The 63,602-nt window shown below is 52.7% G+C and overlaps 4 protein-coding genes and 2 long non-coding RNA genes across 10 annotated transcripts in view; 4 read left to right on the top strand and 2 right to left on the bottom strand.

Moving 5' to 3' along the window:
* Positions 1-5,240: 5,240 nt before the first annotated feature.
* On the top strand, positions 5,241-16,648 carry MAG (myelin associated glycoprotein). Its single transcript, XM_047079196.1, has 9 exons — positions 5,241-5,289; positions 5,454-5,822; positions 7,284-7,580; positions 7,712-7,969; positions 9,089-9,349; positions 13,568-13,855; positions 14,193-14,289; positions 15,097-15,196; positions 16,137-16,648. The coding sequence occupies exons 1-9, from the start codon at positions 5,244-5,246 to the stop codon at positions 16,299-16,301; spliced, it is 1,881 nt and encodes a 626-aa protein (XP_046935152.1). The 5' UTR covers positions 5,241-5,243; the 3' UTR covers positions 16,302-16,648.
* Positions 16,649-32,285: 15,637 nt separating this feature from the next.
* On the top strand, positions 32,286-43,518 carry CD22 (CD22 molecule). Of its 5 annotated transcripts, none has more exons than XM_047078249.1 (14): positions 32,286-32,338; positions 34,542-34,597; positions 34,817-35,194; positions 36,133-36,426; positions 37,516-37,782; positions 37,911-38,174; positions 39,201-39,458; positions 39,669-39,932; positions 40,010-40,273; positions 41,546-41,642; positions 41,787-41,862; positions 42,033-42,157; positions 42,336-42,423; positions 42,734-43,518. In XM_047078249.1, exons 2-14 carry the CDS (start codon positions 34,564-34,566, stop codon positions 42,863-42,865), a joined length of 2,541 nt encoding a protein of 846 aa, XP_046934205.1. In that variant the 5' UTR covers positions 32,286-32,338; positions 34,542-34,563; the 3' UTR covers positions 42,866-43,518. The 5 variants fall into 5 exon arrangements, with proteins under 5 accessions (XP_046934205.1, XP_046934208.1, XP_046934204.1 ...); XM_047078248.1 differs by having other exon boundaries at positions 32,320-32,338; positions 34,542-34,672; XM_047078250.1 differs by lacking the exon at positions 37,516-37,782 and having other exon boundaries at positions 32,322-32,338; positions 34,542-34,672.
* On the bottom strand, positions 43,431-43,893 carry LOC124511237 (uncharacterized). The gene is made up of 2 exons (XR_006961845.1): positions 43,794-43,893; positions 43,431-43,573 (listed from the first exon to the last, which is right to left on the bottom strand). It is a non-coding gene; the product is annotated as an uncharacterized LOC124511237 (long non-coding RNA).
* A 3,116-nt stretch (positions 43,894-47,009) lies between these two features.
* Positions 47,010-49,047, top strand: FFAR1 (free fatty acid receptor 1). The gene has a single exon (XM_047079200.1). It carries the CDS (start codon positions 47,326-47,328, stop codon positions 48,286-48,288), a length of 963 nt encoding a protein of 320 aa, XP_046935156.1. The 5' UTR covers positions 47,010-47,325; the 3' UTR covers positions 48,289-49,047.
* A 2,160-nt stretch (positions 49,048-51,207) lies between these two features.
* FFAR3 (free fatty acid receptor 3) lies at positions 51,208-53,906 on the top strand. Its single transcript, XM_047079195.1, is given in 3 exon segments — positions 51,208-52,181; positions 52,424-53,364; positions 53,367-53,906. Coding segments are annotated over 2 exon segments (1,065 nt in total). The 5' UTR covers positions 51,208-52,181; positions 52,424-52,434; the 3' UTR covers positions 53,502-53,906.
* A 9,389-nt stretch (positions 53,907-63,295) lies between these two features.
* Positions 63,296-63,602, bottom strand: part of LOC124511231 (uncharacterized) — a 20,056-nt gene continuing 19,749 nt past the window's right edge. Inside the window, exon 5 of the long non-coding RNA XR_006961841.1 lies at positions 63,296-63,602. This exon is cut by the window's right edge and continues 1,325 nt beyond it. This is a non-coding gene — a long non-coding RNA (uncharacterized LOC124511231).

The following is a 63,602-nucleotide window of genomic DNA, read 5'->3' as shown; positions in this document are numbered from 1 at the left end:
GTGAAATTTCCTGATTTTTTAAATATTGGCAGCTGATGAAAGGGATTTTATTTTTTGTAAACAACACTCTGTGAGCCCAACTAAACCCAGCCAGGGAGCCAGATCGGTCCTGTACATCGCCACCCTCTACCTTCTGCCTTGGAAGCCATGAGAGGCTTGCCCTCTGGGAGTGATTTCCCTGAATGGAGACCAAAGGGTGGGAAGAGGAAGGTGAGGTAGACAGCTTGGTCTCCCATTAGCTGCAGGATCTCGCAGGCGGCTTCTCTCCACGGAAACCCCGCCTCCTCATCTGAAAAAGGAGAAGCGTCTCTAGGCTTCGGTTCATCGGGTGATTTAGCTGCTCACGAGTTATGAGTTGAACTGTGTCCACCCCCCGCCACATTTAATTTTTTTTTAATGTTTATTTATTTTTGAGAGAGAGAGAGAAACTGAGCGCAAGCATGGGAGGGGCAGAGAGAGAGGGAGGCACAGAATGGGAAGCAGGCTCCAGGTTCTGAGCTGTCAGCACAGAGCCCGACTCAGGGCTCCAACTCACGAATCACGAGATGATGACCTGAGCCGAAGTCGGACGCTTACCCGACTGAGCCACCCAGGCACCACCCACCCCCACCCCCACATTTAAATGTTGAAGTCCTAAGTCCCAGGATTGTGACCCGATTTGGAAATAGGGTCTCTTTAGAGATAATCAAGTTAAAATGAGGTCAGTAGGGTGGACCCTAATCCAATAGGGCTAGTGTCCTTATGAAAAGCAGGGATTTGGACACAGAGGCCCGTATACGGGAAGAACGCCACGCGAACATGAAGACCGTCACCTAGGAGCCAAGGAGAGAAGCCTGGAGCAGATCCTTCCCCCCAGCGCCCAGGGTCGAGCCTGCCAACGTCTTGACGTCAGACTGCAGCCTCCAGCCCCGGGAGACAATCAATTTCTGTTTTTTGAGCCACCCGGCATGCGGTGCTCTGTCACAGTAGCCTTACCACACCTGCCTGGTTTGGAAGGCTCGGCCGGACCAGAGCGGCGGCTCCCCCTTTAGACACTCTCAGGCTCCCCAGCGCCCCACCCTCCTGTGGCCTGGGGACCCAGGACTGCAGATCTCAGCCTCGTGGCCAGGGCTCTCTGTGGAGGCACCTGCCTGTGCATCCTACCCGCCCCATGAGACAGCCTCCGGTGCACGCCTAAAGAGGAGCTGAACCCCCAAACGGCACAGGCACGCGACCCCAACGGGGTTGGTGTTGAGGCTGAAGGCTGTGACATATGAGTAGCCCAGGATCTCAGTGTCCTCCTCCGAAGCCCAGGCACCGGGCCCCTCTCTTCTCCGGGACCCAGGCGTTCAAGCCCCACCCCACTCTCAATGGGCCTTTGTCCCTGTCTGGGAAAGGCACGGGCAGAGTCTGACATCATGAAGCCTGAGGTGGGGGTGGGACTCCCCCTCCCCCTCTATCCAGCTTTCTCTGACTCCACACGCCTGGGTCTGAGGGATTTCCCTGCCCCTCACCCTCCCCACCCTGGCCGAGTTCTCCCTTGGGAGAAAGGACCTCCCCTCTCCCCACAAACTGCTCTGGCCTGAATGAGGACTGAGGATGCACCAGTGTGACTGAACAGCTCCTGGTCAAACCATCACTACGCTTAATCGCGGCATCACCAGCTCCCTCCGCCCGTCCCTCCCCGTACAAGCACCTTGCAGAGGTCATGACCAAAGAGGAGGATCGCTGTGGAATCTGGAATCGGCACACAGAGGGTCCTCACCCAGCTCATAGAGTAAACAGAGCCCCCGATAAGCCCCTCTGTGCACCAGGTGCTGTTCTATGGGACAGAGGATGAACTAGACAGACAGGTAGAAACCCTGCCCTCTGGGAGCTCCTGTGCCGGCGCGGAAGGAGCGCACCCAGGGCGCGGCGGGCAAGCGTGCGGAGGGCTCTGGAAGGACAGGGCAGCGTTTGAATGGAGGGGCCCGGCTTGGTGAGACGGGCAGGGCAGGCTTCCAGAGGAAGTGGTGTCCGAGCTGGGAGCCAACAGAGTGCACAGGCTGCGGCCAGTGGCAGAGTGGGGAGCGGGATGGGGTAGGGAGACCTGTCCGGGAGGAAGGAACAGGTAAGTGCAAAGGTCTCCAGGCAGAAGGTGCCGCTGGGTATTTGAGCAACACATTCGTGCACCCGCTCTGTGGTTAGGAAGCTTAACTCTGTGCCAGGAGCCATTCTACAAACAGGACAGACGGAATAAGCAGGCAAAGCCCTCGTCGTTCTGGAGGCCAAGTTCTCATGAGAGGAGACAGTCGAACCATACGGTCACTTGTGATAGCAAGAAGAGCCTGGAAGATAGACCAGGATGTGGGCACCCAACCTGACCCTGGGAAGTGATTCAAGAGAGAGTGGAGGTGACGCTGAAGCCAAGAGCGGGCAGGTCCCGCCTGCTCCTGCTCACACCCTCTGTGGCCTCTTGGGACTGAGGTTATACCTGTTCTTGCCACTGACGTTCCCTAGACACTGAGGACAAGGCCTCCTGTTAGCCTGAGACTTCCAGGGATATCAGAAGGCCCTCTCAGGGACCCAGAACCAGGGTGATGGAGGAGGGGGGACAAGTGAGGCCGCTTCCCCCCCGCCCCGTCCCCTCCAGGAAGGAGCTAGTAGAACCCAGGCGTCAGGCTGCCCAGTTCCAGCGGTGGTGACAAGGGCCCCTTTGTGCCCCCCTCCCTCGGGGGCAGGGAGGAGCTGGGCCCTGGAGGCAGGCGGCCCCTGGCACCCGGGGGGAGGGGACGGGCTGGCAAGTGGGGGCCCGGACCCTGGGAGGCCAGGGGACTGTGAGCTGGGCCGGTGGAGCAGAGGGTGCAGAAGCAAGAGCATCCAAGTGAGTACCGCCGCCAAGAGGGGCCAGCGATGAGGTGGAGGGCAGAGGACCGGGACTGAGGGGGCGGCGAGGGGTGCCCAGAAGCACGCGCCAAGGCCAGGCGCTCCGGGCCGTGCATGGTCACCGGCAACTGCCACCAGTTTAGGTTGGAGCAGGGTGCGGGTCAGAACTGCTTTGGGGAGGGGCCGGGACCGCAGCAGGGACAGTGACCGGGCTTAGGGAAGAAACCAGAGAGAAAGAACAAAGGGCTCCCTCAGCATCCCCACGGTGGAAGTTGTGCAGGAACGGCCGCCCGAGGGCTCCTAAGGTGCGGTGGGAGTGTCTGGGGCTGGATGAGGAACAGAAGGATGGGCAGGAGATCAGACACCTGCATCCCGCTGTCTGTGAGGGCGTGAGGGCGGTGGGCCGTGAGCGAGCAAGTTCTAGCACCCGGCACCTGACAGGTGCATGTGTGTGTGTGTGTGTGTGTGTGCACGTGCACGCACACACACGCTGCCCCTGGGTCCGCCTAGATCTGCATCAGCGTTCCTCAGCCTTGTTTTTGTTACACCCCACTAAGGAAAAATTGTAGACCTGGTTTTCCTGATCCCACTCCCACCAAGCAGATACACCCTATGCATGTTTATGCACCGCGGCCCTTTCGAGACTCACACTGCACTGGAACCTCTAAGACTTTTCTGGCCCACCCCCCAGGAACCAAGTTTTACCCCCCGTGAAAAACAGGTGGCCTACAAGCTTGTTTCACAAGTCGGCCCGGGTCCTGGGGCTGGGCCTCACCTGTGTCTATCTCCTGTTCCTTCCTGTCGCATGTGCAACGGTGGCATCAGCCACGTGGCCATCAGCGCGCGTCTGGGCGGGTCTGTCCTCAGCCACACCTCATCGTGTGCGCAGGTCCGTGGGTCTTTGTGAGCCTGGCCCGCGGGCGGGTCCACGCACGTGCCTGAACGCCGTGCCCACGCCAGCCCAGGTGGACACGTGCAGCGGACACGAGGCGGGGCAATGCAGCATGCTTCTGTGACTGTGTGTGTGCCGGCACGTTCTCCGGGCGCGGGGGTCTCGGTGCCTGTGTGCGGTGCAGGGCCCTGACCGGGGTGCGCCCGAGTCCCCGCTGTGTGAGCCTGCTCCTTCTGATCGGGTCTGGATCTGTCACTTTTCATACCGGCCTTTGCATGTGTCTGACTGTGCATGCGTCTGTGTCCGTGGGAAGAAGGGCGGCGGAGGCCAGGAAAGGCAGCCACTTGGAAACCTTGGCTTGGACCCTGAGGCAACCCACAGAGCCGCCGGGTGCCAGGGACTCACTGACTCCCAACCCCTGGTCCCGCCTGGTCCCGCTCAGAGCCCAGCCAGGAGTGCCGGACTCTTCTCCCATCCCACCTACCCGAGAAGCCCCCCGGGATGAGGCACCCTCACCCTGAGCGAACAGGGCTCTTTTGTAACCGGTCCTGGCCTCTGTTGAGGGTGGGGGACACCAGGGGCCGTCTGTGGGGTGGGAGAGGGCGGCAGGAATTCCCGCGGCATGCCGGGAATGCTGATGCCGTGAAACCCAGTCATTGATGGGCCAGGTCCCTGCCTGCCACCCCCAGGCCTCAGCCGTGGGACATCTGCTCCCTCACCCTACTCACCACCCTGCCTGCCTCCCCCCCCACCCCAATGCTCTGCCGCTCCCCCTTTCCTCCCCAGAGTTCTTTGCCATCACAGCTTGGGGTGGGCCGTGGCCACAGAGTAGCTGCCGGGCCGTGTGGGAGGGTCCCAAGCATCCACAGGCCGCAGAGCCCACACGGGCAGCCTTACGGCGGGTCGCCACTCAGAGCGGACCCTGAAAGAGGGCGGCAGGGGGACACTTGTCTGACTCTCGTTCCAGGTTGGCTGGCTGACCGCTTCAAGTGAGACCCGAAGACATTCCCAACTCAGGGAGACGGAGGTGAGGGGCGGGGTTCCAACTTCTCTTTCCCCCTGGCTTCCCCCGCTTCCCGCTGCTGGCCCAGCCCTGGCTCTGTCCTTACTTTCTCGAGGAGCCCAGGGGCATGAGGACAAGGAGGCTAATTATCAGGGCGGTTCGGTGGTGAAGTCTGCAGACCCAGAGCTAGGCAGACAGGGCTTGAATCCTAACTCTGCCACTTGCGGGCTGTGTGGCCTTGGGCAGGTTACTTAACCTCTCTGGACCTCAGCTATAAAGTGTGGGTTATAATTGCACCTACCTCAAAGAGATCACATGAATTAATATCACGGAGTAAAGCGCTGAAGCCTCGTACGCGGTCAATGCCATAGAAATGTTTGCAACTACAGACCATAATAATACCAGCAGCAGCTAACATCTGAACAGGCCCCTTCCTGAAGCCTTAATAGAAGCAACCCTCTCCACCACCTCCCCTTTCCAGCTGTTGCTCGCTTGCTGTACAAAATGATATTCCTCACGACACTGCCTCTGTTTTGGATCATGATTTCAGGTACGAGGTAGGGGTGCTGGGGGTCCTGGGGCCCTGAGCAGGCTGGGGTTGTCTCTGTGGGCCCCTGGAGCCCTCGGGGCGGTGGAAGGCGATGGGAGTGGGGGCGGGGGCGGGATGTCAGGGAGGACGTGTCCCTCCGCCTCAGTGGTCCCGCTTGCCTGCAGCCTCCCGAGGGGGTCACTGGGGTGCCTGGATGCCCTCGTCCATCTCTGCCTTCGAGGGCACGTGCGTCTCCATCCCCTGCCGCTTCGACTTCCCCGACGAGCTGCGGCCGGCGGTCGTGCACGGCGTCTGGTACTTCAACAGCCCCTACCCGAAAAACTACCCCCCCGTGGTCTTCAAGTCTCGAACCCAAGTCGTGCACGAGAGCTTCCAGGGCCGCAGCCGCCTCCTGGGGGACCTGGGCATGCGCAACTGCACCCTGCTGCTCAGCAGCCTCAGCCCGGAGCTGGGCGGCAAGTACTACTTCCGCGGGGACCTCGGGGGCTACAACCAGTACACCTTCTCTGAGCACAGTGTTCTGGACATCATCAGTGAGTCCCCAGAGGGTGCGCGGGTGCTGCGGGCTGGGGCGGTGCACAAAGTCTTCCCCGGGACCTCTCCAGGGAGGTCTGGGCTGCCAGGTCCAGGGACTTCTCGGTCTGGCTGGGGGGAGGGGTGCAAACCCCAACGCCCACACGGACCAGGCGGACGACAGCAGACTAAGACCCCGGATAGTCTTATTGCCCTCAGAGGAATATGAGCGCTCTTCCTCTTCTAGAAACAACTCGGAGAAAAGCAGCGGGGCCCAGGGGTTTGGGGTGAGGCCTCTGGATGGATCCCTGTGTCAGCTGGGTGACTGGGGGCAAATTACTTAACTTCTCTGGGCTGTGCTTTCCTCTTCTGTAAGACGGGGATGGGAACAGCCCTTAGAGCTCAACGAGTGAAGAGTTACCAGTGCTCAGAGCAGCGCCTGGCACAGGGGACCCTGCTCTGGGTAGCTGGTGATCCGGGAGAATGCACAGATACCGCTCCCAGACGATCTGAATTTTTAAGAGAAACCAGAACTGTGTGTTTTTTCCGTGTAATCTCCCAATTCCTAAACATTGGCTGCTGATTCAGATTTTTTTTTTTTAATCCTAAATTTAGGCCAAATAAAATGCAGTTCTGGGCCAGATTTGGCAATCAGAGTAGGGCACGCTGCCTAATGTCTGAGAGGCCCTGTAGCATGGAGCCCTTAGATTCGGATTTCCCATCAGCACGGAGCTAAATGAGCCAGATCACAGCCGTGATGCAGAAAGAGACCCCACTGGCACAGCCAGGCACGGACACACACACGGAAAATAAACCAAAGAAAACACGGGAAAGGAGAGAAGGGTTTTTTTTTTTTTTTATGTTTATTGTTTATTTTTGAGAGAGAGACAGAGTGTGAGTGGGAGAGGGTCAGAGAGAGGGAGACAGAATCCCAAGCAGGCTCCGGGCTCTGAGCTGTCAACACAGAGCCCGACGCAGGGCTGGAACCCACGAACTGTGAGATCGTGACCTGAGCTGAAGTCAGATGCTTAACGGACTGAGCCACCCAGAGAGAAGTTTCTTAGGGGATATAATGTCATAGCCAGAGCACAGATTATGAAGCCAGAGTGACAGGGTTTGAAGTTCAGTTTTACTCCACCCTAGCTGTGGTCTCAGTAGAATTCCTCATCTCAAAAATGAGCAAACTAATATTACCCACTTAACTAGCATGGGTGGGAGGACTGGCAAGTCAAACTGGTGTCATGTACTCAGGGCATTATAGCATTATTTTCATTATTGCACACCTGTGGTTGATTGTGGAGGACCTCTGGGTGACAGGTAACCGGGAGGAGAGAGGGTCGTAGGGAATTCTGTCTCCAAGGATGGGGAAGCAACCAGGTACCGAGAATGAAGTAGGACAAGGTAGAGGTGGCCCGTGGCCCGATGCTGCTTCCTCAGCCCTCCCTCCTCCCCCGGCCCCCACCACCCCTGTCTCAATCTAGACACCCCCAACATCGTGGTCCCCCCGGAGGTGGTGGCAGGCACGGAAGTCGAGGTCAGCTGCATGGTGCCTGACAACTGCCCAGAGCTGCGCCCGGAGCTGAGCTGGCTGGGCCACGAAGGGCTGGGGGAGCCCACCGTGCTGGGTCGGCTGCGCGAGGACGAGGGCACGTGGGTGCAGGTGTCGCTGCTACACTTCGTGCCCACTAGGGAGGCCAATGGCCACCGGCTGGGCTGCCAGGCCTCCTTCCCCAACACCACTCTGCAGTTCGAGGGCTACGCCAGCCTGGACGTCAAGTGTGAGCCTGGGGGCGGGGCTGGGGCGGGGGTGGGGTGGGGGGGTGGGGGGGGGTAGGGGGGCGGTGGTCAGGGCCGGGGGCAGGGTCTGCGTCCCCAGCCCCCTGACCCCACACTGTGTCCCCGGCCTCAGACCCCCCGGTGATCGTGGAGATGAATGCCTCCGTGGAGGCCATCGAGGGCTCGCATGTCAGCCTGCTCTGTGGGGCTGACAGCAACCCGCTGCCGCTGCTGACCTGGATGCGGGACGGCACGGTGCTCCGGGAGGCCGTGGCCGAGAGCCTGTTCCTGGATCTGGAAGAGGTGACCCCCGCGGAGGACGGCGTCTACGCCTGCCTGGCAGAGAACGCCTATGGCCAGGAGAACCGCACCGTGGGGCTCAGCGTCATGTGTGAGTCTCCTGCACGCGCCAGCACCGGCCCCGGGGGCAGAGAGGTTAGGGGAAACCGGCCTCACGCAGGGCCGCTGGAGTCGGGCCGGGCCCGGCCCCCTCCAGGCCATGAACAAGGTGGAGGTGGAGATGGAGAGGAGGGCGTCAGGTCGAGGCTTCCCGCCTGCTTCCCAAAGTGTCTGGCGAACACCTACTGTGACCACTCTCATCCCTGGGACAAGGTGGGGGGCAGATGGAGCCCCGCCCCCCGGGGAAGCCTGTTAAACTCAGCTTCCTGCCCACAGCCTTGGCTGCTCTGGGAGTAGATCTTGGCCCTGGAAATCTGCATTTCAAGATGAGCCCCGTTGCAGTTCTAGTGGGAGGGATGAGGGGACCCCGGACCTCACCCAGCCCCTTGCCTACACGGTGTGTATTGTGGAGTCGATGGGGAGGGGCTGGTCAGATGAGGTTCTTTGTTAGGAACCAAGGAGAGGTCATTCATTCATTCACAAATATTTATTGAGGCAAAATGCCCAGGGCTGTGGATAATAATAATGACAGCTACAGCCAAGATTTACTCAGAGTGCTTTACACAAATACTCTGCCCCCAGGCATCCCCACGGCTGGCTCTGACCCACCTCTTCTAGACCCAGGGAGGCCCTCCCTCACCATCCCAGTTAAAACTGTAACTCCCTGATTTCCCATTACATTAATTTTTCTCCAAAGCAGTTATCCCCATCTTGCCTCCTATATGTTTATTTACTTATATAGGGTCTACTCACGTGGTTGGAAATCTTCATTTTCCCTTGTTCAGGTTACAGGAGTGCCTGCCACTTAGGTTCCCAGTGGCTCCTGTGAGCTTGGGACTCTGATTAAGCTCCTTTTCCAGAGGCTTGGAGACGTTAGGACATGGGTCCACTCACAGCTGGGAAGGGGCAGAGAGCTGAGGTTCAAACACAAGTACTCTGGTTGCAGAGCCCGTGTTGACGTAAGCAGGATAAACCAGGACAGGGGTCACCCGAGCCACCCCGAGCTGGTGCGCTCAGGTCAGGGTGGATGGGGTCACGTTGGGGCTGGGAGTTGGCTGGCAGAAGAGGCACCCTTGGCTTCTGACCATCGGCCCCCTGTCCTGCCCCCCAGATGCACCCCGGAAGCCGATGGTGAACGGGACAATGGTGGCCGTGGAGGGGGAGACGGTCTCCATCTTGTGCTCCACACAGAGCAACCCGGATCCTATTCTCACCATCTTCAAGGAGAAGCAGATTCTGGCCACGGTCATCTACGAGAGCGAGCTGCAGCTGGAACTACCTGCCGTCACGCCTGAGGATGACGGAGAGTACTGGTGTGTGGCTGAGAACCAGTACGGCCAGAGGGCCACCACCTTCAACCTATCCGTGGAGTGTGAGTACCCGTCCCCCCCTTCCTCTGCTGACTTGATCTTGACTTCCGGCTGGACTTGACCTCCTTCACCTTCCCTACCTTGGTGGATGGTTCGGTGGGGGTACCTGGATTACTGGAAAGCATCCGTGCCTCCCAACCCGGGGTCAGCTTTGCACCAGCAGGTGAGAATGGGGAAGGTAGGGAAGCCGAATCCACAGCAAGAAATTAAAAGTCCCCCCTGAGAGTACTGTGTTCTCACATCCTGGGGCGTGCTTGTCACCAAAGAGATTTCTGGATCGTGTGGCCTTTTGCGTTCAACAGTAATCACGACCTCTGACCCCTGTGTTGCATTGCTGGGTACCAGGCGTTGCTGGAAGCTCTGTTCAGGGGTCCGCTCGTTTCATCCACATGACATTCCCATGAGGGAGGTTCTAGTCCTGTCTCCAGTTTCCCGAGAAGCAAACTGAAGCCCAGAGAGGTTATGCCACTTCCCCAAAGTCACACAGCCAGAAAACGGTTCAAATCCAGGCAGGCTGGCTCCACTTTTCCGTACTGCCACAGTTGACTTCATCCTCTGTTATTACATCAGAATACATTGATCAGACAGTTGTGCTGTGCAAAGGGCAGTGTGGCTCTGTGGGATGTGGGGGAGGGGACCAAGAGGGCACCAAGCTTTATTATCAGATACAGTGTAGCCAGAGAGGTGGGGTGGATGCACATAGAAAGCTAACTGTCTTCGAAATGGAACTCCTCATTCCACTGGCAAGCAGCACCTCTCCCGACATCACCCCCAACAGCCCCACCCCCACCCTGGCACGGGGCCGCCGTTCAGGGCCGCGGCTCCCAAGTCAACGTTTCCGCTCCCTCTCCTGCCGCGACTACCTCTGGAGTGTCATCTCCATATTTCCATCTGCTTCGTTTTTAGCTCCGGCCTGGCCCTCCGACACTAGTCTCCAGACTTTTCCGCTCCTGGCCTCCGTGACTCCCCCTACCGTGGTCCCCACCACACAGGTTTGCCGGAAGGCACTGAGCACAATCCATACTCAATACGGTGTATGTGGCGATAATCAGTACGTGGTAGATACAGATTATTTCTGGAGGGCCACCTTCTGTGGCAGAGGGGTGGCCACACAGGCTCGGCTGGCCTTTCACCTCTGCGCACATTCTCTGCCCGCAGCGTCCGGGGTGATCGCGCGTTGTGGGGTCCTCTGCTTTCCCCATGCTTGCCCTCCTGGGCCCAGCTTCCTCCTGCTGCTACGCCCCCTTTCCCTGTCACACCCCAAGCCAGCGGATCTTAGGTTTTAGAGGCGGAGAGCCCCAGAGAATCTGATGGAAGCCGCGGAACGTGCACACCGCCCCATCTCACAGACGTTTGTAGTCACAGACCCCTGTGCAGTAAGAGTGGCCAGCGGTCATGAACGGTCTGCTCTGGGCAGGATTCTAACTTCCGCGGTGTTACTTTGCTGAGCCTTTGTGGCCACCCTGTGAAGCACGTATGTGCTATCATCATCTCCTCTTTGAGCGAGGAGAAAACCAAGGTCAGAATCCCCCAAGACCATGCAGCTAGGAAGGTTGTGTAGAGCCAGGATCCTTCTGGACTCTCGTCTGCCTCTGCTCTCAAACCCGTGGCGGCTTCGCGTCCCCACAGCCCTGGGGACCCAAGGACTTGCTTAATCTGGCTCGTTCTGATAACAAACACATTGGGAGTGGGAGGCCTTCAATCTGCTGGAGTTGAGAAGCAGCTGTGCCCCCCCCCACCTGCCCCCACCACACCTGCTGAGCCCTTTAGGCTTCCCCGAGGCCCCTTTCTGTTCCCGAAGGCTTTGTCCTGTAGCACCAGGGGTTTCGTGCTCACTGACAACGGCGGGTGCTCCTAGTGAGGGGTTTCCTGGGGTTTCCCGCTGGCCTGCTGATCCCAGGGCCACGCAGGCGGTGCTCGCCTCCCCTGAGTGTTTGTGGGCGGGGACCAGTCTGAGCCGTCGGCACACGTTGACCTATTTTGGTGTCACAACAACACGTGATGGTGAGGGACTGTTCCTCACCCCGGTTTAACAGAAGGAGACTGAAGTGTGAGCTGGTCGGCATCCCAGCTCTGTCCCCACCTTGCTGCATGGTCCCGGCCAAGGGACTCCACCTTTGCTGCGCCCCTCCGCTGAAAACTGGGTATGAGGGCAGTAGCTGAGCCCAGAGAAGGTTGTGAAGACTGTGGAGGTTAGTGAGCCCCCCACAGTGCCTCGCCTGACGTGTCCTATGTGCTCCGGAAGGCCGAGGCATCACTTCCGGCTAATCTCTCCCTCGGACTCCGGGCTGGATGCCTGCCCGGCCTTTCCTGCCGCCGAGGCTATGCTCATACGCTCCCTCTGCCGGGATGGTTCTGTTGATCTCCTCCTAAATTCTCGGGAGCATCGCGCTTGTGAGCCCGCCTTCAGAGTTCACGTAGCTCCTTTCGAGTAAGGACCAATACTCCTGTTTGCACAGATGAAAACTCCATCCTGGAGACCCAGGGAGGCTGAATGGCCTGATCGGGGCAGAGCTGGGCTTCCAGCTGGGCTTCCAGAACTCCCCGCTCTTCGTGGAACTTGGGGTCTGCGTAAGGTCAGTCAGGGTTTCCTAGGCGTCCCGGGCTGCCCGCAAAGCTGCGGCGACACTGAGCACGTATGGGCAGAGTGGCGGGAGGTTGGCGTAGAGCACAGCGGCGCAGTCGTGCATGAAAAGTTTTTTTAAAAAATGTGATAGTTTAGGTTTGTCATTGTTAATGTATCCTGTGGTGTATTAACTCGTTAACACTACGGCAAGCACAGTGCCTGTCTGCCTGGGCAAAATTTGGGCCATACGTGTTTAATTTACTAGATTTAGATGCATGAACGCATTGAGGTTCCAGCTGGAATCATCTCTAGTTTGAATCCGGTCACGTGACACCTGGTCCATCACTGTGACTTGCTTTTTTTTTTTTTTTTTTTTCTGGAAATTGAAAATAAGTGGGGGAAATGATGGCCTGAGAGTCTTTTGCCCACGTGTAAGTGGGTTTTGGTCGGGACTGAGACCCAGAGCTCAGTCTAGAGTGAGCGGACTCTGGTGCTGGATTCTTCAGGAGGGAAAAAGAACTTGGCAACATTCAGGGGCGCCTGGGTGGCTCAGTCAGTTAAGCATCCAACTTCGGCTCAGGTCATGGTCTCACGGTTTGTGAGTTCAAGCCCCGTGTCGGGCTCTGGGCTGTCAATGCAGAGCCTGCTTCAGATCCTCTGTCTCCGTCTCTCTACTCCTCCTCCAGCCTCTCTCTCTCCCTCTCTCTCTCTGTCTCTCAAAAATAAATAAACATAAAAAAATAAAATAAAAAGCAACATTCAAGTTAACTAACTTGGATTTAAATTTTAAAAAAGCAACATTTGAGATCCTATTATAAGATCATATTTTGGAAAATGAAAGAAACAACAACAAAAAAACCGGAGCAGTCCCAGTTTTGTAATACAAATGGCAGCAAAGGGAGGCTCAACACAATGATCTTGGGGGGAGGATGGGGGCCGGTGCCAGTGGCAGTGGGGGGCCCCCAAGGGAGGGACGGTCAGGATGCAAGGGGGTTCTAGCGATCAGCAGGGGCATCTATAGTTCCTGCCAGTGTTCACAGAGCTCGGCTGCGTGAAAGGCGCAGTCTAAGTGTGGGGACAGAGTGGAGGCCGAGCGAGAGCCTGTCCTGATGGAAGTAAGAGACCAGCCAAATTGATCATCTAACGTGGGTAGGGGTAAGTGCCGGGGAGCAGACCCAAACTTGCCGGCAGTGCATAGTCAGGGAAGCAAGGTGCGGTTTCCGTGAGTGGTAGGAGAGAGAGGCGTCATCTGAGCAGAGCAGGGGACTGAGTTCAGCCGATGTCAGGGAAGTGTTCCAGGCTGAGGGGGAAACGCAAAGACCCTGAGGTGGGAAAAAGCTCCATGAACTTTAAAAAACAGCGAGGAGGCCGGTGCGACTGGGAAGGAGCCATGGCGAGAGAAGATTAGTGCGGCTGGGTCCTGCGGGGGCCTTGCAAGACCAGGAAATGAATTTGGATGTCACTGTAAGTGACATGGGGGAGGGGGGTTCATCACGATCTCATTTGTGTTTTGCAAGGTGAACGAAGAGAGGGTGCAAGAGATTCTGCAAAGGGGGAAATACAGCTCATCTCTGACGCGGCCGCAGCTATCCTTGGCCCTCAGCCTCTGGGGGGCCTCTGGTCCCCTGAGTCCTGGTCTTTCTTGCCCCCGCAGTCGCCCCTGTGATCCTGCTGGAGTCCCACTGTGCAGCGGCCCGGGACACAGTGCAGTGCCTGTGCGTGGTGAAATCCAACCCCGAGCCGTCCGTGGCCTTCGAGCTGCCCTCACGCAACGTGACCGTGAACGAGACCGAGCGAGAGTTCGTGTACTCGGAGCGCAGCGGCCTCCTGCTCACCAGCATCCTCACGCTGCGGGGACAGGCCCAGGCCCCGCCCCGGGTCATCTGCACCTCCCGTAACCTCTACGGCACCAAGAGCCTGGAGCTGCCCTTCCAGGGAGCCCGTGAGTGGTGCGGGCCGGGGCCGGGAGCCACGGGGGTGGAGGGGGCTCCGCTTGGATCCACACCGCCCTCCCCAAGGCCGACCGAGCACGCGGCTTGATCAGGTGGTAAGGGTGCCCTTCCCGGGTGATGCGGAGGGGCTGTCCTGAGTCTGCCTGTGCTCTCCTGGGTCCGCTCCTGGGCCCTCCGGCAGCTAAGCCCTCCAGGCCAGTCAGGGCGAGGACACCCCAGCTGTGTAAATATTTTCACTATCACCTCTGCCCCAGCCTGGCTCCTCAGAACCCGGGTGTCCTCACTACCACCAGCAACCCTGAGGGGGCCTGGGTCTTCTGTCCTCAGACCGCCTGATGTGGGCCAAGATCGGCCCCGTGGGAGCCGTGGTCGCCTTTGCCATCCTAATTGCCATCGTCTGCTACATCACCCAGACGCGGAGAAAGTGAGTGGCCTGCCGGGGCTCATCTGGGTGTGGGGAGTCTTCCCGGACTAGGGAGGCGGGGAGGTCAGTTAGAGGCTGCGGCAGGGGGGGGGGGGGTGGGCGAGGGAGGCCTCCCTGTCTGTGTGTGGGAGGTCAGTTCTGCTCTGAGAATGTTCCGAAGGATGGAGGAGAGAGGCTCCCGCCAACACGGGACACCGCCATTCAGGGCATTCAGGGCGCGCCGGTGCCTGGGAGGGCACTTTCCCCTGATGCGTCCCTGTCCCCTGCGTTCTCTGCTATGGGCCTCCTGCCCTCTAGGAGCCCTCCTCCTGAGCAGGCCGCAGCCTGATGGGGGAATGCCAGCTACCCCTGGCTCGCAACCATGGGGTCGGCCCCAGGTGGTTCCAGGGCCCTGGTGATCCCACACCTCATTTCTGGCAACAGAAACACTCCCGGCCCCAAACCACGCCCCCTGCCACAACGGTGCTGTTTCTCTGCCTTGTGGCACACGCACGTCAGCTCCCCTGAGAGCGGGCTAATCTTTCTGCACCACATCCTGGCAGCAAGAGGGTGTGACGGGGCCAGGGAAGAACCCCTAGAAGCCAGACCGGGGTCCTGAAAAGTGGCAGGGACCAGGTGGAGGGATGGGCAGTGGGGGACAGGAAGAGGCTGGTCATTCTGAAGAGGCCGTCTGCCCCGTCTTAGAGAGAAGGCTGGAAACCACTCTGGGGTCCCTTGAGTGAAACTCCTAAGGTGGATGGGGTGCAGAAATGGAAGGGAGAGGGAGGCCTGGGACTCCCCCTGGGGCTGACATGTCCTGCTCTGCAGAAAGAACGTGACAGAGAGCCCCAGCTTCTCGGCGGGGGACAACCCCCCGGTCCTGTTCAGCAGCGACTTCCGCATCTCTGGGGCGCCAGAGAAGTACGAGGTGAGGGCCTGTGGCTCCAGCTTAGCTGGAGTACCTGGGTGCCAGGGACACGGAGGGTCTGGGAGAGCCTGGGGGGCCAAGGGGCAGCAGGGAGGCTGGCCCCTCAGAAGGGGCAGGGAGGAAGTGCGGAGGGCTGGCTGCACCTGGGCTGGGCAGGGCGCTCGGGCTGAGGCCGTGAAGGGGGCCGAGGGGCTCCGCTGAGGGCAGCCCCCATCCTCCCCACCCGGGTCTGTGACTGCATTTCCTTCTCCAATAGTCCAGAGAGGTCTCTACCCTGGAATGAGCGCCCCAGGAGGTAGGTTCCGGGGGCCTCAGTGTGCCTGCCTCTGGGCCCTTGTCGGGCCGTGGGGTTGGCGTGCATGTGTGTGCGTTCTCGTCAGGCATCCAGGACGGCTCCTGGTCAAGTCCGGCCCTGCCCGGCACTCCTGGCCTTGTCTATTCTGTCCTGTTGCTGCTCCCTTCTGTCTGTGGCCGCTGTCCCGTGTCTGTGTCCAACGGGTGGGGGCGGGGATGGGGCACATGACCGGGAAGCCGAAGTCACACCTGCAGGATCTCGCAGACTGCGGAGGGGAGCCTCACCAGACCCAAACATAGGGAAGGACGCACTGAGCCAGGCATTTGCAAATATTTGGAAAGGTGGGATCCCGACCAGGTGGCTTTAATCTGGGAAGATGCTATGGGTTGACTTGCATGCCCCTCAAATCCCTACGTTGAAGAGGGCTTCCCGGAGACAATGAATTTGTAGGTGACTTTCGGGCTCAGCAAGGAGGAGGTGGTTGTGCGTCGGGGCACCCGTGGGGGCAAAGGCCCCAGGGTGGGACGAGAAAGCAGGTTCACGTGGGGCTTTGGGACTCAACTCTGGGGCCGTGCAGGCGCAAGTAACCGCAGCCTCTGGAAAAGGTGGAACGAGGGCCTCCTAACAGGCTGGTTCTGTTCCTAGAGCGAGAGGCGACTGGGATCTGAGAGGAGGCTGCTGGGCCTTCGGGGGGAACCCCCAGAGCTGGACCTGAGCTATTCTCACTCGGACCTGGGAAAACGGCCCACCAAGGACAGCTACACCCTGACGGAGGAGCTGGCCGAGTATGCTGAAATCCGTGTCAAGTGAGGGGGTGGGGGCAGCCCGTGTGGCCACCCCTCCCTCGGGATCCTCACCGGCCCCTACTGGCTATGGGCTCCCTTGCTCCCCAGAGCGGTGAGGGCTGGGGCAGGAAAGGGATGGGGCAGGTGACGGTGAGGTCCTGGGGGCCCGGCCTCCCCTCCTTCCCAGCTGCCCCCACCCTGCCAGCACCCACCCCGCACTGTGGCTCCTCTCTAACCTCCTTTAACCTCATCTGTCCAGAGGGGAGCTCCGTCTGTCTGTCCGTGTTATTTATTGCTGCCCCTTGCCTGGTCTCCTGCCCCCACACCCGGCCCCAGGGCCTGTACAGAGGGACATGAAATAAATGCCCTGAATCCAAATACCTATCTAGATACTGATGACTCTTTTAAAAATTTCTTTTTAAACTTTATTTATTTTGAGAGAGAGAGACATTGTGAGTGGGGGAGGGGTAGGGGGGGGGAGAGAGAGAATCCCAAGCAGGCACTGCACTGTCAGCACAGAGCCCCACACGGGGCTCGAACTCACAGAACTGCGATATGGTGCCCTGAACAGAAACCAAGATCTGGACACTTAACCGACTGAGCCACCCGGGCGCCCGATCCTGATGATTTCTGATCCATTCCTAGGCGAACCTACCATCGCCCTCCTTGCCCTCTGCAAGGCCCCGTGTGGCGACGTGGGCCCAGGAATTCTAGCCCTGAGCCCAGGCCAACTGCCCTGAAGCCGCTCCCACTCGGGGCTGGCAGCTGTGAGCTGAGTCTGGCCCCTTCACTCACTCCCATTCCCTCCTGTGCCCTGCTGGGCGGGGTGACCGCAGGTCTTACCGTCTCATAAGCCTGTGTTGGTTTGACTGCCTTCCCCCCACGTTCGTGCCACAGTCTGTAGCTTCAGCCTCTCCCACCTCACTCATTTGGTTCAAGAAACATTAATTAGGCACCACCTGTGTACCAAGCCCTGTCAAGAAGCTCAGGCTATCGTGGGAAGGGATAGGACAACCCTGTGAAGGTAAGAACGCTGCGGCTCCGAGAAGCCAGGTGATTTCCCCAGGGTCCCAGGGCTAGGAAATGGAGTGGCCGGGCCCTGGACTCAGTTCTTCGTTTTCCATAACCCCTGTTGGGAACGTGAAGAGGTTAATCAATCTCCACTTACCTTCCCTAACAAGTAGGACAGTGGCTCTCACAATGGTCCCTGTACCAGCGGCATAAGCGTCCCCTGGGAACCTGTCAGAAAGGCACATTCTCAAGGCCCCTTGTCAGTCTGCAGGAACTAAAAGCTCGGGGGTGGGGGGGCGGCAGTCTGTGTTTTGACGAGTCCTCCGGGTGATTCTGAGGCATCGATGTTTGGGAACCTAGGGGAGCCGAGGCACAAAGGTTAAATCACGTCCTTGAGGTCCCCCAGCTGGTGACTGCACAGCCCCAACCTGAGCCCAGAGCCGGGCTCCCGCCTCTGTGCGCTCCGCCATCTTGAAGCAACGGGGGCTCACGGGACGGAAAGTGCTGAGGCAGCGGGGAGGACAGGGCCGCAATTGGGCCGCGGGCCCTGGGCCGGGCTGGGGCGGACCCTGCTCTTTGAAGAAGGCAGAGGATACCACAGAGGCCAAAGTCAAGGCTGAGAGGCGGGACTAACCAAACCGTGTCGGGAGGGAAAGTGATGAGGCCGCCTCCGGCTAGGATGGCGAGTCCACTTGCAGGAGCCAGAAGGGGCTGTGGGTGGTCGCGGGGCTGTGAGCAGTGGGGAGGGGACCGACCCCAGGCCTAGCCCGAGCCCCTTCCTCCCGGAGCCCTCTTGGTCCGGTAGAGAGAAGGACGTTGAACAAAGGACCTCACACGTGATGCCCGACTGCCACCGATGACGCCTGCTCCCAAGGGAAGAGCAAGGGGGGCTTTTAGAGCCGGGACGGAAGTGTGCCTCGGGGTCTCAGGGGTCGGGGGAAGCGTCCCGATGACAGGAAAGTCTCACGGGAACACGGCGTGTGAAGGCCCCCCAAGCGGGAACATATTTGGCAAGATCCCGGGAGCCGAGAGGAAGGACGGAGAGTGGCGGAGGATGAGACAGAGAATCGTGGGGACTTCACAGGAGCCACGGGGGAAGTTCCGAGCAGATCTCCTGCGCAACGCAGGGACCCCACCCTGACGCACCTGTCCTCTGACGACAGACTCTGGCTCCGGCAGGTCTGGGCTGATAGGAAGGCCCCTAAGGACTTCGCCCCGAGGAGCAGAGCAGTGTCAATAATGAGGGACTCCGGTAACCCTGTGCTGCCCAAAGGGCCGCCCGAGTGCCATGCTGGAGAGCAACTTCCACATTAATCCTGATGTTTCATTCGGCATGGATCGGAACAAAAGGAAAGTGACACGCCAAACTGGTGATTGGGTTGTTTTTTTGTTTTTTGTTTTTTAACGAAAGCTTAGGGTGAGGCTATTTAAAAAATAATCAGTCAAGTGGGGGTGCCCGGGTCAATTTAAGCATCCAACTCTTTCTTGATTTTGGTTCAGGTCATGATCTCACAGTTTCGTGAGATCAAGTCCCGCATCAGGCTCTGTGCTGAGGGTGGAGCCTGCTTAAGATTCTCTCTCTCTCTCTCTCTCTCTCTCTCTCTGCTTCTCTCCCCCGCTCATGCTGCTCATTCTCTCTCTCTCTAAAATAACTTAAAACAGTCAAGTGAATTGATTTAAAGAGATGTATGAAATAAAGGACAGACAGAACAAAAGTCCTGAAGGTCATAGGCAGACCTCTAAAGTTTACGGAAAACGAAGTGATCTGATACAAAGACCGTCTCTTAGGAGGGACTAACATTCAGTGATGACACACAAGGAAGATCGGAATTCGGGATATCACACTCCACCCCTCTCCTAGACTCCCCCCAGAATTCATCTCTTCCATTGACACGTGGTTCCTGAGCACCTATTATGTGCCTACTAAGCATCTACTGAGCACCTATGCTGGGCTCCAGGGATATCACAGTGACCAAGAAGAAACTCCCTCCTACCTCATGAGGCTGACACTCTGTGGAAGAGACAGATGACAATCAGTCAAACAAGTGCTGGTTGGGGAGTGGGTGTGCTAAGAAGGAAAGTGAGCACGATTGGACAGAATGTGCTGTGTAGGGCTGCCATCTTGGAAAGAGGTCATTTGAGTAGAGAGAAGGAAGTGAGGGAGGGGATTCTGGTCATTTGTGGAGAATGTGGATCCAGGGAAAAGCCAAGATCAGGTGCAAAGGCTCAGGGTGGGAATGTACGTGTTATGTTTAGGAACCAGAAGGAAACCAGCATGCCTGGGGGGGGGGGGGTTGGTGAGCTGGAACAGTTCCCCAAGGAAGCCTGATCACAGGCCTTATAGGACGGTTAGGACTTGGTCTTTTACTCAGAGTGATCTGGGTTGTCACTGGAGGATTATACACAGAAGCATATTAAGGAGGGGCTGAGGTTTCTAAGACCCCACTGTGGGAACAATGAACCCAGCTGATGGGCAGAGGGCTCAGGAGGCCAAGAGAGAGGAAGTGGAGACAGTGAGAGGGGACAGGTCAGGACCTCTGTTGTAAAAGGAAATGACGGAGCTTGCTAGTGCTGGAGGAGAGGGAGAGAGAGGGGTTCCAGATAGCCTCTTGCTCAGCCACCGAAGACGGTGGAAGGAACAAGCTCGTGGAGAACACAAGTGTGCCCTACTCCAGCCGCATCAATAGGAAAGGCTGACGGCAGCCCTCCCTTGGGAAATTACAAGCTGAGGAAGAGTCAGAACCTATGACATGGTGACTTAGAGACATGGGGACAGAGGCACAGGATGACGTCTGGCTGGGCCAGCGTAGAGGTGAGCAGGTCTCATGTTGGCAGGGACAGCCACCGCGTGTAGGAAGGAAGACGCCCAGGCACCGGGCCAGGGTCATGACCACAGGCATCTCCTTTTCCTCTTCTCCTGCCACCTCCCAGGTTCCTCCTGGCTGAGAACAACCCATCCCTGGCAGCCCCCAGTCCTATCCTGAGGACAGTGCCTGCGGCAGGCAGCTTGTCATCCTCATCAGTGAAAGGGCTCCAGGCCAGAGCCTCCTTCCTGGGTTTTCTTCCCCACCCTCCTCGCTGTCAACTCCAGCCTGTTCCCCGGACAGAAGGAGACAACCTCAGCCTCACAGGCCTCCCGGGCAGGGCAGCAGGCAAGCAGAAGACCCACCCCCAGAGTCTGGTCTGCCTGGAGTAGCTCCCCTGGGGAATGGGAGGAAAAAAATAGTTTGGTCTCAAAGGGTCTCTCTGTCAAGCCCCAACTCCAGGTCACCCATGGAGTGTTGGTCAAGCAGAGCGAGTGACAATATCCATAATAATAACAGCTCACTTTTACAGCACATTCATTTCGTGACAGCCACTGTGTGAAGCACTATATGTGCCTGTGATTTCTCACAGCACACCCATGAGGTCAGTTCTGCCAATATCATCATCTCCCTTAGAAGGGAAACTGAGGGATGTCACAACTGATAATTGACAGCACTTGGATTTGAAACCAGGTCTGTTTACCACATGCTTGTCATAAGGCGCTCACACAGCTGAGTCCATCACACGGGTGACCTCACTAAACCTGTGAGGAAGGCGCGATCACTATCCTCATCTTATGGTCCTGGGGAGGGGGCTCCGAGGGGGCACATGGCCAGGTGGGGAGTGGTAGCCCAGGGCTCACGGTAGCACCTAGTTGCCTGGCTCCACTGCTTTCCCAGAGGGGATGTGACCCAAAGTGCTGGCCATCCACCATAAAAGGAGAGGCACATCACCCAATGTCAGTTACAGGAAGAATTGTCAATTACAAGCCCCATTGGAAGAATCATCAACAGGAAGGAATCACTGATAAATACAGAAAGTATTTAGAACACTTGGCCACCCAAAATGGAGACTATCTACCTCTTTGGAAGGAAAGTTGGAAAGAAGAGTAAAGGCACCAAAGTCATAGAGTTCTGCTTCCACCCTGGCCTTCTCCATAAGCCTTTGGTCTCCAGAAACCGAGGCACATCTGTGAGTCTACTGCCCAGTTTCCTCCTGTTACAAGACTGTGAGCGATGCCTGGAGTTAGGCCAGCAGAGGTCTCAGGCACTCCTTCTAGGTGATGATTAGGGATTTAAGTCCCCAGTGGGTCCCCTGCCAGAGACCTTTGGGACCCTGTTCCCCAGCTGGAGCCCCCATTGAGATTGCTGGGGACTTTAATTTTTATTCTGAAATAATTATAGAATCACAGGAAGTTGCAAAAATAGAACTTTTTATTTTGAAATAATTATAGATTCACAGGAAGTTGCACAGATAAAACAGAGGTCTTGTGTGCCCATATTTTACACAATTATGGTACAGTATCAAAACCAAGAGTGTGACATTAGTAGAGTGTGTGTATACAGTTCCGAGTCCTTTTATCACATGTCTAGATATATGTGGCTATCGCTGCAATCAAGATCCAGAATTACTCCCTTACCACAAGGCTTTCCCTTGTAGTCATGCCCACTTCCCTTTGCCCCTGGCAACCAGTAATCTGTTTTCCATCTCTATCATTTTGTCATTTTATTTGGTCTGTTACATAAAAGGAATCATATGGTACATGACCTGTTGAGGTTGATGTTTCCTTTTTTTCTTAGTACGATGTCCTTCAGAATCATCCAAGCTGTGTGTGTCAATACCTTGTTCTCTGCTATTACTACTCCATGGTATGGATGGATCACAATTTAAGCATTCACCTACATGACATGCTCGTTCTTGGCAGTTTTTGGCTATTACAAATAAAGCTGCCATGAACAACTGTGTTAAGGTTTTTGTGTGGACGTAAGTTTTCATTTCTTGGGGATTAACACCTAGGAATGTAATTGCTAAGTCATGTGGTGGTGCGTTTTGTTCATTTTTCCAAGAAACTCACCATCTGTTTCCCAGAGTGGCTTCACCATTTTACATTCCCACCAGCAATGTGTGAATGATCCAGTTTCACTGTATCATCACCCGCACATGGTATTGTTATTATTTTTTATTTTGACTGTTCTAATAGGTATGTAGTGATATCTTACCAGGGTCTTGATTTACATTTCACTGATGGCCAGTGATGTTGAACATCTTTTTATGCGCTTATTTGCCATCTGTGAAACGTTTCCCTTCAGTGAAACATCTCTTCATGACTTTTGCCTGTTTTCTAGTTGCCTGTTCGATCCACTTACTTAAAGTGTATACTTCAGTGGATTTATGCATATTCACAGAGGTGTGCAACCTTCACCACAATCAATTTTAAAATGTTTTATTTTAAGTAAACTCCACACCACATGTGGGGCTCAAACTCATGACCGAGATATCAAGAGTTGTATGCTCTACCAACTGAGCCAACCAGGCACCCCCAACCACAATCAATATTAGAACATATCATCAACCCCCAAATAAACCCATGTCTATTAGCAGTCACCCCCCATTTCCTCTCAGCCCTAGGCAATCATTAAATACTTTACGTCTCTATAGATTTTCCTTTTCTAGACACTCCATATAAATGGAATCATACAATATGTGGTCTTTTGTGATCAGCTTTTTTCACTTAATGTTTCCATCTTCACCCATGTGGTAGCATCTATCAGTACTTTATTTCTTTTTATTGCCAAATATTTCATTGTATGGATGTACCATATTTTCTTTATCCATTCATCACTTGATGGACACCTGGGTTGTTCCTACTTTTTGGCTCTGATGAATAATGTCACTACAAATATTTGTGTTCAAATTTCTGGACGGATATGTTTTACTCTTGGGTATACACCAAGGAGTAGAAGTGCAGAGAGCTATGGTAATTCTATGTTTAACCTGAGGAACTGTTTTGAGATTTTCCAAAGTGGCTGGACAATTTTATACTCTTACTAGAAATATATAAAAGATTCAGTTACTGCACATCCTTTCTAGCATTTGATATTGCCACTATGTTTAATTTCAGCTAAGAGATGTGTGGTAGTATTACCTCATTGTGATCTTAATTTGCATTTCTCTAAAGGTCAGTGATTGCTGACCATTTTTTATATGATTGTCTTTGGTGAAATGTCTCCTCATGTCTTTGGCCTGTTGTGAAAATTAATAGAAGGAAGCCTCACTAAAATGGAGCAGGCTAGAAACGGGAGCCATACCACTCAATGCCAATTACAGGAAGAACTGTCAATTACAGACCCCAAAAGAAGAATCATCAACAGGAAAGAATCCTCAATTACAGGGCCCAACAGGGGAAAGAAGCACATTGCATCTCCTACAAGAAATCAATCACCCCTGCAACTCAGCCAGTGAGAAACTGTCATCACCCTGGACTTGGGCTTTTCTCCAATGGACTTTCATTCCAAACAACACCTTTTAACTTCCTCCTTGTCCATAAAATAATGTTCCTTTCCTTTGTTGGACTTGCCTATACAATTGCATGTCCCAAATTGCAATTTTCTGTTATTCCTGAATAAACTAATTTTTGCTGCTAAAATAACTTCCTGGTTTATTTTTAACACCATCTTCTAATTTGATTGAGTTTTTTTTTGATTGAGTTTTTTAATGTTGAGCTTTTATATGTGTGTGTGTGTGTGTGTGTGTATGTATGTATGTGTGTATGTGTGTAATTATATACATACATATATATATTCTAGATATGTAAATATTTTCTTCTAGTCTGTAGTTGGTCTTTTCCTTGTCTTAACAAGGTCTTTCACAGAGCAAAACAAAAGCAAAAACAAACACAAATTTTTAATTTTGATGAAATCCAATTTATAGATCATGACCTGAGCTGAAATCGAGAGTCAGATACCTGGGCGGTTCAGTTGGTTAAGCGTTCAACTTTGGCACAGGTCATGATGTCATGGCTCTTGTGTTTGAGCCCCAGGTTGGGCTCTGTGCTGACAGCTCAGAGCCTGGAGCCTGCTTTGGATTCTGTGTCTCCCTCTATCAGCCCCTCCCCTGCATGCTTGCTCTCTCTCTCTCTCTCTCTCACTCAAAAATAAACATTAAATAGGGGCGCCTGGGTGGCGCAGTCGGTTAAGCGTCCGACTTCAGCCAGGTCACGATCTTGCGGTCCGGGAGTTCGAGCCCCGCGTCAGGCCCTGGGCTGATGGCTCAGAGCCTGGAGCCTGTTTCCGATTCTGTGTCTCCCTCTCTCTCTGCCCCTCCCCCGTTCATGCTCTGTCTCTCTCTGTCCCAAAAAATAAATAAATAAATAAATAAATAAAACGTTGAAAAAAAATTTTTTTAAAAAGTAAACATTAAACAAAAGAAAAGTCAGATGCTTAACCAAATGAGCCACTCAGGTGCCCCTCCATGTTACCTTCTAAAAGTGTTTTAGTTTTATGTTTCACATACAGATCTATAATCCACTTTAATTTTTGTACAAAGTGTGAAGTTTGGGTTGAGGTTCATGTTTTGCTTATGGATGTAACCAATCTCTCCACCAACATTTGTTGAAAGACTATGTTTCTTCCATTGGATTGCTTTTGCTCCTTTATAAAAAAAATTAGTTGGCCATCCTTGTTTGGGGTCATTTCCGGGTTCTTTAGTCCATTTATCTATGTATTTATTCCCCCCACCAATACCACACAGTTTTGATTACTGCACATTACTTTATAATAAGCTTTGAAATCGGGGCAGAGTGACCACCCCTTTATTCTTCTTTTTCAGAAACGTTTCCTATTCTAGTTCTCTGTCTTTCTACATAAACTTTAGAATAATCTTGTCTAGGAGCACCTGGGTGGCTCAGTCGGTTAAGTGTCCAACTCTTGATTTTGGCTCAGGTCATGATCTCACGGTTTGTGAGATCGAACCCTGCATTGGGCTCTGCACTGACAGCACGGAGCCTGCTTGGGATTCTCTCCCTCTCTCTCTGTTCCCCTACCCTGCTCATGCTTTCTCTCTCTCTCTCAAAATAAATAAACATTAGAAAAAAGAATAATTTTGTCTATAGCTACAAAAATTTTTTCTGGGATTTTGAAAGTAATTGCATTGAATCTGTTTAATCAATGTGAGGAGAATTGACATCTTTATCATGTTTAATCTTCTGATTCATGAATATAGTATTTACTTCGGTCTTCTTTTATTTTTTTCAGCAGTGTTTTGTCATTTTCAGTATACAAGTCTTATATATGTCTTGTTAGATTTATTACATCTAGTTATGTCTTTTTAAAAAGCCATTATAAATGGAATTGTATTTTACATTTCAGTTTCCACATGATTATTGTCAGTATTAAAAAAGTGAGTAAATGACTAATATTTGTGTTAATTTTGTATTCTGCAACCTTGCTGAATTTCCAGTACTGTATTCAGTAGAGTGGTGATTGTAGACACCTTAGGGTGGAAATATTCAGTCTTATAGTGTTGATAGGCCAATTTTAGTTTTTTTAAGTTAGTTGCAGATTATCAAGTGGAGGAATTTCCTGTCTATTCCTAGTTCTCAGAGAGTTTTTATTGTGAATGGGTGTGGATTTTGTTAAAATTTTCTGCAACAATTTATATGATCATGTGATTTTTCTTCTTTATCCTATTAATATAAGATTACATTGTTTGATTCTCAAATACTGAACCAGCCTTGCATCCCTCAGATAATCTCCATTTGGTCATAGTATACAGTTCTTTTTACATATTGCTGAATTCTATCTGCTAATATTCTGATAAAATTTTTTGCCTCTATATTCATGAGGAATATTGGTCTGTAGTTTTTCTTTGCATGTCTTTGTCTTTTTGTTTGTTTGTTTGTTTCGGGGTAATACTGGCTTCTCAGAATGAGCTGAGAAGTGTTCCCTCTACTGTTTTCTGAATGATATTATGTAGAATTGGTGTTACTTCTTTACACATTGGGTAGGATTCTCCAGTAAAGCCATATGTGCCTGGAGATTTCTTTTTCATGTTTTAAATTATCTCAGTAGTTATAGGGCTCTACAAATTACCTAACTGACATCTGGAGGGGTAGTTTTTACTTTTTGAGGAATTGATCCACTTAATCTAAGTTTTTTTTTTTTTCAACGTTTTTTATTTATTTTTGGGACAGAGAGAGACAGAGCATGAACGGGGGAGGGGCAGAGAGAGAGGGAGACACAGGATCGGAAACAGGCTCCAGGCTCCGAGCCATCAGCCCAGAGCCCGACGCAGGGCTCGAACTCACGGACCGCGAGATCGTGACCTGGCTGAAGTCGGACGCTTAACCGACTGCGCCACCCAGGCGCCCCTAAGTTTTGAAATTTATGTGCATAGAGTTGTTCATAGCATTCTCTTATTACCTTTTTGATGTCTGCAGGACCTGTAGTGGTATCCCATTTCATTATTTTTTTTAAGTTTATTTCTTTATTTTGAGAGAGAGAGAGAGCAAGAGAGAGAGAGAGAGCTTGTGTGAGCACTTAAGCAAGGTAGGGACACAGAGAAGAAGAGAGAATCCCAAGCAACCCAGGGCTTGATCCCACAAACCATGAGATCATGACCTGAGCCAAAATCAAGATTCAGCCACTTAACCGACTGAGCCACCCAGGTGCCCCCATGCCCCATTCATTCTTAATGTTAGCAATTTGTCGTCTCTCTCTTTTTTTGTCAGCCTTGCTAGAGATTTGTCCATTTTATTGGTCTTTTCAGTGAAACAGATATTTAATTTTCTCTATTATTTCTGTGTTTTCAGTCTCATTGATTTCTGCCTTTATGTATATTATTTCCTTCCTTATGCTTGCTTTGGGTTTATTTTTCTCTTATTTTCTAGCTTCTGGAAATGGAGACTTTTATTACTGATTTGAGACTTTTCTTCTTTTAATGTAACCCTTTAGTTCTATAAATTTACCTCCTGTGCTTAGCTGTGTACCACAAAATTTGATAAGTTTTATTTTCGTTTTCTGTCAGTTAAATGTATTTTTTATATTTCCCTTGAGATTTCCTCCTTGACACATATATTATTTAGAAGTGTGCTGTTTAGTTTCCAAGTCTTCAGAGATTTTTCTGTTATTCATTTCTAGTTTGATTCTATTATGGTTAGAGAATGTACTCTACAAGATTTCAATTATTTCAAAGTTTCTAAGTCTTGTTGTATAGCCCTAAATTTAGTTTATCTTGGTATACGTTCCATGGATTCTTGAAAAGAATGTGTATTACATCATTTGAGCGTCAACTAGATCCTGTTGGTTGATGGTGTTCTTGAGTTCTTATATATCCTTGCTGATTCTAATGTCTAGTTGCTCTATCATTTGTTGAGGGAGGGATGCTAAAGTTTCTAACTATAACTGTGGCTTTGTCTATTTCTCCTTTCATTTCTATTGGTTTTTGTTTCATGTGTTTTTTAGCTGTGTTGTTTGGTACACACACATTTAGCATTGCTATGTCTTCTTGGTGGATTGACCCTTTCCTTATAACATCCCTCCCTAGCTTTGGTCATTTTCTTTGTTCTGAAGTCTACTTTTCTTAAATTAAGATATAACTGACATACAACATTAGTTTCAAGTGTACAACATGATTTAATATTTATATATATTGTGAAATGATCACCACAATAAGTCTAGTTAACATCCATCATCACCACACACAGTTATAATTTTTTTCTTTTAAGATCTACTCTCTTAGAATTTTTCAACGTTTATTTATTTTTGGGACAGAGAGAGACAGAGCATGAACGGGGGAAGGGCAGAGAGAGAGGGAGACACAGAATCAGAAACAGGCTCCAGGCTCTGAGCCATCAGCCCAGAGCCCGACGCGGGGCTCGAACTCACGGACCGCGAGATCGTGACCTGGCTGAAGTCGGACGCTTAACCGACTGCGCCACCCAGGCGCCCCTCTCTTAGAATTTTTCAAATATAGCAGTATTATTAACTATAGTCACTATGCCGTATATTACACCCCAAGACTTATTTTATAACTGGAAGTCAGTACCTTTTGACCACCTTCACCCTTTTTGACCACCTCCCCATCCTCTGCCTCTGGCAACCACCAATCTGTTCTCTGTATCTACAAGTTCATTTTGTTTGTTTTTTAGATTCCACATATAAGGGAGTTAAGGCAGTGTTTGTCTTTCTGTTTGACTTATTTCACTTAGCATAGTGCCCTTAAGATCCATCCATGTTGTCACAAATGGCAAAATTTCCTTCTTTCTTATGGCCGAGTAATATTCCATTGTATATACACACATCACATTTTCCTTATCCATTCATTCACTGATGCACACTTAGGAGGCTTCTATGTCTTAGGTATTGTAAATAATACTGCAGTGAACTTGGAGGTGCCATATCTTTTTGAATTAGTGTTTTCATTTCCTTCAGATAAATACCCCAGCAGTGGAATTGCTCATACACAATGGTAGTTCTATTTTTAATTGTTTTGAAGAACTCTACTTTCTTTTGATTAATTTACATGATTTTATTTTCAACTTGCCTGTCTAATTACATTTGAAGTTATTTTCTTATGACAGCATATAGTTGGGTCATTTTTTTAACTCACTCTGTCAATCTCTGTCTTCATTTGTGTATTTACACCACTTACATTTAATGTAATTACTTACATGGTAAGGCCTAAGCCTGTCATTTTATTTTTATTTTATTTTTGTTCTCTCAATTTTTAATTTCTTTCTTTTTTCCTACCTTCATGTAGGTCTCTTGAACAATTTTTAAAATTCCATTTTGATTTATCTATAGTGTTTTTTAATATATCACTTTGTATAGTGTTTTAGTGGTTGATCTAAGCATTACATTATATAGAACTTATCAAAGTCTACTGGTTTCAAAATTTTACCAGCTCAAGTGAAGTATAGAAACTTTACCTCCTTTACATCCTTTTACCCTCTCCCATTTATAATTATCTTAAATATTTCTTCTACAGACACTGAGAACGGCATTACACAGTGTTATAGATTTTGCTTTGCCAGACATAATTTGGAAAACTCGAGAAGGAAAGTCCTTTGTATTTACCCATAGGTTTGCTCTTTCCATTTTCTTTCCTCCTTTCTGATGTTCCAAAATTTCTTTTAAAAAAAATTCATTTTCTTTCAAGGGCTCCCGGGTGGCTCAGTCGGTTGAGCATCCAACTTTGGCTCAGGTCATGATCTCATGGTTCATGAGTTTGAGCCCCACGTTGGTCTCTGGAACCTGCTTCAGATTCTGTGTCTCCCCATCTCTGCCTCTTCCCTGTTCGCGCTCTGTCTCTCTCTCTCAAAAAAAAAAATTTTTTTTAATGTTTAAATAATTTTCTTTCTGTTTAGAAGATTCCCTTATAGCCACTCTTCTAGGGTCTCTGTTGGTTAAAAATTCTGTTAGTTTTCCTTCATCTGAGAATGTCTTGATTTCCCCTTCATTCCTGAAGGATAGATATACATTTCTGGGTTGATAGTTCTTTTCTTTCAGTATCTAAGAGATGCTGTTTCACTTTCATAACACCTTTCTTATCACCTTATCACCTTTTTGATACAAAATCTACTGTCATTTGAATGGGTTTTCTCCCTGTAGGTAATGCATCATTTCTCTGTGGTTGCTTTCAAGATTTTTTCTTTGTCTAATTTTTATAAGTTTGACTAGTATGTGTCTTGACATGGATTCCTTTGGGTTAATCTTGTTTGGAATTCACTCAGCTTCTTGAATCTGTAGATAATATGGTTTTTGTTTGTTTTGTCAAATTAGGAACATTTCAGCCATTATTTCTTCAAATATTTTCTCAGGCTCACCCTCTTTCTCCTCTCCTGAGACTACGACATGAATGTTAGATCTTTTGTTATACTAGCCACACATGTCCTTGAGGCTCTGTTCTTCTTCTTCTTTTTTTTTTTTCTTCAGTTTGTTCTGTTTTTCAAATTGGGTAATTTCTAATGTTCCATATTCCATTCTGTTTTTGAGCTCATTCATTAGGGCTTTTAATTTCCGTTATTGTATCTTTTAGTTCTAAAATTTCCTTTTGATTCTTTATTATTTCTTTGCTGACACTCTATTTTTTTCAATAGGTTTCAAACATGTTTGTAATTGCTCACTGAAGCATTTTTATGATGGCTGTTTTAAAATCCTTGTTAGATAATTCCAACATCTGTGTCATCTTGGTGTTTGTGTCTGTTGATTATCTTTTTGCATTCAGTTTGAGAACTTCCTGGTTCTTTGTAGGCTGAGTGATTTTCAAATGAAACCAGGACATTTTGGGTATTATTTATGGGACTGGATCTTATTTAAATCAGTGTTTTAGCAAACTTCCCCTGACACTGTTCCAGTGAAATGAACAGGGGCACTGCCTCATTATTGCCAAATGGGGGTAGAAGTTCAGGTTCTCCACTCAGCCTCTCTTGACAGCTGGTGTGTGTGTGTGTGTGTGTGTGTGTGTGTGTATGTGTGTGAAGTTTTCTCATTGCTGGGCAGGGGTGAAAGATCAGGTTCCCCATTATGCATCTATTAATACCATCTTGACTAGGAGAGGGAGGGAGTACATCATTATTGCTCTCCACATGGCTTTCATGCAGATTCCACAGAAGTTGGGCTTATGATCACTGAGTGATGGTGAAAGTCCTGATTCTCCCCTAGACCTCCTCTTACACCACTCCAATGAGGAGTATGATGTCTCATCACAGGGTGGGGTTGGATGTTCAGGCTGCCCATGTGGTTTCTACTGACACTGTGGGGAGAAAGAGCCCAGAGGGGCTGGAGGGCCCAGCCCCACACTCAGCCTCCTCTGGCACCACTCAGATGTGGCATGGGGGCGTGGCCTGGTAAGGGTGAAAGTCTAGGGTCCCACTCAGCCTTTGCTGTCAGGGGTAGAAGTGAAGCAGCAGGTTTTTCTGTGACATTTCGCTGGAGTAGAGCAGTTACTGCATGAAAGATTTCTTTCTGGGCTGCCCCTTTCTTGGTTCTTTAGCTAGAAGAGCAGAGTTTTGCTGCAACTTTTTTTTTTTTTTTTTTTTGTCTGTGCTCATTGTCATTTCCAGTTGCTTGCTTCTTCAGTATTCAGTCTGGGATAGATGAAGCAAAGAGAAAACCCAGAGAATTCATGGTCATATCATTCCTCAGGTCCCAAGGTCCCTAACCAGTGTGCCTTCTCTCAATCTTTCAGTGTCTTCTTATGCTTATTTTATAATATCCAGAGTTTTTAATTGTTCTTAGCAGAAGAAATAGGGAAGAATATACCTTCCCATAACATTACTGTCTTTTGAATAAGTTGTTCCTTTTCTGTTTCTTTTTTTGTTTGTTTTTTAAATGTTTATTTATTTTGGGGAGAGAGAGGGAGACAGAATCCAAAGCAGATTCCAGGCTCTGAGCTGTCAGCACAGAGCCCAATGCGGGGCTCAAATTCATGAACCGTGAGATCATGACCTGAGCCAAAGTCAGATGCTTAACCGACTGAGCCACCCAGAAGCCCCTCCCCTTTTCTGTTCCTTTCTCAGTGGCTGGTAGTCAGTAGAGTTTGATGATACCAGGGTGAAGATTTCTCAGAGACTTCCCTGACCATCTGCAGGATTTGAATGGCTTTGCCTGATGTCTGGGTCTGGTCTCAAGACACTCACAGACTAGAAGCCTGATGAAAGTGGTAAGTTTCTAGTCTCAAGACTTGCCCATTCAAGAACACTCCATGAAAGTTATCTTTTTTCCTTTTGATACTGTGAGCTCTTCCCTCAACCCTCAGGAGCTGCTGGAGCATCAGTGTAAGTGATCAGATTTCCCGACCATTCTGGCCTTTGGAGAGAAAGTAATAGGAATGAGAATAACTGGATGGTGTCACTAAACTACCAACACTTTCATATTGCCTTGTGCCTTTTTCAGCAGGCTGGCGGTTCTAATCTGCTTGGCCTAAATTATCAGCATTTCCTGAGAGCTGGATAGAGAGGAAGTTGTGGAGGGACTAGCTCTGAAACTATCTCATGTAGAAACTCCATACACCGAACCTAAAAACTGACCGTAGGTACTCGAGTGTTCCTTTCAAGCTGATTCCAAGCCCAAGTTGCCCTCATTGCCTCTTTTCCCCCCTCCCCACTTCACCATGCCTCTTGGTTGCCCTGAGAGTCACACAGGGGCAGGGGGTGGGGCCAAGGAGGGTGAAAATCCTTCGCTGTGCTTCCCCTTTCACTCTCAGATGCTGCCAAGGTCCCTGAAGAGGGAAGACACGAGGAAACAGGTAAAAATTATTTTGCTCTCTTTTGCATTCAGCATGCCGGCACGGAGCAGCTGCTGTGTGCCAGGCACAGTTCTTGGGGCTGGGAGCACAGCGGGGACCCCCCCCTTACCCATGTATCAACAGGATGTAGACCCCCATCTTTGAGCATGCCCTCTGATGGGCTTGTGGAGTCTTCTGAGAATAGGATGGGTCACCAGATGCCCAGGAGGGAAGAAGGGACTCAGGGAGGCGGGCTCTGAGATCCTGCAAGGCCCTCAGCAGGCCTATGTCGAGCAGGCCACCATGGGTCTGGGTAGCATGGCCTTATCCTGAGCCTTTGTGCCTAATGCCTATTGTCCCCAGCCTCCACGCCCCACCCTGTCTCAGCAGCCTTCCGATTCCAGGTCTAAGGTCCCACTTCTTATGTCCCAGCGACTGCCTGGAGCTGCCGGGGGCGAGCACGTAGCTCTGCTCTGAGAAGTGCCCTCTCCCCCTCATCCTGGTGCTCTCAAGGCATTCCCCCATGAAGGTGCGGCTGGCGGCTGGCGGCAGAAGGGGCACAATGGTCCGGCTACTGGAGGCTGGTCTTTGTCCCAGAGAATGGAATCTAGCCCCTGCCACAGCTCTTGTGGAAACCCAAAGGGGACCCGCAGCGCATCCCTCAAAACGCTGACCCTGCAGCCCTGCCGAGTTTCTCACGGGAAACGTAAAATCGGTTCCATGGCTAAAGAAGCGTGGGCAACGTACTGCACCGTACTGTGCTCTGGCCCCCGTGTCGGCAGATGTGTGATGCACACACAGCTGATTATAAGGGACCAGAAAGACCCACGGTAAAGAATTCTGTTTACCTTCTTCACCCAGCTTCTCTCAAGTGGACGTGGCCTTGAAGGTGTTTTTGCGTGTAGCTCTGTTAGCACCTGCAGAGCTGGTGTCACTTCTACCTGGAGAGTCTGTCCCAGTTCAGACCCCTCACCCCTAACCCGAGCCCGAGCCCCGGCCAGGCCAGCACAGACACTAATGCCTGAGGACAGACCCCTCCTTCCTGCTCAGCAAGCAGCCTAGCTTCCCCCACGCCTCCGGGTACCAGACACCCAACAGCATTTGGCATGAGCCATGCAGCCTGAGGAGATAAACAGCCCCAGGGGGTGAGGGGTGTTTGATGCGTGGGAAATGTTGGCAGGGCAGGTGGGAGGGGTGCAGGTCTGCCCTGAGACCGGAGACACACTCTGTCACACATCCTGCTAACTCCAGAGGGACCCGCACGGAGGGGCCCAGTCATGCAAATTGGGGCTTAAATTTAACTCTATGTAAATGTAACTCTATGTAAAAGTCTAATAAGGTGGCACACAAACTCACTGATCAGAGAGGGACAGATGCGCAAACTGGGGGCCCTTGGACTGCCTTCAGCCCGCAGACTGGCCAGCACCGTGTTTGCTTGTTTGTTTGTTTGTTGATGAAAGCAGGACATTTCACAGGAAAATCCAGCTTATTTCTCTTAAAGCACTGGAAGATCAGGCAGTGCTGAGCTCACATTCCCACTTGGCAACAATTGGTTGGGCCTGGGACAGTCATTGTCTTTACCCAAGGCATGACCTTTGTTCCCACCTGGTTGATTTATGTTTTCTACCCAGCCCCCAAGGGTATCTGAGTGGGACCCTTGGACCACATTCTCCAAAGTCCTTCCAGACCCCTCTAAATGCTCTCCTGGCATCACACTTATTAGTTTTAGAGTTATTTTGCTCCTGGTCTTTAAAAATCAAGTTTTGATCATGGCTCTCCCCCATATAAGAACCTTCACTAGTTGCCTCAAGGTGAGCTTCAAGTTACCCCAGGCCTGGAATTCAAGGCACTCAGGAGTCTGGTGCCACTCAAAGCCTGAGAGCTGGGCAGGAAGTTTGTAAAATTATGGATGGATGGATGGATGGATGAACGGATGGATGGATGGATGGATGGATAGAAGGATGGATGGAAGGATGGATGGAAGAAAGGAAGGAGGGCTAGAAAGAGAGACAGGCTAGTCTTACAGAGTTCTTAGGCTGAGAGAATAGACATGACATACCCACAAAAGGCCCCACGAACATCCAGAATTCACATCCTGCAAGGCAAGCAGACATGGTTCTACTGGGATCAGGGAAGAGGGGTTGGAGTTTGGTGGGTGAGCAAGAAAAGCCATCTGAAAGAAGCAAGTGACCAGATGGCTCAAAGACAACTCTTCCCGGCCCAGGCTCCTGCCCAGACACAGCACCATGCATCTCCTCGGCCCCTCGTTCCTGCTCCTTGGTAAGGACTGTGGCCTAGGCTTGGGTTCTGGGAGTCTGTGGGAGCTAGAGGAGGAGGAAAGCTCTGGAGCAAAGAGTAAGTATTGGGGAGGAGGGGACAGGCAGGGTATGTGTGTGTGTACCTTCCTCTCTCCCTGTGTCTTTAGAGGGGATTCTTTATTCATTTGAAAGCTCTTTATGCCCCTCAATAATGTTTTTTAATCACTGTGGTGGGTTCCAGAATACTTGGCCTTCTCTGACTCATCTCAATGGAAGTTTGAGCACCCCCACACCCTCTACACCTGGGATGGGGCCTGCGTCTGGATTCCCTGTGACTACAAAATTCCAGGGAGTAGACAAATGCTGGAAAACCTGACCCTGTACCACAACTATCACTATGACGAGACCCGCAAGGACTTCAGTGGGACCATCCTGTACGATACCACGAAGGCTGGGAAGACTCTGCCTCACCGGGAGAGGGTTCAATTCCTGGGAGACAAAAAGTCCAACTGCACCATACACATCCACCCTGTGTCCGTCAATGACAGTGGCTGGCTTGGGCTGAGAGTGACAACGAAGAATGACAAATGGATGGAGAAAATAGACCTCAACGTCTCTGGTAAGGCCCTGGGGGATGGGGTTCTCTGCCTCGGTTTCGGGCAAGAAGGGAGGTGGAAAACACCCAGCCCCTGGGACAGGGGTGGCAAGCCAGGCCGGAGGTGCCAGTGAGTGAGCGGGCAGCACAAGATAATGGGGCTGGGGCTGGGGCCAGACCTCTGGTCTCCCCTCGGGCCTCCCACCTGCCACTCAATGCCCGCCCATTCCGGAATCCGGGTTCCAGGTGGCCTGATTTTTGACGAGAAGATGGAAATGTGGATTTTCAAGCAAAATCTCCCAATGCCTTCATGTTGGTGATTAATTCTAATTAGGCCTTCGTGGCTAAATGAGACACATGTAGGGGATGAATCAAGCACGGGCCCGGGGCCTCCACCCCACAGCCTGTGTCTTCCGTGGTGATGGGGGAGGTGGGGGGGGGGTCTAAGCAGCTACACGGGGGTGAGAGCTGTGGTTTCAGACCTGTCGTCTCAGGGTGGCCCAGCCCCGGGGAGAGCCGGAGACACACAGGCCCACTAACGGCACCCACTGAAGGAGCGCCACGCTGGAGGTCTCCAGTGTGGAGGCCATTACAAACGCAGGCTTGTCGGCAAAGCCAAGAAAGGCGTGGGGACCTAAACCGGTAACATTCATTTGGGATGGGGGAGCCATGTCAAAAATGTTTAGAGAGCAAACATCAGGGAGGGGGCACGAGGTACGTATGAAATAGAATACGGGATTCCTCAGGAGCGGCGGCATTCACAAGAGAGAGTGCTTCCGCCGAGCAAAAGTGATTCAAAGCAGAGAAAGGCGGCCGGGAGAGAGGTGCAGAGGCGGAAGGGACCGGCGAGGGGCTCCTGAGGGGTTACCTGGGGCTGGGGGTGTGTAAAGGCAGGTGTGAGAGGTTGGCACACGGGCCCTCGCTCTCCCAGGCCCCCAGCACGGCCCCCTACTCTTTTGCAGAGACGCCTCTCTCACCTCACATCCAGCTCCCTCCAGAAATCCAGGAGTTCCAGGAAGTCACTCTGACCTGCTCGCTGAATTTCTCCTGTCCTGGGTACCAGATCCAGCTGAAGTGGTCCCTGGAGGAGCCTGCTGTCACCTCCACCCTCCTGACCACCAAGACCGTGTCCACACAGAGCAAGCTCACCTTCCATCCGCAGTGGACTCACCACGGCAAGAATCTTTCCTGCCAGCTCTGGGACCCCCGAGCAGAGCGGATACTCTCCGAGGAAAGCGTGGGGCTGGATGTGAAGCGTGAGTGTCCCCCAGGGCCCCCCGGGGAAGGACGAGGGTCTTGTCTCTTCTCTTCCGGCCCTCGAGGGCACCAAGGGTGCCAGGCACCTACACAGAAGGAAACAGGCATCATGCTCTCCACCACCCCCCAGCCCCCGACACCCCCACCCCCACCCCACCCCCGTTATCAAGCCCCAGTGTTTCAGGGAACGGATTCATCTTAGCATCTGCTTTGGTCTATCTAACAGAATAAAATACTTGAATATCCTCGAGCCATGACACGAAGTTGAGATCACGTGGTTACACGGGAGGGGGAGGTGGTGGGCGGGGTAAGAGGCGGTTTCACATCATTGTTCGTGCCTCATTCATTCATTCATCCAATAAATATTTACTGGGTGCCTCCCAGGTGCCAGGCCCTGTTCTGGCGGTGAGCAAACTTCTTGCCCACTTGGAGCTGGCATGGCAGTGGGGAAGACAAACAGGAAACAGAGTAACAAGGGAACAGAGAACTTAACTGTAGGCAGGGATAAGTGTAGTGGGGGCCAATAAAGCCGGGCAAGGGCAGAGGGAGGGAGGGATAGAGGCTTCTCTGAGGAAGGTGAACCTGAGGGAAGGGAAAGACTGGGGCACGCAGATGTTCATTTGCGAGAAGATTCCAGAAAGAGGAAAGAGCGAGGACGAGGTAGGAGCTCGGTGTGCCTGCGACAGAGCAGGGGGCCCAGCGGGAGGAAAGGAGGGCCAAGGGCAGATCTCACGGGCTGCAGCAGGGTTTGGGGTTGTATTCTGAGCGTGGAATCCACGCAATGGTTTCAAGCAGGGGAGTAACAAAGTCCGAGCGACAGTGTTAGGAAGGCTGCTGGTTGCCGGTGACTAGAACTTTGGAGAGCCGGGGGTGTGCGTAGAGCAGAGACAAGTTAGGAGTCTGTGAGAGTCACCTGGATGCTGGGGCCAGCCCACCCCCGGTGGACGAGGGTCACGCGAGTGGCCGCACACATGCACACACTACGTTTAACTGCCGCTTTATCAGAATCAAAGCCCTGCAACTTCCCACCACGATACACCCTCTGAGAGGTCCCACCCCCTCTCCCACTGCGCCCCCTGCTCCTCTAGATGCCCCAAAGTTGAAGATTGAGGCCACCCCCAGAGAAGCCATCGTAACAGAGGGAAAGTCTGTGACCATGACGTGCCAGGTCCTCAGCAGCAACCCCGGCTACCAGAATATAGTCTGGCTCAAGGATGGGACCCTGCTGAGGGAGCAGGAGACACTCACGCTGACTCTGTCCACTGTGACCAAGGAGATGAGTGGGAAGTACCAGTGTGAGGCCTCCAATGAAATAGGCTTAGGACAGTCGGAAGAAGTGGACCTTCAAGTATATTGTGAGCCTCCTGGGAGCTGGGAGGGGGGCAGGCAGGGAGTTAGCAGGGGGTGGAACGAAGGCCCTTGAGAGGTGAGCAAGGGAGGCCCTGGCTCACCTCCTTCCTCTGCCTCTGCGGGCTTTTTCCAGATGCTCCGGAATCTTCCAGGGTTGAGATCCTCCCCTCACCAGCTAAGGAGGGAAGTAAAGTACAGATGACTTGTGTGTCACCGGCCAATCCTCCTCCAACAAATTACACCTGGTATCACGATAAGAAACAAGTACCCGGAAGGACAAGCAAGACCTTCCAGATCCCAGCGGTCTTCCTCGGGCACGCTGGGTATTATTCCTGCTTGGCCGAAAACAGCCTTGGTACTGGACAAGTTGGCGGGGAAGCTGAGTTAGATGTCCAGTGTGAGTAGTCACAGGGCTTCTGGGTTCTAGAGGGAGAAGGAGGAAGGGAAATGGAGCACAGGGGATTCCTGGGTCCTCGAGTGGGCGGCAAGCAGAGGCCGGGGTCTCTCAACGTGTAAGCCCCTGGGGTGGGTGCCTCGCTGTCGTCCCCGGTTGTACACCCAGCACCAGAACAGGGTCTGGCTCGTGGTAGGTGCTCGGTAGATGTTTGTCGAATGAACGAAAGCAAGATGCCAGGGCCCCATGAGGGACACGGAGACTCGGCATCACGAGGCAGTGGCTGAGCCCCAGGAGGGGGCCTGATGTGTCGGAGGAGAACTGGAGCAAAATGTCTCGTTACCTCCCCATCGGAGGTCAGACCCTGTTTAACACGGCGAATCGTGTCAGTGAGTCGAGCCCGGGACAGAGAGGATCCATAGGTTTGATCCTCGGACCCTGGGATGTCAGAGTCTGAGCCAGATACTCTGATGGGGACGCTCCAATCCCAAACATCTAGACAGCGCGTGACCCAGCGGCAGCGGCGTTTACTAAGCATTTGCTCTGCCCTGGCTGCTTCAGCTCATTTCGTCCTCGCAATGATCCTACAAGGTTAGGTACTCTTGGGACCCCACCTGATGGATAAGTAAACCGAGTCCCGCGGCCCACGATCACTCAGCTCTAAGTCACGGCGTCTGCCGGTCTGGCTCCAGAGCTGTGCTCCTCCCCCAGCGAACGCCTGCACCGCAGCGAACTGACTCTGTGCCCCCGGCCCGCGCGGAGGCCCGCAAACAGCGCGCCTCTGTCTCCCACGCACCACGCGTTCTCTGCTGGAGCTCTGCTCTGAGCATCATCCTGCCTCAAACCGGGGCCAGGCCAAATGGCCGGGGTTTCTGTCCTCACACGGATGCAAGAGGGAAGCACAGGGCTTCCTTTGGCTAATTTAGGAACTGTGTGAATGCGGGGGAGGGGTGGGGGAGAGGGAGGCGCCGGGAAAGGTAGTGACGGACAGCTGACTTTCCCTCGCCCATCTCTCTGGTTTTCTCCCAGATCCTCCCAAGGAGGTAACCACAGTGATTCAAAACCCCACACCGATTCGAGAAGGAGACAATGTGACCCTGTCCTGTAACTACAATTCCAGTAATCCCGAAGTTACCCGATACGAATGGAACTTCCAAGGCTCCGGGAAAAAACCATTACGCGAGGTGCTGATAATTGAGAAAGTTTCCTGGGACGCCAGACCAATCTCCTGTGCAGCCTGCAACCAGTGGTGTTCGTGGGCTCCCTCTGTCAGCCTGGATGTCCTGTGTGAGTGAGCGGGCAAGGGGATCGGAGAGGTGGGCCAGCTGGGGTATGGGCTCTAAGGGGGAGGGGACTGGGGCCTGGGCCAGAACCTTCACAGAGAACTGAGGGCTGAACGTCTGGCCTCAGGGCCCAGGGGAGAGGAAGTCCTGGGGACAAGAAGAGGGAAAGGGGCCCAAGAGGTCAGCCTGACCCCTTGAGGCCCTTGCTCTCCAGATGCCCCAAGAGATGTCAGGGTCCAGCAGATCAGCCCCCCTTCTGACATTCACTCCGGGCACCGAGTCCTCCTTGGATGTAACTTCTCAAGTAGCCGCCCCAGAGACGTCCGCTTCTTCTGGAAGAAAAATGGAATCTTTCTGAAGGAGGGAAGAGAACTGACCTTTGACGCCATCTCTCCAGAAGACGCTGGCAATTACAACTGCTTGGTCAACAACTCCGTAGGACAGACCATGTCTGAGGCCAGGATCCTCCAAGTGCTGTGTGAGTGGCTGGAGCTGGCGACAGACAGAAGAGCAGGTGGCCGGCTACCTGGATCCTGATTTCGCTTCTCCTTACAGATGCACCGAGGAGGCTGCGTGTGTCCATCGGCCCAAAGGACGAAGTGATGGAGGGGAAGAAGGCAGTCCTGACATGTGAGGGCGACGCCAACCCTCCCATCTTCCAGTATAGCTGGTTTGACTGGAAAAACCAAAACCTCCAGCATTATGATCAGATGCTGAGATTGGATCCCGTGAAGGTCCAGCACTCAGGAGCCTATCGGTGCCAGGCCATCAACCGGCTGGGCATGGGCCAGTCGACCCCCAGCACCCTCACTGTCTACTGTAAGGCTCCTTCCCTCTTCTTCTCTGACCCCGCTTTCTCCTTCCTTCCCCCCGCCCCAGTCCTGGGGGGCAGCCTGGTGCGTCACTCCCAGGCACCCCCCTTGCCCCCCCCACACTCACCTTTCTTCCCCCCTTCTCCCCGTCACTCCTGACTCTCTCTGGGAGGGCTCCCTCTCAGGCTGCCCCCCGCCTTCCAGACACCCTGAGCTCTTACTGGGTCCCTCTCTGTCTCTCTCTGTCTCACCCTTGATAGGCTGCTTCTTTTTATCTTTTGGGATTTTGGCTTTTTTTTTTTTTTTTTTTAAGACAAGGTAAAGCTAAAACAGCACAAGGGGGTAAATGGTAGCAAGACCCCTCTCCCTTCTTTCTCCCTGAGAACTCGACCCTCTCCCTGAAGGCCCTCACTCCCGGCGGCGGGTTGCTTCTCTTCACAGAGCTGTTCTACACGCGCAAGACGCTTAAGTAGATCTAGGCCTATACACCCTTCGTCACGCAAATCGTGAGAGAGCCCACACATTGCCCTGGATGTTCTTTTGTTTCCCCACGTAACAATACCACTTGGAGACTGTTCTCTATCCGCGTATGTACAGCGTGTCTGAAGGGTCTGGAAACAATAGGGAAGATATTTAATTTGTTTATTGTGCTTTTGCAGATTAAACTTGGAGCCATGGTTTTAAATTTAGAGGATCATGCCCTGCAAAGCTGGATGCTGAAGGGAGACAGCCTGAGCAGTGTTATTTGGAAATGCAGCGTACTGTATAAAAACCTGTTTCTGGGGTCTCCACTTTGCAGACACCCCGGAGACCTGCCTCTTTCCTTCAGGGCTGCCTTGTCAGTGTATTCCCATGCACGGAAGCGCTCAGTGCCTTCCCTACGGCCTTGTGTCGTCTCCGGCTCTGGGCCCCCAGGAAGGACAGTGGCAGGATAAATTTCTACATGGCGTTGCTACGTCAAAGAACAAGTGATTTCACGTTCTGATAAGTAAGGCCGAGCGGTAGCCTTTACTGCGTACTCTGTGTGTGCACCTGTGTCTGTCACAAGACAGGTGTTTCCCAGGAGAGTCAGCCCTTTCCTCCTCATGGGGCCCCGAAGGCAGGGACTGGCTTCTCCCTTCCTCTGCATCACGTCCCCTGCGTGTGGAAGGGGAGTCTGGAAGGCAAGGACAGCGGCCATGCAGAGAGGTTGAGGATTCCTTCCAGGCGGATGCTGCAGGCCAGAGGTTATCGGAGAGATGCAGTGTCACCAACTCATGGTTGCTCTTCCCCCCACCAGACAGCCCAGAGACCATCGGCAGGCGAGTGGCCGTGGGAGTGGGGTTCTGCCTGGCCGCCCTCCTCCTGGCCTTCTGGGGAGTCAAGCTTCAGAAAAGGTGAGCAACTCCCAAGGCCCGTCTCTCCCTGATTCCTTCCCTGGAGTGACTCCCGTTAGCCATCCTGTCGACCCCGCATGCCCGACTCCACGGAGTCCTGTTCCCATCCCCCTGAGCCTCACCGAGCGGGATTTTGTTTCTTAGCTGGAAGAAGATACGGAGCCAGCAGGGGCTCCAGGAAAATTCCAGTGGGCAGAGCTTCTTTGTGAGGAATAAAAAGGTAGGACACGGGAGAAAGATGAAATGGAGGGCAGACCGTAAAGTCAAGCGGAGACAAAGTAAAGACGGGATGCAAGGAGCACCGTGGGGAGGTGTGGGGGTCAGAGGCCAGGGGAGGGGGTCTTGGCGGAGAACGGAGTGGTGAGAGCCGAGACCCCGTCTCTCTCCCAGGTTCGAAGGGCCCCGCTCTCCGAAGACCCTCACTCCCTGGGGTGCTACAATCCGGTGATGGAAGATGCCATCAGTTACGCGACTTTGCGCTTTCCTGTCGGTGACGCCGACGCACCAATAACTGGGTACTGAGTGAGGGTCCTGGGAGGGAGGAATGGCTCGTGTCCTTTCTGCCCTCTTTGTGCCCGGCACGGGAGCCAGGCCCTGCTCCGGGGTGCTCTCAGGGTCTAAGGGAGCTGGAAGTAGGAGGGGAGTTCGTGCGAAATACTTCATCTGCAGCCATCCACCTGCCCTCCCTCTCAGAGATGCAGGGACCCCAGAGACAGAGGGACCTTCCCCAAACAGGGACGACACGGTCACTTACTCCGTGGTGCAGAAGCAGCATCGAGTGGTAAGAGGGCGGGGCTGTGGGAGGTGAGGGTGGGGGAGGTGGGGGACCTGGCCTCAGCTGTGACTCCCAGGAGGGAGGGACTCGGTGGCCTCAGTGGGGGCCAGGGCTGCTGGTGGAAGGGGTGCTCAGGCACAGGTGTCAGAGCCAGGGCAGCGCCTCCCAGTCGGAGACGCAGACCGCGGCCGGCGTGTGGACAGGAGGACCCCCGGGTGGAGCCAAGGAGAGGACAGGCAGGGAATGCAGACCGGGGCGGGGGGGGGGGGGGGGCTGGCGACCGGGAAGCCAACCTTACACCCCGTGGCTTTTACAGGGAGACTATGAGAACGTGGTTCCAGAGAGTCCGGAAGACGAGGGGATACATTACTCCGAGCTGGTTCATCTTGGGATTGGAGAGCGGCCTCTGGCCCAGGAAATGGTGGAATACGTGACCCTCAAGCACTGAGGAGCCAAACCCGGCCGAAGCAGAGGCGCCAGGGGACCGCAGGGGCCAGGCCCCGCCCCTGCTGCTCAGCAGGCCCCAGCCTCCCCTCCACACACACGCGCAGGCACACTCGCACGGTTACTGAAACCCCAGCCAGCGCACAGAACCTCTTGCGTCGCCCAGAGACAGCCTTCCTTCTCAACGCTGGGGGCCCTGGCCCTCCCAAAGGCCTGCTCCTGGCCCGCTCTCCTTTCCACCCAGAAAGTCATCTAAACACCTAGCCTGCACCGTACAGCGCCCCCCCCACACCCCTCCCCCGCCATCTGCCACCACCCATCCCCAGCTGGCCGTGTCCCTGCTGGGGTCGGCTTGTTACTATACTTTTTTCTTCCCCTCTCCATCCCTTTGGCCCCCTTACCCCTGCTCTGAAAGTCCCCTCACTAATTCTATGCCTAATGTCTGCCTCTGGGGCAAAGCCCAGGGAAGGAGGGACAGAAATGAGGGAGAAAGACTTGCCGGCCCGCTGGTTGCTCCTCCACGTGTCAGCGAGGCATTCCACGTGGAGAGGATTACGCCTCAGGGGTCTTGTGGTCTGAGACACACGCTGGTGTGGACAGACGTGTCACAAACACAGAGCTGCACAATAAAAACAGCTCGGAGAGCACTTCAAAGAACCCGTGCCTGTGGAGTCAGGGTGAGGACCGGGAGATGAAGAGGGCATCACGGGGCCTGGGGAGAAGGCAAAGGAGTCAAGGTAACCTCAGGACCGAATCAGCGGACCGGGGAGTCTGTTGTCTTGTTGCAAACGGTACACTGGCCCGGCCGGCAGACAAGTGCGAGTCTGAGTCTTGACTCTTCTGCTTGCCCAGCTGAGTGATCTTGGGCAAGTTCACCAAGTTTATCTGAGTCTCAGTTTCCTCATCTGTAAAATGGAGGTGCCACTACCTACCGTGCAGGCGGTTCAAGGGAGGAAGTGAAAGGGGCACCTGGGTGGCTCGGTCGGTTAAGGGTCCAACTTCGGCTCAGGTCATGATCTCTCGGTTCGTGGGTCCAAGCCCCGCATAGGGCTCCGTGCTGCTGGATTGGACCCTGGAGCCTGCTTCAGATTCTGTGTCTCCCTCTCTCTCTGCCCCTCCCCCAGTCGTGCGCACGCTCTCTCTCTCTCTCTCTCTCTGTCTCTCTCTCTCCAAAATAAACAAACTTAAAAAAAAAGAGAGAGAGAGGAAGTGAGGTACAATCATACATATGCTGGAGTCACCTTATAAGAAACTTAACACAATAGCCAAAAGTCCCTAAAAAACCAAATTCCCATCTTGTTTGCATCTCGTGAAGAATGTAAGAAGGGGAAGCCAATTCATCACTCACAGCTGTTCTCAAAAGTGACCCTGCCAAGTTCGGTCAACAGCCACAGTTGCCCAAGAACTTCTCGAAGGCCAGTCGCCTTGAGAAACCTCACGACGTTTCTTTCACCTATCGTCACTGCCGCCAGTTCCCTATTATGTTCACGAATTCTGACTTTTCCAGTTAGGTCCTTCCAGCTTCCCCTCCGCTTCTCAGTTCCGACCTTTCTCTGCCTATTCTTTTAGAAGCAGAACCAGGTGTCTAATCAGTCAGCAAGAAGATGCAAACTCCTGGCCTGTGGTGGGTGCTCCAAAAGTTCCACCTTCCTTCCCTGCCCTGGCTTCCCATCCGCTCAACACCAGAATGCTCTCTGAGGAGATGTTCTTTTTTTTTTTTTTAATGTTTATCTATTTTGAAAGAGAGCGAGCGAGAGAGAAAGTGTGAATGGGGGGAAGGGGCACAGAGAGAGAGAGAGAGAGAGAGAATCCCAAGCAGGATCAATCTCACGACCTTGAGATCATGACCTGAGGGGAAATCAAGAGTCAGATGCTTAACTGAGCCACCCAGGTGCCCCTGAGAAAGACCACGTTCTGGTCATCCTTGAAGTTGCGGCACAATGAGGCATTGATTTCCCCCATCAACTCACTTTGTCCCCAGTGTGATTTCTCGTGAGCCCCGTAAGCATTTCTGGAGGAAGGAGAGACTGCAAGAACTATTTAAGTGAGAGGGTTTCTGTATCAAGCATGAGGTCCAGTATCATTCAACCATTCAACCATTTATTCAGCAAATATTTACTGAGCACCTGTCAATGCATCCAACACAGACCAGTTATTGGGGGACAAAAAAGATACGACATCACCCTAATCTTGGGATCTCTAATCTAGGGTGCCCAAAAGGTTTTAGGGCAGGGTCCCCTCAAAGGACTAAAGGTGGCCCTGAACCTGAGGAGGCCTGTACAGGCTCCCTGGCAACCAGCGGGTGTCTCCCCATTCCGTCCGAGTCCGGCGGCTGACGGAAACCTACTTCGTGCCCAGCCGACTGAGAGACGTGGCTGTCACCAGGCGGTGCTGAGGTGTGCATGGCAGGTGACCAGGAAGCTCTGAAGCCGGGACTCCAGGATCCAGGCGGCCCTCCACCCAGCCCCCGGCCTCACTGTCCTCCCAGGGCCCAGACAACTGGTCACTCGTTCAGTTACCGAGCCCCTACTATGTACGCGACAAGCAGTGGACGAGGCAGACAGACATCTTCACCCTCACTGACCGACGTGCCAGCAGAGGAGCTAGCGGATCTCATGTCGCGGGTCTTGAGTGCTAGAATTAACACAAGATGAAGGCAGAGAGCCTGGAGCAGGGGAGGGGCCCATGTGGAGAGGGTCCGAGGAATGCCCTCCTCAGAGGCGATGCGGGCAGAGACCTCGGCCGCCAGGTGGGCAGGGCCGAAGTAGAGCTCTTGATAACCCCACGTCTCCCTTCACGCCCCGCTTTCCTCCTCCCCGAAGGCTTGTCACGGGAGAGGAAATGGCCCTCCTTCTGATTTTTCCTTGGTTCTGTCAGCTTCCCAAAGGCAAAATAACAAACAACAGGTGGCAAGTTCTTCTACACCCCCAGGGAGGTGCTGGACCACGTATGTAGGACGTGGACGGGAGGCGTTAGTGACTGAAGTCCGGAAAGGGAATTCGATCATTTCTTTGGAGGCGATTGCCAGGGGGAGGCTCACGCCATCCAGGCCTTAGTGAGTGCCGCCCAGGGTCCCTCCCAGTGCCCCAGAGACAGGCAGTGTGGGGACCGCAGCCCGGCACTTCAGCGCCACCAAATGAGGCTCGTCCCTTGCCCGTCCTCCTCCCCGCTCCTGCCAACGTCAGAAGAAAGGGTCAGAAACTACAGTCATCAAGCCAGAAGGGAAAGGAGAGGGAAAACAGAGAAGCCCTCTCCTCCCAAAATGTGCCCACAGCCTGTGTGAATCCAGGGAGGGCAGAGGAAACACCTTGAATTGATTACTTCATTTTCCCACATATCAGTCCCCAGACACGGTGTGGGCCACCAAAGTTTTTATCTACGAGTGAGCCCAAAAGGCTGGGGCCTGCCCACGGGCTCACCCAGGAGGAGAGAAGCCAGCGCCCACAGCGGGTCTGAACAAGCCGTGGTCTGGTCGTACCCCAACAACCCTGCTCCCTCAAGGGACTAGCTACACACTCCTCACGCTGCCTAGAAAAAGCCCTCATTGCTGTCCCCTTCCTGTGTCTGCATCAGCTGTTTGGACCCTCACCTCCTGGCCTCTGCTCCTGCCTGAGATGCCCCATTAGCTGCTCAGCCAGGCTGCTGGTGCCTCAGGCTAATGGCCCTGCCACCCCGCCCTCCTCTCCCTTCCGGCTCACTGCCCATCCTGGACACCCTCCCTCAGGCCATCGAGGGGGACTCCTGAGCCTCAGAGACATCTGGCAGCACCAAGAGGTGAGTCCCTCTCTCTGTGGCTCCTCTCCCCACGGCGGTTATTCCCCAGACCCCCCAGTTTACCTGCTTAGGATGCTCCCTGAGGTTGGTCAAGGTCATTCTCTGTGGCACTGATGGGACCCGACTTGCCCTGGCTCTGCCCTGGCGCCCCGCCTCGCCTGCCCTTTACCACAGGCTTCACCTTACCCAAATCCTGACAACCCCCCCCCCACTCCACTGTCTGCGGGGCAGGCTCTCCACGGTCCTGGGGGGTGTGGGGGGCAGCTGCTTCTCTTCCCAGAGAATTAGGGGAGAGGGGTGGGCTCAGGAGACTTAGTCCTAGGAAAAACACACACACGGTGGGACCCGGCTCTAATTTTCTACCCTTTCTCTCCCCAGTCTCAGAAATCAGGAGGCTCTCCCTCCGATGGGACCTGCACGCTTCCATGGTGTTTTAAGAGAGGATACGGTGGGAAGAAAGCAGAGGACTGAGGGCTAGCGGGCCTCGCTCCTCACTCGGGCTCACCTGCTAACTGGAGCCGCTTCTCTCCGTGGGCCTCCCTCATTGAGACAGTTGATATCTCACAGGACGGCTTCTAATACCCTAGCAGTCTGTGATCCCAGGAGCCCCCGATCCCCCCACCCCTCCACGGGCCTAGCCGAGGCCGGGAGCGAGTGGAGGTCAGGAGCGTGGAGGCCAGCCCTGGCCCCATGGACCTGCCCCCGCAGCTCTCCTTCGCCCTCTACGTGGCCGCCTTTGCACTGGGCTTCCCACTCAACGCCCTGGCCATTGGGGGCGCCGTGTCCCATGCCCGGCTCCGCCTCACCCCCAGCCTTGTCTATGCCCTCCACCTAGGCTGCTCTGACCTCCTGCTGGCAGCCTCTCTGCCCCTGAAGGCGGTGGAGGCCCTGGCCTTGGGCGCCTGGCCTCTGCCGGCCTCGCTCTGTCCTGCCTTTGCCCTGGCCCACTTTGCTCCGCTCTATGCTGGCGGGGGCTTCCTGGCTGCCTTGAGTGTCGGCCGCTACCTGGGGGCTGCCTTCCCCTTGGGGTACCAAGCTGCCCGGAGGCCGCGTTATTCCTGGGGTGTGTGTGTGGCCATATGGGCCCTTGTCCTCTGTCACCTGGGGCTGGTCTTTGGGTTGGAGGCTCCAGGAGGCTGGATGGACAATACCAACAGCTCCCTGGGCATCAACACGCCAGTGAACGGCTCTCCGGTCTGCCTGGAGGCCTGGGACCCGGCCTCAGCGGGCCCTGCTCGCCTCAGCCTTTCTCTCCTGCTCTTCTTCCTCCCCCTGACCATCACAGCCTTCTGTTACGTGGGCTGCCTCCGGGCACTGGCCCGGTCAGGCCTGAGCCACAGACGGAAGCTGAGGGCAGCCTGGGTGGCCGGCGGGGCTCTGCTCACACTGCTGCTCTGCTTAGGGCCTTACAACGCCTCCAACGTGGCTGCCTTCCTGCACCCCGACACGGGGGGTCGCTGGCGGAAACTGGGGCTCATCACGGGTGCCTGGAGTGTGGTGCTCAACCCGTTGGTGACTGGCTACCTGGGAGGGGGTGCCGGCCGGGCGACAAGTGTGGCGAGAACGAAAGGAGGGACATCCCAGAAGCAGCAGCCGCCGCTGGAGAGAAGGGGCATGGAGCAGGGGAGGCCGGCTGCTCTCGCAGGCCCCTGATGGGGACTGCGCCGAAGGAACTGCCGGGTGGCCTTGCCTGGAAGCACCCTTGGAACCGCTTATGGGAAGAACTGAGCCTGGTCGAAGACCGCATCCCAGGGGAGGGAAGACGGAGGCCAGGGGCCAGGTCACAGGAGGAAGGTAAGCTTGCCTCCGCATACATCAGCGTGACTCCCCACCTCTGCCTGTCCCTCTTCTCCTCGCGCCCACCTGCCAATGCTGTAGAAATTCTCTTCCAGTCTAGAGGAAATGCCACACTGATGATACGTTCGGGGGGATGCTGTTCCCCAAACATCTCCTAGGAAAGAATATTTTAATTTCTGAACAAGAGAAGAGGCAGAAGGCAAGATACTGACGCTGTTATGCCGTTTGGCACTCACAAGAGGGCAGCACTGGAACTGTGAACAGGAAGTTGGTAGGAAAAGACGCCTCCGCAGGGAGAGAAAATACTAGAGAAAATATACACCACGAAGAGTCCCTAACAAATAGAGTCTCTGATATGGGACAGTCACCACGGCGAGTGCTTTACAAGTGTTGTCCCATCTCATACTCACACAATCCTTTGGTTTGGCTATGCAGCTGCCGTACAGATGGGCAGGTTGTTCACTGCACGAGAGTGCCAGGCAGATGGACAAACATTGACTAAAGTCTAGCCTGTGCTGTGCTCACCGATCCATGTGCCCGGCATGGGACTACTTCCATCCAGAGAAAGGAGCACGTTATTCTAACTTGAACAAAGATATCACCCACTCCTCAAGCAGGGCGCCTCGGTGGAGGGCGCTACCGCCTGGAGTGGGGTGCCTTTTCCTAATTTGTACAAAGGTGCCCCTTAAGTTGGCTATGGTCCCGGAGCCAAGTATTATTATCATCTTCATTTTGCAGGATTAAGGAATTTTCCTGAGGCTCTACAGCAAGGAAGGGGTGGACGCGTGATGCGATCCTTCAAGGCAGGACCCCCGAGGGTCAGGGGACATGTGAAAGAACTTGAGGTATCGGTGTGAACGCCCGTCCTTGTGGTCCACTTTGCAAAGGCAAACAGTGGCACCCTGAACCCGTGAGAGCAGGGAGAGGAGAGTGGTCATGGAGGAGACAAACATCTGGGCACCTGCTCTGATGAGGCAAGATGCGGGAAGCAGACTTGTTCCTCTAAAGGCGATCACGCCGCGAGCATAGCCTATGCCACAGAACGGGTAGCTGCATGCCTGGTGTGCACGCGCTGGTTTATACAAGCTACCTCTTCTTATGCTTCAGTGTCTACAAGGGCAAGGGATTTCATTTGCTCATCTGCCCCCAGCACCTTAGAAGGGAGCTTGGCACGTAGCAGCAGGTTCTCAGGAAGTGTCTGCCGAACGAATGAATGCTCGCAAGAGCCTTCCAAAGAAAATTTCATTATCTGTTTTACATGAAAACAGACCAGAGAAGTTACATAACTTGCCCGGGGCTCCACAGAAGCAAGAAACAAGTTTATTCCCTGCACAGCGGTGACAGCAGAGAATTTCAGTAAAAGCCCGAACTCCTGAGCACAAGCGGACTCACTGCCCCTTCCCATAAAGCCAGGGACGCTCTCTCCCACCGCTCTGGAGCTCCAGCTGGTGCTGGGCCACTTGTTCCGGAGAATTGCACCTCCTCCATTTGGCGGTGGAATTTAGTTCCTACCGAGGGTCCACGATGCCCGTGATCCGCCCCCCAGCACCCTCATGACCCCCACCCCGTCAGCCCTAAGCCTTCTAGAGGCCCCCCCCAGCAGATTAGCCTGTGCACCCGCCTTTCTGTTTGCCTGAAGGGCCTCCCCAGTGGTTCTCTGCCTCTGTTAGTCTGTCCTACCCTCCTACCACTCAATCCCCTTAGACCTCACCACCACCAGACCCACGGCAGCAACATCTTTGTTTTGCTCACCATTTTTTTTTAAATTTTTTAACGTTTATTTATTTTTGAGACAGGGAGAGACAGCATGAATGGGGGAGGGTCAGAGAGAGAGGGAGACACAGAATCTGAAACAGGCTCCAGGCTCTGAGCTGTCAGCACAGAGCCTGACGCGGGGCTCGAACTCACGGACCGCGAGATCATGACCTGAGCCGAAGTCGGATGCTTAACCGACTGAGCCACCCAGGCGCCCCTGCTCACCATTTTTAACAACTTACTTGAGATAAAATTTACGTATCATAAAATTCACCCATTTCAAGTGCACACGTCAGGGTTTTTAGTACACTGACTAAGGCTTGCAACCATCACTATAATCCAGGTTAGAACACGGTCGTCACCCCAGTAAGAGCCCTCCTGCTCGTTTACAGCTGATTCCATTTCCCCCTACGTCCCCAGGCAACCGGCAATCGACTTTCTACTTTCTGTCTCCATAAAGTCGCCTATCTTGGACAATTCATATAAACGGAAACATACGCTACATGGTCTTTTATGTCTGGCTTGTTTCACGTGGCATAATGTTTTTGAGCTTCACCCATACTCTGGGCGTTTCATTCCTTCCTATTGCCAAAGAGTATTCCATCGCGTGGATATGCCACGTGGTGGATCCGTTCGCCAGCTGATGGGCCCCCAGGGGATGTTTCTACTTTGGGGCCATTATGAACATTGCTTAAGTAGATACCTATTAGTGGAGCCGGGTCACTTGGTAGATTTACGTGAACTGTTTCAAGAAACTGCTTCCCTGGGGCGCCTGGGTGGCGCAGTCGGTTAAGCGTCCGACTTCAGCCAGGTCACCATCTCGCGGTCCGTGAGTTCGAGCCCCGCGTCGGGCTCTGGGCTGATGGCTCGGAGCCTGGAGCCTGTTTCCGATTCTGTGTCTCCCTCTCTCTCTGCCCCTCCCCCGTTCATGCTCTGTCTCTCTCTGTCCCAAAAATAAATAAACGTTGAAAAAAAAAATTAAAAAAAAAAAAAAAAAGAAACTGCTTCCCAAAGGCACCCTACAATTTTATATTTTTAGCAGCAAAGTATGAGGACTCTCATTCCTCCACATCCTCCCCACCACTTGGTATTATCTAATTTTTTGCTTATGGCCATCCCAGCGGGTACAGAATGGTATTCTCATTATGTTCCATAAATATTTGAATGAATACATAAAGAAGAAGTCTCTGAAGCTGGACAGAGCTTCAGTTTGAACCCTGCTGGTGATGCTTAACAGGCTGTAGCAGTGAGTCACCTCCCCACTGTGAGGCGAAGGGCAGGTTGGCGATGCCCTCAGAAGCAGAGTGCCTGCCACGCATTACGTGCCCCCTCGATCATCATTATCATTATTAGTGCTGTTGTTATTCCCATCACCCCAGAGACAAGCCCACACCCATGACTGCGATGTTGGCGGCTAACATCTGTTAGTACTTACCATAACATGCCCGCTTCCCTTCTCAGCACTCGACAGGCAGTAGCAATGCCTTAATCTAACAAAACCCTACGAAATTGGTACCGTGATTATCCCTGCTTTGAGGACGAGAAAGCAGAGATCGAGAGTTTGGGTCACTTGCCCCAAATCCCAGAGTTAGTGACGGAGCCGGCATCGCACCCGGGCTCTGGCTCCGGAGCACGGGCCCTCCATCACTGCGTCGTGCTTCCTGCCCTTACAAGGCAAGTTGGACGACCGCCATTCCAGAGAAGCAGATACAATTCAAGTGGAGGATCAGGGAGGGGAAGATGAGGTCGGCTCGGGGCTGGGTAGAGCATCCCCTCCGAGGCAGCCGGAGAGCACGCCGCGGTGGAATTTGCTCCTCATTTTGCATACTCACGCGGTGCTGGTGATGGAGCAAAAGGCATCTTTTGTGCGATTGCCCAACGGTGAATGAGGTCATCTGTCTTTATCAGTTCTGCCAGATAAATAGCTAACTATATTTCTCTAGAGGAGCCGGCGAGGTGCTGGGGGAAAAGCAGTTGGGTTCTCAAATAAGCAGGTGAGCACGGGGCTCTGGGGGGTCTGGAGGGGGAGCCTCGGCGCTTGCTTTTCTCGGGGAAGGGACAGGCGACAGGGTATGACCAGGAAGACAGGCAGGGTGACGCTGCTGAGGAAAGCATCAGGGGGGCAATGAGGGAGTCGGGGCGGTGACAGTGTTCCCTGCCAACGGTCGAGATGCCGTCGGCATGGGGCACCAAGGTCCCCACCCAGACTGCCACCTCCGTCCGCCTCTTTCTCCAGTGGCCATCACCATGGACACCAGCCCGGACCGGTCCTTCTCCCCCGGCAACCACTGGCTCTACTTCTCCGTGTACCTCTTCACCTTCCTCGTGGGGCTCCCCCTCAACCTGGCGGCCCTGGTGATCTTCGTGGGCAAGCTGCGGCGCCGCCCGGTGGCTGTGGACGTGCTCTTGCTCAACCTGACGCTCTCAGACCTGCTCCTGCTGCTCTTCCTGCCCTTCCGCATGGTGGAGGCGGCCAACGGCATGCGCTGGCCCCTGCCCTTCATCTTCTGCCCCCTCTCCGGATCCCTCTTCTTCACCACCCTCTACCTCACCTCCCTCTTCCTGGCAGCTGTGAGCGTCGAACGCTTCCTCAGCGTGGCCTACCCGCTGTGGTACAAGGCCCGGCCGAGGCCGGGACAGGCCGGCCTGGTCAGCGGGGCCTGCTGGCTCCTGGCTGCCGCTCACTGCAGCGTGGTCTACGTGATAGAATTCTCCGGGGAGGCCACCAACGGCACCTGCTACCTGGAGTTCCAGAAGGACCAGCTGGCGATTCTCCTGCCCGTCAGGCTGGAGATGGCTGTGGTCCTTTTTGGGGTGCCCCTGCTCATCACCATCTACTGCTACAGCCACCTGGTGTGGGTGCTCAGCAGAGGCACCAACCACCGGCGGCGGAGGCGGGTGGTTGGGCTCGTGGTGGCCACGCTGCTCAACTTCCTCGTCTGCTTTGGGCCCTACAACGTGTCCCACGTCGTGGGCTACATCCAGGGTGAAAGCCCGGCGTGGAGAAGTTACGTGCTGCTCCTCAGCACCTTGAACTCCTGCGTCGACCCGCTTGTCTACTACTTTTCATCCTCTGGGTTTCAGGCTGACTTTCAGGGGCTGCTGAGGAGGCTGACGGGGGCCTGGGGCCCTTGGAGGCAGGAGGACAGCATGCAACTGAAGGACAAGAATGACGAGGGGGGCAGCCGGGGGAGCTGTCCAACGTAGAGAACAGGAGGGAGACTCCTGGAGGGCTGTGGAGCAGGCTGGGCTGCCGAGGGGCCTGGCGGGGGCTCAAGTCGGGCAGGACCGGGGAGCAGGGGGCTGGGGACTGACGTGACTGAGCACCAGGCTGTGCTCACCCAAGCCCGGCTCTCGGTCTCACCCAACTGCCCTCGCTTCCCACCCCCTGCCCCCTAGGGATTCAGCCCTGGGAAACAGGAGGAGGGCGGGCACCAGAGAAGCGGGAGCCCCCACGGCCAGCTCCTGGGCTTTCCTTAAGGTGACGGAGGAGGAATCGACAGCAGTGACGAAGGCCTGAGAGATGTGCCAGGCAGTGGAAGAAGCCACCCTTCAGAGCTGTTCCTACCCAGCAGGGTGAGAGTGGGGACACAGGCCAGGCTTCAGGGAGCATCCTGCTCTCACAGAAGGTTCCCATTGTTCAGTAAATTCAGACTTTTAGGGACGTTTATGAAAAATTACAGTAGAAAAATTACCAATAAACTTGGTAGCAAGCAAAAGAGAACGGTCTTTCCTTATTCTTTTTTTTTTTTTTTGCTTATGATGTATCTGCATCAGGTGGGATTGATGGATGGAAGGATAAAACACCCAGACTCCGGAGGGAAAGGGCTAAACCATAGGATGCCTAGATGTCGGGAGAGGATCCAGGTTGGAGGCATAAAAATACCAGCTCACTTAGGGGAAGGACTTGGCCTGATCCATTATCTTCTTCGAAACCCTGTGGCAGGTACTGTTATTAAATGAGCAAGTGAGAATACCTCACTTTACACACGAGGGAATGGGCCCAGGCAGGTGAAGCCTTCTACCTGAGATCCTACAGCCAGTAAGTGAGTGAAGCAGGACTGGAGGCTGGAATTAGCCGACTCGGAGTCCCGTGCCCCTCACCCACTCTGCTCTCCTGACTCCAGCTGCGTATCATCCGTATGATGCCATATGGATCATGCTTAGTCTGGCTTCCAGAGCCAGTGAGCCAGTGTGGCCGGGACAAATGTAAACAGGCCACGAGGAAAACTGGAACTACATGCAAAGCAGCTCAGCTCTCTGCGTTGCTAAGTCCTCTTCCCCTATTCTTTATTAGAAACCCACTTGAAAAAATAAATTAGTCAGCACAGTTGACTTCAAAGATAGATGCATACTCTTAGCTATTTTTAGCGAGATGTGACCATTTAGTAAGTTTGCCTTTCTCCCTGAGGAGTGGTGCATGAGAAACAGTCGGTTAGAGCCTCCTCGCCCAGCAAGGCAACCAGAGACACGTGGGCATGTGTTGGCACTCACTTGGCCTTAGTTCAAAAACATTTGTTGTGCACCCACAGTGTGCAGGTGGCTGGGCTGAGAACCGTGTGCAGGTGGCTGGGCTGAGAACGGCAAGGACTTTTAATATTAGCGTCTGCTTTCTTGCTGGGGTTAAGGTCGCTGGAGAATGAGGGCTGGCTGTGGGTGAGGGATTGGGTTTCGGGTGGAAGGAGAGAGCCATCATCTCGGTGCTGAGATGAAGGCCTGAGCTCTTCTCAGGCTCAGAAGAAGATGAGGACCTGTGACTCATCTTCTGTCCCAAGGAACTCAGTCCCTGGTGGAAGCTAAGAAGTTAATATAAATATGAGTCTATGTGGTTCAGAAAGGGAACAAGGGTGACAGGGAGTCCTGCGACTCCAAAACTGGTAACAAGGACCCAACTGGGGACAAAAAGGAGTTGGAAACTCCACATTCTAGAGAGAGCCATGAACAATAGGAGCCTGACCTTTTTCTCAGGGTTTATCATGAAGAATAAGAGGCAGCTTAGAGGGCTTTGCTGCTTCCAACCATCACCCAGCACTACCCCCTCCCCAGTCTGTATAAGCAAAAGGCTAGGGGTGGGGAGGGTGAAAAGTCATCAGACGCTGGGGCCATTGTCTGGGTGGTGGTGAGGGGACTGCGGTAGTATTTTCCAGATTTTGCAGAAGCCAAGGGAAAGGGCTGTTCAGGGAAGAATGGAAGGTGTATCCTGGGACTAAAGCAGAGAAACGAGACTGGCAGACAGAGGGCGTGGGAGCACGTGTGTGAGTGACGAGCATCGTGCCCTCTCACCGGTTGGCAGAGCAAGCATGTGGGGGGCCCCCGGGGGAGGTGGAAATTCTGGGGATGCCAGAAGAGGTCAAGCCAGCTTGGATCTCCCAAGACAGCGGTCAGAAGAACACAGTTCTAGCTGCAAAAGAGAGCCAGTAATTGGGCACCTGACTCACAATGGACACCAAAAGCTACTCAATATTTAGCTACAGCACTGTTTCTCAAACTTCTTTGTATCTCTGTCCTCTCAAGGAGCCTTTTTGGATATTTTTTCCTATTCAGCACCTTACTCTTCCCTGCCTGTGAAACTTTAATTACAACAGACACACTCTATACCTACTCCTGTGTGTGCGTGGCCCTTTGGAAAGCCACAAACCATTGCTTCCTTGGAACTAATTTTCTCCTCTCTGGGGGGCAATGTTGGCCCTGCTGAGAATCCATGAGCTAGAGAACCCATCCCACAGAGTGATAAAGCCTGTCTCACTCAACCGTAGCCCCGTAGCCCCATGAGGTGAAGTTTATTATCCTTCTGGAGCAAAGGAGACCCCATTCCAGAGGAAGCATGGGCGTCTCACAAGAGACAGGGCTAGTGTAGAATTTGGGGTAAGGGGACTGTTTAGGTGAAGTTTCAGTGAAGTAGTGCTTGCCAGGCTCTGAGCTAAGCAGGCCTGTATGCAAAGAGGTCAATTTCAGGCCTGGGCTGAGAAGTGGACTCAGGGTCCTGTTCCTTTGGAAAATACAAATAAACGATAAAGGTAGGATTTTTGTCTGAAAACTCGTTGTCTGAAGCTCTGGGGGTTGAAAAGCTTTTGCTGCTCAGATCCTCCTAGCAGCAGAGGGATACTCCATTCTTACTGAAAGGATTTCAAACAGCCAAGTTTCTGACAGTCTGTGATTTTAGAGAACAAGGTTTCTCAGCAATATAACTTGGCTAGTTAACAAAACAAATTTTTAGGGGCTTCTGGTAGCTCAGTCAGTTAAGTGTCTGTCTGACTCTTGATTTCAGCTCAGGTCACGATCTTACGGCTTATGAGTTCGAGTCCTACATTGGGCTCTGTGCTGACAGTGCAAAGCCTGTTTGGGACTCTCTTTTTCTCCCTCTCTCTCTCTGCCCCTCCCTTGCTTGTGCTCTCTCTCTCAGAATAAATAAATAAACTTAAAAAACAAACAAACAGGTTTTTAAAGGTTTACAAAAGGAACTCATTGATGGCCATGATGGAGGAGGAGATTTTCCCTTTTAGAAGGAAGGGTTCCCCCTTCAGCAAGCCCTAGGGCAGCACAACCCAGAAGGGTAGGAGGAAGGGTAGACTTGCCTCATCCCTGCCACAGGTTCCCAGGGCCATAGGTTAAGGCTTAGCTTATAGGACAGAGAGAGGAGGCCAGAAGTTTTAAATCTCCAAGTGTGGCCAGAAACCTACTCACAAAATCATTAAGAAACTGGCAGGGACAGTTCAATACAGGCAGGACAGTTCAATACAAAGCAGTGAGTAGTTCACCTGCTACAGGCTTGTGCCACAACAAGTCAAACTATTTATAAACCAATTCCCCGTCAGAGGAGGGCAGAGGGGCAAGCAGGAAGCAGAGAGGAGGCTGGGTATACGGGAAGGCAGCCTGACTTGATGCCTTTTCCTGAGTTAAATACATCACCGGTGACCAGAGTCTTTGGGTATTTTAGCAAGTGACCTCTCAGCCTGTGAATGCGCCCAGCAGGGCAAGGGAAGCTGTAATACAAAGCAGGAGAGGTAAATCTGCTTCATGTGGATGCTGGGAGGGGGTGCAAAAAGTAGGCCAGGTCCGGGCTGGGAGGGAGGAATAGATGGGGTGAGCAAGAATCCTGGGATTCTGCAAAATTAGTTGCAACAATCATCCAAAAGCAGGAAGCAGAGTGGCAATAAAAGAAAGAATGTGAAAGAAGCCAGGCTGTAAATTCTGGGAGAGGAGAATTAGAAGTGGGACGCAGAGTTTGCAATGGAGGAAACAAGTAAAGTGAAATAGTGTGAGAAAGCGCTCAACTCTTTACCTTCCTCTCTCTGATATGACCTCTCTGGTTAAAAAAAAAAAAAAAAAAACCAAGTTATTACAGGCATCTGTGGCCCCTAAAACTCTGCAAAGTCTTCTGACTTCCTTTTAAAGTCAGTTCTGAAAAACCATCCAGATGGAGGGAGATCACGGCACCAAGATGGCAGCCTGTGATCTCGGAAGAGGATACTGAGATCACACTCCAGAAAAAGAATGGGATAGAAGAAATGAAGTCTGAGAAACCTGGTGGTGGTGGGATGGTGCACAGAGTTCACCCCCCATGGAAGCGTGGAGTGAGGGAAGAGTAAATATTGCAGAAGACGGAATGGGGTATTTTTGGAAGGGAGGTGATTTTAACTGAATTTAGACTCATTTCACTGAATTTGGACAACCAAATCAAGAATCTCCTGTTGCAGATCCCCCAGCCCCAGGGTCAATTTGTAAATGGCACTGACCACACCATTCTTGTTCCCATTTATTGGTGACTGCTCTCAGGCAGAACACACAATGACCCAATTCTAGCCAGAAAAATTCTAGCTCTCAGGAAGAACACACAATGACCCGATTTTAGCCAGTAAGAGGTCTGCTGGGGGGTCTCCGGGAAACCATACTGAAAGAGAGAGATGTGTGAAGAGCTACCCTCTCGCTTCCTGGTTTGGAAACTTTTATGTGAGGATGTGATACTTGGAATTGCAGCAGCCATTTGGGGGCCATCGTGCCACAAACTTGAGGAAGAATGCTAACAAGCTAAAGGTGGTGGAGGAGAAGGACAAAAAGGCCTTGCTGAATTGGGACCCCCACCTCCACACTCACTGTTAATAAACATTCCTATAGCTGACTCCCCATTAGCCAGATAGCCGCTAACTTGCAGCCAAATGCATCTTAACTGTAATGGATAAGCCTCTGTCTAAGCATCCTATATCCTATATCCTGTCACCACTTGGTGACATCTTCTCTTCCTCCAAATTATTTTATGATGCTGAAATCTCTAAATTCTATTTGCTTTGAAGGAGCTATGAAATCCTAGTGTTTATCTTACCTATTCTAGCTGGGCTCAAAGGAGATTTCTCCAGTCAGTAGCTCTGGCACCAAGATGTCAGGACTCCCCTCACTCGAAGGCTCTAAACAGCTAACAGGCTGGGGCTGTATGGACATATTACAAAATGAAAAACACACCTACTGGATGGGACCCTTTTTGAGGTTGAGGAGCATCTGACTGATGGTCTGGGCTGTAAGCTCCTCTCCTTTTATTGATAAAAATTCCCATGCTTGGATGTAAGACCTAAATGTGAGACAGAAAACCATGAAAACCCTAGAGGAGAAAACAGGCAACAATCTCTTTGACATCAGGTGCAGCAACTTCTTACTAGACAGGTCTCCAGAGGCAAGGGAAACAAAAGCAAAAATGAACTATTGGGACCTCATCAGGATCAAAACCTTCTGCACAGCAAAGGAAACAATCAACAAAACTAAAAGGCAACTGATGGAATGGGAGAAGATATTTGCAAATGACATATTAAATAAATAAAAGGCTAGTAGCCAAAATCCATAAAGAACTTATCAAACTCAACACCCAAAAAAACAAATAATCCAGTGAAGAAATGGCCAAAAGACATGAACAGACACTTTTCCAAGAAGACATCCAGATAGCTAACAGACACATGAAAAGATGTTCAACATCACTCATCATCAGGGAAATACAAATCAAAACCAAAATGAGTTACCACCTCTCACTTGTCAGAATGGCTAAAATTAACAACTCAGGAAACAACAGATGTTGGCAAGGATATGGAGAAAGGGGAACACTTTTGCACTGTTGGTGGGAACGCAAACTGGTGCAGCTGCTCTGGAAAACAGTGTGGAGGTTCCTCAAAAAATTAAAAATGGAACTACCCTATGACCCAGCAATAGCACTACTAGGAATTTATCCAAAGGATACAAGAGTGCTGACTCATAGGGGCACGTGTACTCCAATGTTTATAGCAGCACTTTCAACAACAGCCAAATTATGGAAAGAGCCCAAATGTCCATCACCTGATGAATGGATAAAGAAGATGTGGTTTATATATACAATGGAATACTACTTGGCAATGAGAAAGAATGTAATTCTGCCATTTGCAACAACATGGATGGAACTGGAGGGTATTGTGCTAAGTGACATAAGTCAGTGAGAGAAAAAGATATCCTATGTTTTCACTCATATGTGGAATTTGAGAAACTTAACAGAAGACCATAGGGGAAGGGAAGGGGAAAAAATAGTTTCAAACAGAGAGGGAGGCAAACCATAAGAGACTCTTAAATACAGAGAACAAACTGAAGGCTGATGGGGGGGGAGTGCGGGGCAGAGGGGAAAATGGGTGATGGGCATTGAGGAGGGCACGTCTTGGGATGAGCACTGGGTGTTGTATGTAAGCGATGAATCACGGGAATCTACTCCCGAAGCCAAGAGCACACTGTGCACACTCTATATTCGCTAACTTGACAATAAATTATATAAAAATAAATAAATAAAATAACTAAGAAAAAAATTCCCGTGCTTATTATGGGACATAGATTGCCATGGAAACAAGAGAGTGTTGAATGAATGGGGATGGGGATCGTGAGTGATGTCCTGTGGAAGGACACTTGGCCCCAATCGGTGTTCTTAGAAACAGGAGAGCTACCCAGTCTTCCTGCTTGTGGAGTCACTGTACCACAGGTAATGGCTACATGAAGATGAGGAGATGATTTCCTGGATGTCTAATTCACCACTTAACAATTTATGCCCACAATTAGGGGCTTGCTGCTTACCGTGTCCCTGCACCCCCCTCCCCTTTCTGGTAATTGTTTCCTAGTGGTTCTTGGTGCTTAGAGCACAAACCTCCTCTTCCCAACACCCTAGAAACCGCCTTCAAAATAACTCATTGTTTGTTTATCCTTTGGAAAACAATCAAATTAGATGCTGTGAATCAAAAGGTCAGCTGGAAAAGATGTAAACAGGAAAGTTCACTGCAGAGCGAACTGAACAAACAGGCCAGCAAGCTTGGGCCCCGGGTGGGGGTAGTGGCAGCGCTCGCTGCTGTTGTTGCACGCCAACCAGACCCCAGCCAGCCTGGTGAGGCATCCGGCCAGGCTCCGGGACCAGAGAGACGCACAAGGGCTTTGGAGGCATCACTTCTGACCTCACAACCCGGCGATGTCTTCCTAGGCGTCACTCAGGAGGATGAGAGCAACCCCGTGAACGCAGACTGTACAGAGATATTCACGGCAGCTTTGATCATAATAGCCCCATTCGGGAAATGGTGCAGGTGGCCATCGAAAGCGAAAGGATGTGGGGCCACCTGGGTGGCTCAGTCGGTTAAGCGTCTGACTTCGGCTCAGGTCATGATCTTGTGGTTCACGGGTTCAAGCCCCGCATCGGGCTCTGTGCCGACAGCTCAGAGCCTGGAGCCTGCTTCCGATTCTGTGCCTCCGTCTCTCTCTGCCCCTCCCCTGCTCGCGCTCTGTCTCTCTCTCTCTCAAAAATAAACATTAAAAAAAAATTTGTTTTAAAAAGAGAATGGATGTAAAAACTGTGATGTAGCCATGCAACGGCATACCCCTAGGCAATAAAAGTAACACACTGCTGGCAAAGGTGACCATACAGCCTCTGACTCTGACACTGTGATTTATCATAAAAAATGTATTTGGTCTTCAGCCAAGGATTATAGTTGTCCAGCAGTGGCCCATTCCTGCCACAGAGCTCCTAAAAGCTTTGGGATTTCCTAAGCGATGAGAGCAACGAAGCCGTCTTTTGTTATGCGGCGATGACTCTTGGACCCCCACCTAAAAGTGGGGGCGAGGTGCCAGAGGAACCAACTGAGGGATTAGAGGGTTGGTATTTTCAGTCCTGACCTTCTGACTTCTGGAGACAGGGGGAGGCGCTGGAGGTTGAATCAGTCCCAATGGCCTATGTAATCAATGAATCAATCGCGCCCGTGTAATGAAGCCTCCATATGAACTCAAACGAGTGGGGCTCAGAATGCTTCCACTTGGTGAACATGTGGAGATTTGGGGAGAGCGGAGCACTAAGAGAGGGTATGGAAGCTTCACACGCCTCCCCCATCTCATGCTTTGCTCTATGTGTCTCTTCCATCTGGCTGTCCCTGGGTCATGGCCTTTTAGAACTGATGGGCGATCTCGTATGTAAAATGTATCTGTGAGTTCTGTGAACCGCTCTAGCAAATTCACTGAACCCAAAAAGGGGGTCATGGTTACCTCGAACTGTAGCCAGTGTGTCGGAAGCACAGGTGACAGCTTGGACCAGCAACTGGTGTCTGACATGGCGGCGGAGTGCGTGGGGGTAGGGTAGTCTTGTAGGACCGAGCCCCTTGAGCTGTGGAATGTGACACTATCTCTAGGGAGAGTTAAGTTGCATTGCAAGACACCCAGCTGGTATCTAGAGAATTGCTTGGTGGTGTGGGGGAAGCCATCCCCCCCCCACCCCGTTCAGAATTGGTCCCAGAACCCCTGTACTGAGAGAAAGCAGATCAGTGGTTGCCAGGAGCCACGGAGGAGAAGGGGGAAGGATGAATGGGGAAGATGCCAGAGGGACATTTGAGAGTAATGGAAGTGTTCTAGAATTTGACTGGGGTAGGGGGTTACAGAGATTTCTACGTTTGTCAAAACCTCTCGAACTGTGTGCTTAAAATGGCTGCATTTTTATTGCGTGTAAATTTAGCCTCTCTAAAAATAGTTGATTAAAAAAAGTCACGCCACCTCGCCTCTCTGTGTCACCTCATATTATATGTGTACATAACGTCGGCGATAAACCTTCCCACATTTCAAAAAGCCACGCAGGTCTCTGCTTTTGCTGTGCCCTTCTGCAGACGTGACTGCTGTAATACGGGCACCCAGGTTACAGGAAAGGGCAGAAACCATGGTGCAAGCATGTGATCGGTGGCAACCAGCTCTTATCTGGGTGCCAGAGACCCACACGGTCTATGGCCAACTGGGGAATGCACAGCTCGTCAGAACTCAACTCCTGTCTTGTCACCAAGAAAGGCTGTGGGCTCAGGGCTGCCATACCTTCCGCTTCTCCCAGCTGAAAACCCAGCTGTTACCAATGTTTTTTGAAATCTTACCCCCCCCCTTTTTTTTTTAAAGCCGATGAAACGTTAAAGTGTTGTGTGTGGTGAAAAAGAGGCAGGCCTGAGGGCTGTGATCTGGTTCTCAGGCTTCCAGTGTGGCCCCTGCAGCGGTGGACACCGAGGAGGGTTCAGATACTGGGAATGGGTGACGGAAGAAGCAGGAGGAAGTGTCATTTTGCCACAAGTGCAGCTCAGAGATAACTTTGCCCGGATCCGATGGCAAACAGCTGCAGAGATCTGCTGACTTTCTAAAATCGTTCTTAGCATTTCCAAGTCCCTGCCCCGGCCAGCAGCCCTGCTCTAAAGCTACCCGCCACCCCGCCCTCTCAAGGGAGGTCTCTGGCGGACACAGGCAGGGCAGAGCAGAGGTGCCCACGGAGGAGCTCCCACAATCCCTGGGGGCCTCTATCTCAACCCTGGCTCCTCCTCCCGCTCCCATGCTCTGGTAGGCAATGTTCTGGAAGGCCGTCCCCTTTTGCTCTTGCTCTCCACCCTCTCTCCCCAGGTGTTCTAATCCATGACCATGGCTTTCACCATTGATGACTCCCAAATTTCCATCTCCAGCCCCAGACTCTTGTGCGCCCAACTCTGAACATCTCAACTTCACACGTCCGAACTGAGCTCTTCATTCCCTTCCCCACATCTGAACCCCCACCCCAACAACACCATCCACCTACCTGCCCCTGCCAGAAACCCAGGAATCTTTTTTTTTTAAAGGTTTCATTTTTTTTTTTTTTATTTTTAAAACGATCATACAATAAAAAGGAACTTTTTCAGGGAGGACTAAACAGTTCTGTGAATTTTAACACTCATGGATTCCTGTAACCACGACCACGATCAAGATAAACAACAGTTATAGTCACTTCTTCCCCTGGCTCCTAACCACCGACAACCACAGGTCTATCGTATTTATCTCTTCAAAAACGACACCTAAATGGAAGCATCCAGTCTTTAACCTTTTGACACTTTCTTCTTCCACTCAGCAAAAGGTCTCTGAAATTCGCCCCGGTTACTGTGAGCATCACG

This window comes from Lynx rufus, unplaced genomic scaffold (assembly GCF_022079265.1).
Source record: "Lynx rufus isolate CCGP_SWC_20201006 ecotype Redwood Valley unplaced genomic scaffold, mLynRuf1.p SCAF_16, whole genome shotgun sequence".
Lineage (NCBI taxonomy): Eukaryota > Metazoa > Chordata > Mammalia > Carnivora > Felidae > Lynx > Lynx rufus.
Note: the sequence above shows the minus strand (reverse complement) of the source record. Positions and strands in the feature narration are given on the sequence as shown.

Coding starts and splice junctions, on each gene's coding strand:
- MAG (XM_047079196.1), top strand. CDS start 5,244: ATGATATTCCTCACGACACTGCCTCTGTTTTGGATCATGATTTCAG. Junction 5,290..5,453: donor GTTTTGGATCATGATTTCAG/GTACGAGGTAGG, acceptor GCTTGCCTGCAG/CCTCCCGAGGGGGTCACTGG. Junction 7,970..9,088: donor CGTGGGGCTCAGCGTCATGT/GTGAGTCTCCTG, acceptor CCTGCCCCCCAG/ATGCACCCCGGAAGCCGATG.
- CD22 (XM_047078248.1), top strand. CDS start 34,564: ATGCATCTCCTCGGCCCCTCGTTCCTGCTCCTTGGTAAGGACTGTGGC. Junction 40,274..41,545: donor CAGCACCCTCACTGTCTACT/GTAAGGCTCCTT, acceptor TCCCCCCACCAG/ACAGCCCAGAGACCATCGGC. Junction 42,424..42,733: donor TGCAGAAGCAGCATCGAGTG/GTAAGAGGGCGG, acceptor TGGCTTTTACAG/GGAGACTATGAGAACGTGGT.
- FFAR1 (XM_047079200.1), top strand. CDS start 47,326: ATGGACCTGCCCCCGCAGCTCTCCTTCGCCCTCTACGTGGCCGCCTTT.